The sequence below is a fragment of the Ruditapes philippinarum genome, unplaced genomic scaffold (assembly GCF_026571515.1).
Source record: "Ruditapes philippinarum isolate M1 unplaced genomic scaffold, ASM2657151v2 ctg1038_1_1_1_1, whole genome shotgun sequence".
Taxonomy (NCBI): domain Eukaryota; kingdom Metazoa; phylum Mollusca; class Bivalvia; order Venerida; family Veneridae; genus Ruditapes; species Ruditapes philippinarum.
Genome location: NW_026853927.1, coordinates 81,893 through 153,981, shown reverse-complemented (window position 1 = coordinate 153,981; position 72,089 = coordinate 81,893). Strand labels below are relative to the sequence as shown.

At 32.4% G+C, this 72,089-nt stretch overlaps 4 protein-coding genes and 1 non-coding gene across 6 annotated transcripts; 3 read left to right on the top strand and 2 right to left on the bottom strand.

Moving 5' to 3' along the window:
- Nucleotides 1-12,268: 12,268 nt before the first annotated feature.
- LOC132738409 (alpha-tocopherol transfer protein-like) lies at nt 12,269-22,061 on the bottom strand. 2 transcript variants are annotated; one of them, XM_060725904.1, is made up of 8 exons: nt 21,901-22,061; nt 19,077-19,226; nt 18,120-18,279; nt 17,560-17,621; nt 16,097-16,302; nt 15,570-15,680; nt 14,552-14,675; nt 12,269-12,370 (listed from the first exon to the last, which is right to left on the bottom strand). In XM_060725904.1, the coding sequence occupies exons 1-8, from the start codon at nt 21,914-21,916 to the stop codon at nt 12,303-12,305; spliced, it is 897 nt and encodes a 298-aa protein (XP_060581887.1). In that variant the 5' UTR covers nt 21,917-22,061; the 3' UTR covers nt 12,269-12,302. The 2 variants fall into 2 exon arrangements, with proteins under 2 accessions (XP_060581887.1, XP_060581886.1); XM_060725903.1 differs by lacking the exon at nt 12,269-12,370 and adding an exon at nt 12,537-13,489.
- A 13,677-nt stretch (nt 22,062-35,738) lies between these two features.
- On the top strand, nt 35,739-47,392 carry LOC132738412 (uncharacterized). The gene is made up of 5 exons (XM_060725909.1): nt 35,739-35,774; nt 43,876-45,777; nt 45,962-46,072; nt 46,307-46,517; nt 46,912-47,392. The coding sequence occupies exons 1-5, from the start codon at nt 35,739-35,741 to the stop codon at nt 47,103-47,105; spliced, it is 2,454 nt and encodes an 817-aa protein (XP_060581892.1). The 3' UTR covers nt 47,106-47,392.
- An 815-nt stretch (nt 47,393-48,207) lies between these two features.
- On the bottom strand, nt 48,208-48,280 carry Trnaa-ggc (transfer RNA alanine (anticodon GGC)). The gene has a single exon. It is a non-coding gene; the product is annotated as a tRNA-Ala (tRNA).
- A 7,201-nt stretch (nt 48,281-55,481) lies between these two features.
- On the top strand, nt 55,482-59,601 carry LOC132738411 (uncharacterized). Its single transcript, XM_060725908.1, has 4 exons — nt 55,482-57,632; nt 57,790-57,900; nt 58,118-58,328; nt 59,232-59,601. Exons 1-4 carry the CDS (start codon nt 55,482-55,484, stop codon nt 59,423-59,425), a joined length of 2,667 nt encoding a protein of 888 aa, XP_060581891.1. The 3' UTR covers nt 59,426-59,601.
- Nucleotides 59,602-62,241: 2,640 nt separating this feature from the next.
- On the top strand, nt 62,242-66,965 carry LOC132738406 (uncharacterized). Its single transcript, XM_060725901.1, has 4 exons — nt 62,242-62,711; nt 62,938-63,054; nt 63,331-63,538; nt 64,896-66,965. The coding sequence occupies exons 1-4, from the start codon at nt 62,355-62,357 to the stop codon at nt 65,090-65,092; spliced, it is 879 nt and encodes a 292-aa protein (XP_060581884.1). The 5' UTR covers nt 62,242-62,354; the 3' UTR covers nt 65,093-66,965.
- The last annotated feature ends 5,124 nt before the right edge of the window (nt 66,966-72,089 follow it).

Sequence of the window (72,089 nt, the reverse complement as noted above, 5' to 3'; positions counted from 1 at the left end):
ATTTATTTTCAATAAATTGATTACATAATATATCATACAAAGTACACAAGAATAATTACAGAGCGATTTAACATTAAAACTAAACTAAAATGTATACAGAGATTATTAAGTGTACTAAACATATAAACTATCAGAATAGAGGAGAAAGCTAAAAGCTTGTGCTAAGCCTCGCTTCTGACTATCGTGCTAAGCTGCCATGATGGTGTAATAATCAATATGTAATACTATTTTTGAGAAAACTACAGAAATAAAAGATTTATAAATAAAAAATAAATTGTGAGTTGGTAGAGTGTAATTGAAACTTAAAAGACAGTTCAGAAATTAATATTTAGCAAAGAACTTATGGAAGAAAGAAAGAATAGATTATGAAAGGGTCAGGGGTCAAGTCCATGTCTAAGTGGGATATTTATCACTTGAAACGACCTGTGTGAGAAATGTAATTTTGTACCTGTGTGAAAATAAATGAGTTAGTGTCATTGTCCAAGGATTCGTTGCCAAAAAGAAGGATATCCAAATTAACTGAGTAAATTGGTGAAATATTACTGAGAAGATCCGCTCTTTGGTTTGTATAAATCGGACAGTGTAAGAGAAAATGATCTGTATCCTCAATTCCGCCACAAGCACACGCTGCTGAGTCTATAATGTTATTTGAGTAAAGATGTTCCTTTAGTGAGCTACAATGCATGCGAAGGCGTGCGTGTTGAATAGCTAACTCCCTATTACATATATAGTAGAAGGAGGGTGTTTTTGATATGTTCTTGTTCAGAGCTTGTTTAAAGGCCGATACAGACGTGGCATTTTGTATGTCAGACGGAAGAGAGTTCCAAGAAAAGATAGTTGACGGTAAGAAAGATTTAGAAAAAAGCTGTGTATTGCAATGTATGTTTCGCAAATGATCCGAGTTCCGAAGGCTGTAAGAGGTAGTGTTTCCAACAACAGGTGGGATGAGGTCCGATAGAAAAGGGGGTGTTTCTAAATGTATCATTTTATAAAGAAGAATAAGTTTATGTTTCAGTCTTCGATCTCTGAGAGGTTCAAGAGAAGATTCTTTGTAAAGTTTTGCGAATGAAACCAATTGTGTTATAAAGTATAATAATAAAGTAATAAATTTGATTGCTTTTTTTCTGGCAGCAATATGGGATTAGAGATGATAGCGATAAGCAAGTATTGCTTACTAAAAATTAAACAGAACTTGCTACACATGCCGCGTGTTGGAGACAGTACAACAGCATTTTTTAGCGGGATCAACTCCTAATCATCATGGATTTCGATCCAATGAATACTTAAAATATCTTAAGTCGGAAACTTTCATTTATATTTAGTAAAAAGCACGCATTTCAAATATATATTTTTTCTAAATTTTCTTAGGTTGCAGAACAAGGAAATATTGGACCTTTTGTTAATTGTGGAATAAGAAAAATGTAGTAAAAGTTTTAAATTTCCTTTATATAAGTAAAATTTTATGTATTTATGGAAAAATTATAAAAATAATCATCAAGTTAGGAAGATAGATACATGAATAAAAAAAACATATATATATAGAATTACATTATTTATTCATATTATGATAGTACTTTATTGCTATAAATTATTTAGAATTTAACTATAAATATATAATAAATTATAATGAAATGTTTCATGGAACAATTTCAACAACGATGCGTGTGCTGTGATAAATGCACTGCAAACAACTATTTAACTGATGTGTTTTCCCTTATTTTGTACCACTTTTGTATGTGATATGTTTGCTTACTAAACGATAATAAATTATTTCGACATTGTTTATTCCAGAAATAGCCACCCATCAGGAAGGAGAGGAAATAGCTTCAGAACACGAGATAATACGAGAAGAGAGACATATAGAGAGTTAAATTTGTATCATTGTGAAAAAGGAATGAATATATCTTCACAAAACAATTATACTTGCAAATACATTTTGTATTCTATGTTGATACTACATTGCAAAAGCTGAATATTCTTTACATAATAAGCAACAAGCTTCTCGTGCATGCATTTTCATTCGAATAATTTTACCAAATCATTTGATGACTTTATCATTACGTTGTCAATTACAAAAATATGTCATGGTAAACTAATAATTTGAGGTTCGCTTGCAATGGAGATTGAAATATTCCAATTGGTGATAAATATGTATTTAGAATGTATTTAGATACGCTCCTGCTCAATGTGTTCAAACATAAATCTGAATGCACTGGAAAACATTAAATAGTACTCCCCGTAGGTACCGCGTCTTTACCCATTCCGGTGTAATCGAAAAATGTGTTTCTGTACACACTGATAACCACAAATCGACTGTTTCCACCATTTAAGTGAAATTAGAAATGCTCATTTTTTTTTGAATTTGGATACATATTGACAGAAATATTTTCATTTCAAATCAATTTCTGTCATTGATAGGAAAATCCAACGCTGCCCGCGTGTGTTGAAAATACTTCTTTATTTTACCCCATATTTACCAGTTAAACTGAATTTTCATGCTCTGACAAGTGAAGGTCGTCTGCTGAAACTGTAATGAGGTCATATTATTTTGAAAACAAATCTACTAAAGCCAAAAAGGACCATCAATTTTCATACCACGAAATCATAGTGCTTTCTATTTAAACTCCCGTTCAAATCATGGCTGACTGGTTACAGATGTTTCTAATTAAATCATTTTGTTATTCTTTGAATGACATGTGTATTTTCAAGTCAAGATGCGACAGTTAATCACAATTTAATAAAATAGTAAATAAAAGATCATTTTATTTGTACAATTTGCTGGAAATAATAAGTACAAAGGTACCATAGGGGACCACCCTAATTGAAATAATGCAAGTTTTATACTGATAGCAGGGAAGAAAAGTAATGAAGTTGAAAACGAGAAAGTATAGAAACAATGAGGAGATAAATATAATCTTAACAAACATCTTATTTTGACAATTGATTAACATTTCATTTCGTTCCGTACTTTTGTGGATTCAGACATTTTATAACAAGAAAAAAATTAATTATTCTGTCAATATATGGTAAAGATCTAGCGTTCATGCCTCTGCATGGTAAATAAGTTGCATTGCTTTTTCTTTCTATTTTCAAACTAAATCTTATCATAATGTTCATGCAAAATATAGTTTTAAGATTCATGCTTTCCACAGATATAGAATTTATATGATCAATGTTTCCGTTTACTCAAACTGTGGTCTGCTATATAAATAAAGGTAGGTATATACATGTGGACATTTTTATGAAGTGTTTAATCAACCACGATCGTAATTATAAAAATTAAATTATAATATTTCGGTGTCGGCGATTTACAGCATATTCCAATATTTTAGCAGCAAAAAGCAGCAGAGAGACAATCTTCAGTAATCACATATGGATGTAATCAATCAGTTACTCTAAGATTTCCCTTTCCAATGTTTCCCAAAGAAGTACACGTTAATATTGTTATAACTCATATCATCACAAGTGACAGGAGGTTATATAAAGCTCAACTGCAACAAGGTGACGGATTTATCAATGATTGTAATTCGTGTACCCTTTATATTGAATGGGTTTGTCGTATTTTCTATGGATTTATGGCCAGAAAACATGCACGTTGTCAGTGTTTTACTGTGAGATTGTTGTTGACAGAGATAAATCAGTGACGTCAGTCCGGTTTCTCATTGGGGGAGTAATTCTATCTGTCATTTTTGTTAGCTTTCTGTCTTTTATTTCCCACTTATACTTGGAGAAGGTGCATATCAATTTGTGTATTCAATACTTTTACCATCTGCAATATAGAGAAAACAAAATGCTCGATTATACGATATCGTTCGTTTGTTTGCATTGTATTATATTGTTTTTGTTTTGTCGTCTGGTTTTGTTGTATGTTAGATGGCACCACTGTATTATAAAAAATAAGCATTAGCGATTGTATTTTATAAGAGTTGTTAATTTACGAGTTTTAAAGAAAGAAAACGTAATGCGAATAATCTTGTTTTCTAAAACCCCTAAACTCTTATAATAGTAATCATAATATCAGTTCAAAGTAATTGTTAGAGATTCTCTGATTTTAACTTTCTTTCTATCTGACTTGCATTATGCATGACAATGGTAAGCTTCTTCATGTAGTTCTATGTCCAGAAATCAAATAATTGTTTAGTTTATATAGAATTTATTTTAGCTCGATTGTGTAGGAAATTATTAGCTTATAGAAACACTTTCGAATCCGTTCCTGGAACCAACCAGTGCTGAGCAATGAGTGTAAAGTTTCTTGCTCAAGGAAACAACGACTGGCCCCTGACGGGTTAGAACCAATGCGGCTAGCGATCATTAGATTACTAGTCGAACGCGTTAACCACTCGGCCATGCCGCCACTTAATAATTGTTTAGTTACATAATAGGAATGGCATTAATTTTGCAGTTCCATTTGCAATAATATTGTGCAGTTTACACAACAGCTCGAGTAAAGATTAATCTTACAATGCCGTTAACTATAAAATGAATCAGATATCAAAAATATGTATACACATTTACATAAACTCAAAATTCATTACAGAGATGTCTTATGTTGTTCAAATTTTGAGGTCAATACACCGTCATTGATAATGACATTACCGTTATCTTCATCAAATTTTCTTTTCAGAATTATTGTTATCAGTACATCAGTACATTTGTATTCCATAATCGAATTAAAAAGCTTCAAACTCAACAATTACTAGCTATCTGATTAATCATGGAGTTTCATGCCTGTATCATTAAAAATTGATCAACTTTTAGCATTAGACCATTGGACTGAATAATCAATGTAACATTAGTCTGCATCGTCCATAAATATGGCGTCTTTTTTATCTTTAATAACTTTAATAGGCAAGATCTGTAAACTTGGTTCCAGAGCAATATGAATTATTCAATTAAAAGACATTTTGTAGAGGCAATTCAATGATGTCAATGCTCTTTTGATTATAATATATCATTCCAATAGACATAAGATTGTTCTTCCAATAAGAAAATAAGAATTTTTATAAAAGCGTTTTCGAAGGTAAAAATCAAATATTGATGCTATAAATTTTACATCATTAAATTTTATAAATCATATTGCAGTTGCCTTTCTTGTTACAACCTTATAGGACGTTTAATTTTATAAACCTATATGTGGTGAAATAAGGTTTAAACTAATTTACTAATATAAATTTCAATCATACTGCAGTTTTATATTTATGATCTTGTCATACGTTATTGTAAATAGAACTAAATGTTTTGTCTTGTGGCAAATTTATATGTAAACGCGCCAAAGCAAAATTATGACTCGCTTGTGCTAATCAAGGTGGGGGCGGGGGGAGGGGAGTCGTTTTTTACCAGATACAAGAAATTGAATTCGAAAAAAATAACTGGTTTGCGCCTGTAGGATTCTAAAGACAAGTAAAAGAAATTATTTCCAAAAATATATGAACTATTTTAAGTCGATGTAACGTTATTTGAATGGTGATAAAATATCGATTACCATGTCCATGCAATGTGCACTGAATAACTAACTATCAAGGCCATAAAATACAAACAAATCTTAAGGTTAGTAAGGAAAAATGTGCCTTTTGCTTCAATAAGCCTAATCCGATCTAATAGTATTCATCGAATATCGTTATTTTTTAGGCTTTGATATAAAAAGAGAAAAAAAAATGATAATATAAATTTATATTATTTACCAGTCCTATTGAAATAATTTCAAAACGAAGTCATTGCCAAATTGAATATATTATGCCGGTGTTATCTTTAAGAACATTGCCGTTATAATATAAAAATAACGCATGTTATACTCAGCTGAAGGCGTTATAGTTAGTGTTCCTAATATGCATTATTAGGACATTTTAGTGAGCAGCGCGGTCAGGAGAGAAAACTATATCATTTCGTTTTCTTAAGTCTATATAGGTTACTCGCCCCTGGGGAATATTAAAAAAAATATAGACCGGATGATATTTATTTCCAGGATGATAGATCGAAATTATAACATGTGATGCCAAATTAGGCTTGATAGTAAAAAGTGTCACAAGATATAATAAATATAATTATTCTTTCTTTCCGTCAAATCAGAAAACAATATGAACTATCATATGAACAAACTTGATATCAGGCTTACTGAAAACTGCATTTTGTTCTGATGAGTGGTTTGCATTGATTGCTCAAATTTCAATTTCAATTACTGGATGATGATTTTGTCTTTTGTAATATAAATTATTAAAATTTGTGTTCCTAAAATAGTTGCCTCTCAGGAAACAAAGGAAATGGCTTCTAAACACGTGATACTTCACGATGAGACACATTTGTTACTGTGTATGTATATATAGCATCGCAGCAGACAGGATAAATAATGGAATAAGAATAACACGAAACAACATAATTCGCATTATGTTAAAATAAAATTAATTTAGTGATTTGCGACATGTTCCTCCTATACATGCATTTACTAGTTTTTCATAATTCTAAAACTAAAAAAAATGTTCTTGAATTTAAAATCCAAATGTTTCTACAAAAAGATATGTTTGTTTAAATACATTAAGTACATTGTTCGATCAACATCTATTCAGAGCGCTTTTCAATGTTCTACAATTCTTTTTTGATTCAAATCAACAAATGATTAATTAATTTAGGATGATGGGTTTAGATGTTCAGAATTTTCATTCATGCTTGGAATTTATTGGAATGGTGATATTACAATTAATATTATCTTTTATATTACTATAGAATCAGCAGGTACAGAAGAATTTTCAATTATAATTATTATGAACATTTTTATCAAAGTTTATTTATTCAGTATTAAACATTTTGCCTTCACACTATTGAGTAATTTCTAATTAGTATCACAGGACACCTTTTACAGTGACCAAAATAGTATTTAATTTAAAATTTAAAAAAATGTTTCAGATTTCAACAAAAGATCGTTTCGTTATCATTTATAATAAAGGCTTTCTTTCAGATGGTGTATGTTCTGGTTAAGTGCACACATTCCTACATACTGCAAGTGCTACCTCTTGCAGACTTATTGAGGGAATCATTTCTTTTGATAAGTGGACTTTTGTCTGATGCGGTTATATATTTTTGATACAAATTAAAATATTTCCAAGACCTCTTTTTACAATAGTCGATATAGTCTGAAAATATTGGTTTAGGTGATAAAATAAGTGTTACTTGTTGCACAAGACAAGGGCTCGTTCTATAATGATATCTCAACGAAAAGCTCATTCTTAATTCGTTGTAGACAGAATGGGGTTTAAACATAGAGACACAAAGGCATATTAGACTACAAAAGCCTTTTTTGACTCAAAGTAGAAAAAATTTGCCTCTTAAAAATACAATTTAGTAAGATTTGTCAGTAAAATTTCAATACTAACACAATGAAAATGGTAAAAAGAAAGAACGTCCAAAACAACAAAATTGAAAGTATTGCAGGCTTGTTTGATTCAGCCATTTGTAAATAAATCTTGTTTCTTGTTTATTTGTATGTACATTACATATACTTTCGGGAATAAATATGATTTAACTAAATGAATCCTTTAATAGTTGACGATTTGACCCAGAAATCGCTAAGACACAACCACCCTAGGGCATGTCTAGTCGGGATGCTTCGGATATGAGTAACCAGAGTGTTGCTATAGATATCGGCGCAGAGAGCGCTGCACAATTGCAGTCATTGATATCCAGCGATTAAAGCACATAAATCAACAAATAAAAGGCAAACAAACAAAAGTGAATCAACAATCACAATCCACAAAGGAGTATAAAGGTAGAAAATGGCGTTCAAAACGCAATGCATGAATGGCAAAGAAAATGAAAATGAATGAATGTATTGCCAAGGCGATAAATACACTCGTGAATGAAATGCCGAAGATATCAAAAGGAATGTTTGAACTCTCTGAAAAATGACAAAAAAGATAAAGACTAGTTTTGAGCAGAAAATCAAGGAGTGTGTGCACAAAACAATGTCTCTCGAAATAAAGTTAAGAAAGAATTAAATAAAGACATTCAAAATGATCTGAAATGAAAAAAAATATTAGAAATTATTCAAGCTTGAAAATAAAACAGTTAAGTTCCGAACACAAAATGGAAATAGATCCAACAACCATCCCTCACCACAATTTTCTGGAGAGAGTCATTAGAAATCTAACAGAAAGAGCGTTGGAAAAAAAGTACTCGAAGATATGACACAAAACGGATTCAGACAAAAATGTGTTTGTTACGTTGATTTCAGTAAAGTCTATGACAAAATCGATAAACACTTATTATGGAACAAAACAGAAAATATCGGAATTAGAGGAAACATGTTAAACGCATTTAAATTTGGATTAGAGCATGGATGTCTCCTGTCTACGACTGCTTTCAACAATAACATAAATGACTTATTTATAAGTGAAAAACATTGAGATATATATATGGTGCTTATCGTTGAAAATTAAATTAAACTTCAATCGCTTATAAATGAGTTTGCCAATTGGTGTATTGAGAATAATGTGTGTAAACATTGACAAAACTTAAAGTCATGCATTTTCGTAACCAATATATCCAGAAAACAGAGTATAATTTCACCTTAAAATATTAACGATATAGACTGTGTAGCGTAATATTAATATCTCAGATTGATGCTTAATGGAATTTTAGTTTACGCCAAAACAGCAAAATATTTTGCGCAATCAGCTACTTGGCTCTCGGTCTAATCATCTTAAAATTCAAACTCTTAGGTGGAATGCAGCCTTAACTAAATTATACGACAGTATTGTGTGGCAAGTGATCAGTTATTGAGCAGTAATATGGGATACCGAGAATACTCAGCGATTAACGCAGTTCACCATCGTGCCTGCAGATTCTTCCTTGGTGTAGACATATACTCCGAACGACGCAGTTACAGGCGACATTGGATGGTTCCCCGTTGGATAAAACAATGGCGATCTGCATTCGGACGTTGGTTTAGCCATAGTTATTACTTAATAATCATACATTTAGACTGTCGAATAGTATACGAAACAAAGTGAAAAAAATTGCTGCCATGAAATAGATACTATTAAAAAAGTGTCTCGATAAATCTTGAAATCTCAGGCTGAACGATCAAATATTATGAACTCGTTGCAAGCCAAATTATTGCTGGATTTCAAAAAATGATTGGTTAATGATTGAGAATGAACTGCTGGTGTAAGTGGACGACCCCTTCAAATCCCCCTTCTGGCAACCCCCCCCCCCTGATGTATCTTTTGGTTAGGGGCCGCGCCAAAAAAGTGGTCACTTTTTTATCAACATTTCTCAAACGAAAACATGTGTGTGGTGCCCAAAAAGGATATTTTTTCACTATTTGAGGCCTACAAGAAAGGGGGGGGGTCAAAAGTGCGTTGTTTCGCGTATATATAAGGTAAAGAGTTAAACACATTGTCCTGGACGCCTAAATGTCGTAGCAAATTGGTGAAATATGTCTCTGATCGTACCTCATGCTTTAACATTACTCTATCAAAAGAGACCTAACTTTGTAGACATCCACTAGAAGATGTTTCATGCTAAATATCTTATCTATAGTGCTTTTGGATTGTCACAAGAATACTTTTTTAGGTTTTTACTATATACATATAAGGAATTCAATGACCTCCTGGGGTGCGGTCAATTTTGACCCAAGGGATTTTATTTGAACAAACTTGGTCGCCATCTATTTGAAGATGTTTCATGCCTTATATCTAAGCTCTACCTCTTTTTCATGTTCACAGGAAGATTTTTTTAAAGTTTTTACCTCAACATATAAGGAAAATCAATAACCCCTGGTGCAGGGCAAAATTGAACCCTAGGACTTTTATTTGAACAAACTTGGTACACATGCACTAGAAGATGTTTCATATCAAATACATGTATCTAAGCTCTAGCTCTTTCGGTTTTTTACAAGAAGACTTTTTAGATTTTTGTTAAGAATCTTTCGGTTACCATGGCAAACAGAGTTCTTCATGGAATTTACTTCTTTGAACAACTTTGGTAGAGCTTCATGCAAGAAACATCTCTGCAAAGTTTCAACAAATTTGGTCATATGGTTTAGGAGGAGAAGTTGTTTAAAGAAATTGGTAACGCACGCAGACAAGAACGCACGCACGGACGGACTATAGATGACGGACAATGGGCCATCACAAAAGCTCACCTTGAGGACATTGTCCTCAGGTGAGCTTAAAATATAACTCATTACACTTGCTTATATATAACTCATTACCACCTATTTTGTTGCTATTTTTTTCTTTTGACAATGAACCAGTCAATCATTACCCCGGTCCCTCTTCCCGCAGACTAGCAGAGTAAAGGCCCCGGCTTGCGATGACAATGCCCGATAAATGTCCCCGCATGCTCCAACTATTTGGCACCAAAAGCAAAACCAGTGAATTGATATTGCATGGCGGGAACTGATGGCTGTAATCCCTCAACGCCACGGGGTTAGTGGGTCAGTGGACTAATACATACAGACAGATAGGACGACAGATAAAAGTTTATTTCCCCTGATATTCCCACACTTCCGTGGACATGGTGGACAGGGTTACAATTAGTTTTGGCTTTCATAGCTTTATATGTCGCTTTTATCTTTTACGTTGTGCGACAGTAAACAGGTCTAGCAGTACGATAAAACCTGTTATCTTAAGTCTTTTTAGCTAAGTTACAATGGACTATGCGTACATAACAGAATAATAGAACTTTACAGCATTATATAAGAAATAATGTTGATAGCAAGTAATAAAAAAAAATCTTAAATTTAATAAATCCAACAGATTAGCCTATCTATGTAAGTATTCATTCAAATAAAGTATTGTTTATGTAAGTTGAGATTAAATCTCTTTGTACAGAATTCATCAAAATGAAGTATGTACAATGTATCTGTCGAAGGAACGGTTCATTTGAAGGCTAAATAACCATTTTAATGTTAATGAAGCCAATGCTGGGGGAATTCACGGTAGCATGCAATGAGCACTGCAACCGATGAACAGGCTTAAATGATGTTATATTTTCGATCCTTTAAGATTTGTACAGCACGGGCATTTTTTGTTTGGGGATAATTTTTGATGGTTTTTTTTAAATTTTTTTCATTTTAGATTTGGAAATTTTTTGTTTTTTTTTTTTGGGGTTTTTCAACTTTGGGGGGTACCAAAATATTCTTCTTTAATTTCGCTATAATCAAACCCCTTTATGTGCCTGGTTTTTTTAAAACTGTCTTTTTACGTCTTTCTGTTAAATGGGGGACTTCATTTTAAACCCCAGTCCCCTTTCAAAAAAATTCCCTTTTTTTTGGGTTTCCCCCCCAAATTTTTTTTTTCGTTTGGGTACACAAAATTCTTTTACTTTTTGGGGCCATACCCCCTTTTTCATGGAATGACCCCTACCCCTTTTCACATTGGGAAAGGTTTCCCTTTATAACCGAAGTATTTAAAAAAACTGCGGATGTTTCTTTAAATTTTAAAATTCCCCCATTTTGTGTTTAAAATAGTTGAATTCTGCTTAAGTCGGTGCAAAGGGGCGTGGACGGTAACTTGCACTTTAATTAAACCGAACATTTGCGCATTTCATAGATTTTAAATTTATTGAAGCTGATGCGAGACAGGCCCTTAATAAAGTGTGAGGGCACATCTGTTACAAGCACATAACTAAAATACCCGAACCAACTATTAAATCAATTTAAACATTCTCTGTCGAGTTTCAAGATATGCTTTTACATGTATATGATTGGGAATAATAACTTATATTGCAAAGCCTTTTTTGTTATAATCTAAAACAAAATCAAATTCATTATATTTTCGGACAATAGCAAAATCTAAAAAGGGCGCAGCTGGCATCAATCAATATAGATAGGCCTGATGTATTATGCAACAAAGAGGAAAATACGCAATGCCATAGCATAAATATAACAATAACAACAACAACTAATATCCGCTACATTAAATCTTTATTATGCATGATAAAGAAACAAAAAAAGAGATGAGATTTCTTCAAGTGTGATTCAGACTATTTATATTTACAAAATATAAAAAGTAATCTGTTGAAATAAAATACATGTATTTAAACAAAGAGAATTTTTATGAGATAAACGAATTTTGTCATTTCAAAAGATCAAGGAAAACTTTGTCATGACTTTATGTTATTGTATCAACATGTACACATATATACATACACATACATACACATATAAATATAGTTATTATGTTCATATTTTCGACAAAGAAATGTTTTGTTTTGTTTGAACAATCAGTCCATATTTAGTTTCCGGAAGAGAGGCCTCGGGATGGTTTTTCTCCGTGGATTTTCTTTTTTCTATGTCCACGAAATATTTACCACAAGACAGTTCCAACATATATTTCCTGAATTCTTCTTTCTGCATGTCTTTGAATATTTTGTTCTGTAACATGGGAAACATGTATCATGTTAATTTGATAATAAAGTTTTTGAAATCCAGTAAGTGATTTTGAGAAAAAGAGATCTTTCATGTGCAATGAAAACAACAATAAATAAATAAATAAATAAATAAATAAATAAAAAGCAAACAAAAACCAAAAAAAAAAACAACAACAAAAAACAGCAAAATCTAAATATTCCAGATTCATTTTTCAAAAGTCTGTTCATGAGAGGTAATGGAAGGGGCGACAACTCTCAATATAGATATGCCTGATGTATTATGCAACAAAGAGGAACAAAGCACCCTTGCGCTGGCTTCAGCGTTATTACATCCTCAACATTTAGAGTATTGGAATCGATGATCTTGAATGATCACTAAAAACTGAAATGAAAAACGGGGTGTCAATAAATTGAGATTTAAAAACATGCTATATTTAATATTTAAAGGCCAAATATGCATCAGAAATGCTATCAATTTTGTTTTTCAAAAACTTTATTTTTGGTATCTTGTTACATACTTACTAGCTATATTCATGAACTATCTTCTGCTACTTTTACTCTTTTGGCAATAAGGGAAATTATAATGCAACAGTAATTTGTATGGAAGTCAAAATACTTATTTGTTTACATTTTGCTTCATTTACAACATATAACTACCAGGACTACTTTCCTCAATAATATATAACATATGACATGCTATAAATCCATTATTTAACACTAACACATATTTGACATTTAGATTGTAAATAATTAAAACAAGAGCATCGCATAGGCGTGGAAATATACGCCCGAATGCAAATTTGTTTGAAGTAAAACAAAATTAAAATTAAATTTTTATCAAAAATAATTTTTAAACAGAGAGGATACATGTATTTATAACATTTGTCCAAAACATGTTTTATTTCATTCATCAATATTAAGATCTATATTGATACATGCCAAAGAGCTACGCTCTTGTCACACGAATACTTATTGACATTATAGATGCTGCAGCTTTCCACTGTAGTGTACATACTCCAGACATGTAACTCTGTGTTTGTTTACAGACATGTAACTCTGTGTTTGTTTACCCTCGTCACCATATGAGCGTGCATAGACATGTCGAATGGTGAAGCAATTATCACTAGTATATTATACGAAAACAACAATAATTTTGGTTTTCAAATGATAAAAAATCAAAGAAACATACAAATTGTATTATACCAGAAATTCAAAAGCACTATATTATGCCTAAAAATAATAATAATAAAACAAAATGCTAAACTAGTAAATAATTTTCTTCTTTTTTATTACCCCTATTTATATTCATAACATAACACTCACGCAAAACTGATAATTCTACTTTTACTAAGTAATGATACATGCTAAAATCTATGTTATGCATGTTGTATGTTGGGAGAAAGGCTTTTAAAACATGCATACTATATAAGTTTGTGTACATGTAAACTATGCCAGACATACCCATCTCCCAACAAACCCACTGGACACATCCATTTTATAATATCAGTGAAATGACTTGGCATAATTGCATGATTCTTCTATGTAATGATACATGTGATCTGGGATTTGTAACTTTACATGCCAAATAACTGTGATCTGGGATTTGTAACTTTACATGCCAAATAACTGTGATCTGGGATTTGTAACTTTACATGCCAAATAACTGTGATCTGGGATTTGTAACTTTACATTAGAAAACATATATGAAAATAAGTTTTTTTCTATGTGACCCCTGGGGCAGGACCAATATTGACCCAAAGAGCATGATTTACATAAATTCTGTAGATGTCAACAAGGGATGCTTCATACAAAATATCTAAGCTTAACATAAATATATAATATTTTTGGGCATATGATATTGTGTTGTAATTACCTTCTTTGATTTAAAGCTTTTAAAATTCAACAATTAAAAAATGCAGTGGGCTAAACTTATTATATTGGTTTTTCTTCCTATGAACATATCAGTCTTTCAATTAGATAGAATCTGCCCTAAATATAGCAAAACAGTATTCATATCCAAAGTTTTGATAAATTACCTTACAAAAATGACCAGGCCCATAAAAATGAATTTCTGAGGCAGAATGGGCCTTTAAAATCATATACATGTATATTTATGATATATTCCTTTAACAAAAAGAATATATATAAAAGCAAATTAAGTGTTTAATTCTAAAGAATATTTTACCAATGATTTCCTGTTTAGTTCCGGCTGACGGACCATTATAATCGTCGGGTAAATATTCATCAGGGAACACTTCCATACCAAGTTCCTCGTAAATCTTCACCAAACTTTTACCATGTGAGTGCATCTTCAAACATAAATATGGTGAATCGACACTAGTGTCAAAAATGCTTTCTTAAAACAATGAAGTTTATGGTCTTCTAGAACCGAATGCTATTTTGACTTTGCCACCAGAAAAGACCAGTCTGACCATGCAGGGTCTTTACTGCTGGTAATCTAATTTTTGTATCAGAAATTGTAAATCACTTAATCGTTTGATGAACGGTTCTATATTCAAATCAGGAAAAGAAAAATACACAAATTCAATAGGCAAAGGGTTAAAGCAGCACGCCTCCAGATTCATGTAAATTTTCATGAAATTTTGGAAAGTATTTAAAAGTAAAATATTGTGAGGTGAACAAATAAAGTAATTTACATAAAGCAATTGGCACTTACAATCCAAGAATATTATCAAAAAAGTTGTCCTTACTGTGTTAGTAACGCAGTAGAAATAAGGTGATAAAATACTGCATATCAGTCTTAAACCGCACTTAACATGTAAAATAAAACTTGGATCTTCAATATTGTTACCTTCCTTAAAAGTTAAGCACATTTTTCACAATATTGATTTTCTTGAAATAGTTTGGCTCATCTGGAGGAATACAGCTTTAATCCTTTGACTACTTTTGAATATATTAAAATCTAGTTAAATTAGCCGGAAAATATCTAGACAGATATTACCGGCAACTCAAAATCAACATTTGGATATCATTTCATTACCAGCAAAATTTCATAAATGGACTTGACCAGCTTCTATATTTGAAACTGTCCATTGTCAATATTGGGATTATCATGATTAAAATGAAATACACGTCGTGTGTATGCAGGACTATATAGTATCCTTTGCAAGAGAGATATACGAAAATGCAGTCTTATATTCAACTTAAACTGTTTTGGCAATAAATAATTTTAGCAATCTTACCCTGTCCTTAAATTTTTGGCTCATAAAAGGTAATAAGATGGCAAACAGAGCATCAACGAAAGCAGGCATCTTGTACATATGGAATGCCTTAAACCTCATTGGTAACGATTTCTATACAAATAAAAAGTATTGTACATGCTAATAAATCCTTGTTATGAAAAGATTTAACAGTTCAAATATTACTCCTATACTCTAAGAAGAAAGTCTTTGTAGAGTCAGTAAGTAAAAAGTTCAAGAATGATTATAGATGTTTACCTATCAATTTAACAGTTATTGATCACTGTTGTTTTATAAATTGAATTTTCAACATTTCAGGCTGACGGAAATGGAAATACAATTCTTTTCTATATTGCCAACTTATTGTGTATTTTATTTCATTTATCGTTTAAATAAAAAGTTTGTTTGTTTGTTGTTTTTTTTTTTCAAAAATGATGAACACTAACAACAACGACAACAACAATAAGCAGCAAAAAAAATAAAAATAAATAAAATACCGAAACCAAAACAAAAACTTTAGTGCCATTTACCTGAAAATAAGCCAACAGTTTCTTTTCTGCTTCTGGGTTCCAATATTTAATAAATTCCATGGACAATCCAGAATAGTCGGACACGAAAACTACTCCGTTTACCAGTGCCTTTTCATCATAAGCTAACCAATCAAAGAGAAGGCAGCAGGTTTTGTACATCAAATCTTGTCCTTCTTTAGACTTCATCAAACTCATGTCCAAATTGTCTGTAATAGAAATAGAAACTTATTAACTTGTATGTACTGGAACATAATATAATGTGACAATTAAGGTAGCACGCCACGGTAATGTAAGGGCAAGGGATGATTTCTTGGATAAAGTGATTCTGGATTTTAATGACTGGTTATATTTGAAGTGCATTTTCAACATGAGTTTAACAGTCTTTTAGTATTAAACCATGCATCATGCTAATTTTCATGAATATTTTGAATGTATTTAAAAGTAAAATGAGCCGCGTCACGACAAAACCAACATAATGGGTTTGCGACCAGCATGGATCCAGACCAGCCTGCGCATCCGCGCAGTCTGATCAGGATCCATGCTGTTCGCTTACAAAGTCTATAACAAGTAGGGAAACTGATAGCGAACAGCAAGGATCCTGATCAGACTTCGCGGATGCGCAGGCTGGTCTGGATCCATGCTGGTCGCAAACTGATTATGTTGGTTTTGTCGTGACGTGGCTCAAATATTGTTAAATGAACAAAGAAAGCAAATGACAGGAAACGGCACTTACAATCCACTAAAAAGAGGTCAAACTTTGCAAAAATAGCCTCTATTGCGTTAGCCACGCAATAGAAATATTGCGATGAATACTGCAAAATCAGTCATTAATCGCATATAACGTGGAAATTATTATCTGAATCTTGAATATTTGTTACTTTTCTATAAATCTTAGAACTTCTGCTTCTCATGCTTAATTTCCTTTCAATATTTTGGCTTATATGGACGCATGCTGCTTAAAATTGATTTCACATGATTGTATGAAAATTTCTCAATATCAATATTTATAATTAGAGCATAAATAATATAAATATAATATTTCAAACTACATTAATCGGTCGATCAACTGTCAATTGGACGCCATCATATAAGACCGCTTGTCTACTGGGTAGTTTCTTGGCCCATTTCATTATGCTCCTGGTATTTGTAAAGGTAAAATTAAGTAAGATGCTGGAAAAATATTCCAATCCAGTATATATAAGTTTTTGTTCATCTCCTGTTCATCATTTGAAATCACTTAAATGTCTTAAAACATGTATGTGTATCGGTTTATATAATCAGGAAACAGGGGATCATAATTATGCAGCTCATATAACAAATTTAGGAACGTTTCTTATCTAATATTAAAAAAAAAGACGGACAAACAGTATCTAAAGCCGGTAAAGGGTCGGAAATATGTGCAGTAGTATGCGGCTGCGTTCATGAAATCTTGTGTCAGACTTATAGACAGAAGCGAAACTTACCCGTGCTGCCAAATATTACTCTGCGCCCGTGTTGGTCGTATCCCTTTGGACAGTACATCATTCTGCAATTATTTTATTTAAATTTCATATATTCCTATAAAACATTTTCTACATACTTTATTCATTTGGGAGATCATCCGACTGATAATTTTGAGCACGCCTGTTCGATCCTCGGGAGATGGGAATGGGGAGAAATTTCTCAAGTGAGTCTTGATTTAGCAAAAAGTAGGTAACTTATGATTATTATGAATTTATTAATTTAACACTACGGTGATCCGTTTAGACTAGACCATCGCGACATATCGAAACAAACAAAATCATAAAACTTTAATTGTGATAATTCGAAACTACGAAATTCGAAAGTACGTTTCATTTTTTATGCCATAGATGATAGTACTATATGCGGTTTATCTACTATTCACCATCTCTTTACATTTTAAAAGAAACTAATAATGTAGTAATAATAATTTCACGCTATTCAAATTAATTCGATTATAATTATATTTCTCTACTATGAAAAAAAAAGACAGAGTGAAATATTTGATACTTCGGAAACTTACCCCGTTCGCAGAACTTTGTGTATTTTTTCGTCTGCGGGATCGACGTTTTTGAACCATTCAGGGACATTAGTTCTATTTGTCCAGTAGTTTTCAAGCGTCTCCCTAGCTCCAAGTTGACTGTACTTCCTTACCCGAATAAACCGTAAAAGGAATTCGAAATCTGAAAACAACAACAGTGGCACAAACCCTGAGTCAATGCAAGTAAAGGAGATTAGTTGTGTTTGGAAAAAAAAGAGATTGGTAACACAGATATAAAACTTGATAGAGTCATGATTTGTTATAAGTAAGTTGGTATGTCATTGCTATTTGATAAAGTTGAAAACTATTTGTACATCCGAATTTGTTTTAGTTCGGCTGTGTTGGAAGCTTTAAGTTTATTAAAACACTCTCGAATCCGTTCCATTGGCCAACCAGTACTAAACAATGAATGTAAGCTTATGGAAACAACAGTTTACTTCTGACGTGACTTGAATCCAGACGACCAGTAATTTTAAGACTACTACTAGTCCGACGCATTAACCACTCGGCCACGCCCATGCACACCGTCACTTGAAAGATGTTTAACCAATACAAGTTGTCAGAAAATAAAGACTAAATAAGATCAAGTAACTCCACCTAAAAGTAACGAACCACCATATACATGTCCCTATACATGAAAGAAATGAGTTTATAACACCATAAGGCAAATGTGTAAAAAAATGTTTCCTTTTATATCAATATATTCATTGATCCTTGTATAGAGATAACTTAACCACTTACGAAATACCTGGGTATAGTGATCTTCAATTAAAGCCCACAGAAAGTGTAGCTACATCGCTTGCACGAGTGACATGTTTACAGTTACACAGATAAAACTCGTGCAATTCCCTTTTAAAATTACTGTACCCTCATCTAGAAAATATGAAGAAAACACATGATATCTTAAATCTATTCAAATTTAATAAAGCCAAAATTTACCTGTCATAGTTATGAGCCATTTCTGTTCCAACGCCCATTTTCTTAACGCCTGTACAGCGCCCTCTCTGTCTTTGTCGTTCAGTTCATGAAGCTCATCCTTTGCCCTCTTCTTTTCCTCCTCGTTAAGTTTACTTACAAATTTAGCATCTCCTAAAATGCAATAAGCCAACCATTCTCTATCATATATATTTGTGAAATCATAAACATATTCAATGCTGGTCATGATAATATAAAGACATAATGTAATAGGCTGCCCGTATTTCATGAAATGTCATATTCAATGTCGTATGGTTAGGCTAGATATTTCAGAAGATCCTCTTTCAAAAGGAACCTAATCTGGGACAAGATATTTATTATTTCATACCGGGAATTTTAAGAAGTTATTGAGTGACTCCTATCTCTAATGGCATTCAATTGCTAAAACATTCTGTAACGCAAATTTCTTAATGGTTTTATATCATAAATCTGATGCTCAAAAGAATATTGATTAATACTGTAAGTTTTAAAAATCATTATTTCTAATGATATAACCGAATTTAACATTTCATGTAAGTTAAGGGAGGTAATTAGAAATTTATTTTCTGAGCCAGCTTTTACAATAAAAACTGAATGCTTTAACTTTATCATTTAATTATATAGTATAATACTATATAAATCCAATAACACTAACAGTCAGTACAAACCCTAGACAGAGTGCTCGGGGGTATCCCAGAGCATACATATATATGGATTTATATTCAATCAACACATTGAAAAACACATTGTCCTTTACTTATTAGTTTCATGCGCAAAACGCAATCATCAGAAGTGTAAATGGTAGTATATGATATATATATCATACTTTGATGTTTGGAAATTGATATGGAAGAATGTTTGCTAGTACATATATGAAATTTCATTTAAATGTATGTTACATCCATAATTACAACGCACACATTTTTAGTTATATAACATATTAAATGTTCATTCAAAGCTTATCGCAACTTTATTTGCAATGCACACATTATGTACATGCAAAGAAAAAAATCGTTTTTATTTCCCTAAGAGTCATTTTATAACACCTGCATGTATGTAAGCACGATATATAGTATTAAACATAAGCACAAGCATGTGGGGTAAATTTGCACGTGAATGTCGTGCATAACAGTTATCTACAACTAAGAGGAAGATCATCCATAGGTTTAAAAAGTTTGACTCCGTTCATAGGAGAAAATCTTAATTATTATGAACTAATGGGATTTAGCTTATCGGACTATGTTGGAAAAGACTTTGTCTGTGAAATGTGAGAATTATTTTCAGTGATTTTTTTTTTTCAATTTTCAAAACAACCTGTGGCTTTCTGAAGGGGAAAATATAGCGCAATAAATCAGAAAAGGGGAAAATCAAATTCTAACAACTGAGAATTTCAATTCAATTTAACATGCATGGTACATAGCAGAGGCTATCTATAGGGACAGCTTTCTGTCTTCTAGCTGATATAAGTCAGCTGCTGTTAAGTGAAGAATGTGCACAGAGCATTTTAGGGGAAAATATTAGCATTTTTAGGGGAAAATATACCTATTTTGGGCTAGGGGAAACAGCCTTTTTTCGGCTGTAAAATACAAGGAAAAATCACTGATTTTGCCATCATAATATAATAATACGCCGTCTTATTATATTTGCTCTTGTAAGTTAGTATGATGTCAATTTGCTATTTCATAATGCTAGTTTGTAGTTATGTGATGCTAAGTGTCCGTATTTTTGTTTACGAAGCAAGTGTATTAACATGATATAATTCTCGGGCTACTAGTACTTTCAAGTTATTAAGTTGTATATGTTCATAACATCGAGTTTATTATTCATTTAAGAATTCCTGTGCGTAGATCTACTATACTTTGGCTAACAAAAGTTTGCCGAAATATCATGTATTTCTGTGTGTATATATGGTGATGTCGTTTCTATAAATAGTAATGCTATTTTGATATATCGTTCTATCCGATGGTGTTATAGTGGCCTGGTTGTTCGCCATCGCTGAAAATAGCGCTTTGTTTACGTGGCTTAAATTATAGGGAGACCGTTACTTACCGTCGATTGGCCTAAATTCTTCCCTGTCCTAGAATCAACACCCTAACTTTATTTTTAAGAAATTCTAAATAACAAATATTCATTTACACGACGTTTAATTCCGATCACAATAATCCGAAGCTTTACGGAAATAACCGACCAATTTTCATTGATTTAAAAGATATTCATCCGTGTGACTTTATTGACATTTCTATTTAAAGCGAAAGTTACATGCGTTATATATAATGCGTTTGATACTAGTATTAAAATAAAAATGTTTCTTTCTTTTACATCGCTAGTTACAGGGAAACTTACCCTTATTTTATTAAATCTCTATATATAATATAATCAAGGGATACAAGTCGTGGCCTCGCATATCATATTATATATATAGTGGGAAACGAAAAAATAATGACAAAAAAAACACCCTGTTTCAGTTTTAAGCTGTGTTGAGAACTACTTTGTGTTGCATATACCGAAACGATAAAAAATGCTTAATTGATCGTTTACAGGGGCGGTTCAAGTCGGGGTTAGGGTCTGACCCTCAAGTGTCCATACCTGTGGTGTGTTACAAATGTACGAGATAGTGTGAATAGAAAAATCAGAATGACCCTCTACATTTTCATTAAAGCAAAAGAACATACGCATATATTCATTAATAATAATATGATGATAATAATACAGTAGCGAGCAGTATTAATAATAACAAAACCGCTGTTTAAACATAAGTTTAAACCAAATTTGCTTAAATATAAATTTCCGCATAATAATATAAACTTACCTGGTTCCACAGCCATTGCGAGCGAGTTCGAAAATCAACTATATATAAAATCCGATTAAACAAACTGTACAAACTGTAAAACATGTCGTATATTAATACATATGACACTTTTCAACCTGACCGTATCTTTGTTTACTGTAAACTATTTATAAATGGACAGTCGGGTATGTTTGCATCATGTAAATATAAGGTCATAAAGTGGCACATGAGGTATAACTTGATATCGGAAAGGTCCCGTTTTCCGCAAAAAGGACAAGGCATGACCGGAAAGGACCGATTATATGCTTATTAATTGCATTTTATTTAATTATTTGATATAATAACAATTATTTAAAACAAATAGCGTAATAAAACTGATTTTTTTCCCATATTCACACTTGCCATAGCTTTCGTTCATCGCAGCGGCGGCAGATGCGGTGGATAAAAAATGGCCGTTTAATGTTGTAGGCAAGTTTTTGAGTAAATTTTTTACTGGAAACACCTAATGAGACTTGAACCCATATATGTACTCTTCCAACTTATAACACGCACACTATGTAATTCATTGTAATTTATGCAAACAACTTTTGCCTAAGTTTAGTTAAAACACGTACAAATGTGTGCAAAACGACGTCGACCCCTTAATACATCGACATCACATCGTATGAATGATACTTACACAAAACAACCGTATTTTGCAAATTTTGGAAATTGTTTTTGCCTGTTTATAAAATAAATAACAAAAATGATTACAACGCAGGCGGCTAAAATGGATTCAATTGGTTGGACTCAATTCCATTAATGTCAATTTTGAGAGTTTATCGTGACATTTAACGCGCTTTTTAATTAAATAAAACCTTTTTCTTACTTTGACACCAGAGAAACGTGTTTAAATAGTGTTTAAAACAATATAATTATATATACAAATTTATATGTCCGAGTTCCACTTCTATTTTTCTTCTTTGGCCAGTATTATCATAGAATAGTCCATGTTCAACCTGGGACTAAAACAGACCGTAAGTTCCAGGTTCAAACAAACATATAAAAGAGATACTCGTAACAATTAACAGAACATACTTCTCGAATATGAAGAACAATCTCAGTTTGAATGTCATATATTATCGACGTTAAAAACGTGCAGTATTATAAAGTTTTTTTCATAATACTGCACGTTCGTAACGTCAATTTTCATCGGATAATGGTGACGTTTATATAGTTTTATATACACGGCTACTGTCGATTTATAAAGAATTCTCATTTTTATGCCCCCGGGCAAATAGTGATTGAACCGTCCGTCCGTCCGTCTGTCCGTCTGTCCGTACGAGGTTAACCTAGAACGGCAAGTTGGATTTTTCTTAAGTTCTACATGTACCAATGGCTTCTAAGTTTACACACTTACTAATCAATACAAAGTACATGATCTGGGCAAGTTACATAACTCTGGCTTTCATATTGACCAAGTTATTGCCCTTTTCAGCACTTAGAAAATGAATAATGGATAACCTAAAACGGCAAGTTGGAAATATCTTAAGTTCTATTTATACTAATGGCTTTATAATTTCCACACTTACTTATCAATACAAAGTACATGATATTGCCAAGTTATGTAACTGTGTCATCCATATTTCCCAGTTATTTCCCTTTTTTCACTTTGAAAATTAGGCCTTGTCAGGTTAACCTATTTCGGCAAGTTGGATTTATCTTAAATTTCTCCTAATTGCTTAATTTCTTTAATGATATCTTTCATATTTAGTAGGTGGATACATTTGATGGTCCTCTAATTTTTTCTGGAGTAAGCAGTCTCTAGGGTCAAGGTCACTGGTTTAAAAAATAAATATAAACATTGCTCATACAGCCTTTATTTTTTAGTTGATGTCTTAGTTTAATACAAACACGCCAAGGGAGGTCCTCCTTCTTTGGGTGTAGTAAGGGGTCATTTGGGTCAAGGCCAATGTTACCAATGTCAAGGTCACCAATGTTAAAAATAGATTTTTACATTTTTACAGGTGTAATTGACCTTTTTCTATAGACAGATGTTATTTATAACTGATAAAGAAATAAACTAAAAATAGATGTTTACACATTTGCTCATACAGCCTTTATTAAGTGACAGATATATTTTATATTTTGTAGGAAGATATCTTGCATGGTATTCATCCTTTTGATTGGGGTAGGGGTCAGTGGGTCAAGGTCACTTGTGCTAAAAATAGATTTTTACACTTTTGCCCATACAGCTTTTATTTATTGACAGATGTATTTCATATTTGGTAGGAAGATAACTTGCATGGTATTCTTCCTTTGGATGGAGTAAGGGGTCAGTTGGGTCAAGGTCACCAGTGCTAAAAATAGATTTTTACACTTTTGCCCATACAGCCTTTATTCATTGACAGATGTATTTCATATTTGGTAGGAAGATAACTTACATGGTATTCTTCTTTTGGATAGAGTTAGGGGTCAGTTTGGTCAAGGTCACCAGTGCTCAAAATACATTTTTGCACTTTTGCCCATACAGCCTTTATTTAATGACAGATGTATTTCATATTTGGTAGGAAGATAACTTGCATGAAGTTGAATATTTTTCAACTTCACAAGTCAGAGCAATGACTTGGCAACTTATATTTTTCACAATTACAAAATGCCATGACTTTGTCAAGCTATATAACTTGTGTTTACAATTTTTTGTCAATTTTTCTGTCCATAACTGAGTGAATGGGTTAATTTTTTTTTGAAATATTGCTACTGACAAGAATCTGAGCCGGGGGCATTTGTGTTTAACAAACACGTTCTTGTTTTTTCTCTAAAAAAAGAAGTTTTCAGTATTATAAATTCATTATAAATATTCCTGACAGGTTATATGGCCGTATATAAACGGTTGTTTGCAATATAACCCTCGCCTATCGGCTCGGGTTATATTTCCAACCAACCTATATAGGGCCATATAACCTGTCCACAATCTTTATAACTAATAATATACACGACTGCTGTTTATTTATAAGAAAATATATTTATACATGATATTTCCAAACAACCGTTTACATAATGCCACCTTCAAAAATCTTTATAACTCAAAGTCAAGTCAAAATTGTATTTGCAATTAGGCAGATATCTGCCTTTAACAATTACAAACACAAATATACATATGGCAAACACACAATAATAGATATTTTCTTGTGAACCATATATTTTTATGTTATTATTTCACTTACTTACCTTTAGAGCTATTGTTTATTCCGAAAAGGAAAAAAATGGCATAATAGTAGTTGGAAGGTAAAGATTGTTTTAAATAGCTCGAACAATGATGAGTACTTTAGAATATTTTTCAAACAAAATTAGAAATTAATTTCAAATCTCTCGATAAATTAATTTTTGTGGGCCATGGGAAGAGTTCCTCCCCGTGGTGTGGCCTTGATGCAGATGAACTTTAAGCATCTGTAAACGAACGCTCTTTGAAATAAATATTATTGTTTATTATAAATAAAAAAAATATATATTACATTACTCGACGAGTAGAGTTTTCTTCGTATGATGTTTGTTTTTTCGGCACAAACTTCACTTTTTCAAATATTGTTTTACATACATGTGTTCATATCGATAATTTATAGATTTGTACAGCTTTCTCGACAGTGGCGGTTTTATTTCTTGTGTCAATTTAAAACAGAGTACATTTAGTAACTTATATATCTGTATATTCATCAGGTTGTTACTTCAAATTGATACAAACAACAACACTTTGAAATAAGCATATAACAATAGGTAAATATAAAGTTAAATAAAGTAGGACCAATGAATTACATTAATTATTATCATATCTTATTTTCACAATAACGCAATTCTCCATATTTACAATAAAGCATTTAGCAGCAGTCAGGATAAATACATACCAACTTAAGAAATGAAAAAAACTTGACCACAAAACACCAATTTTCCAACATCTCTTCTTTACAACAATAAAGACACAATGATTTTCCAACCAAGAAATCGCATGACATAAAAATAGCTTAGAATCAACCATCCGTGAACCAATTATTTGATTTCTTCTAAAAATACTGACCACACATCCAATAGCCAATAGAGTAACCTTTCTTGAAAAGTATCAGACAAGACCGATGGATTTGTCTCCCTTTGCAAAATTATGAAATTCAACAATATACAAAAGACATTGTTACATATATATATCGGCAAGTTTTAAATTACGCCCACACGAATTAATCGAATAAACTACAGGTTTTATATTGTTGTAGATCTATTTCACCAATTTCTTTTTCATTGCAGTTTTTTTCTTGTTTTTCTTCTTTCTTTTTTTCTTTTATTTACTTTTTTATGAAAATTGACACATATATTATGATTAACATATATTATGATTAACATATCAAAACGCATATTGCTAAATTCATGGATCTATTTCAAAAACAAATGCAGTTATACAAAACGTTATTTATTTTTTTCAAGGAACTCAATAGAGATCCAAAACCTTAAAATACAAAATTTAAATTTCTTACTTAGATTAGCTGGGGAATTAACAAAAAACATGTGCAAAGATATGCAATATATTATATAGAATATAGTTCTCTTCTCAGAATGAAATTGAAAATCTTATTTGTGTTGTGTTTTGTTTTAAGCACGATTTCAGTGAAAAGCGTTGCAACGCATTTCAATTGTGAGTCATTTCAAAATCAGTCATTCTGAAAAAAAAAAAACATAAGGGGCAATGATCTGAAATTTTGCAGACAAGTTATTTGTCTGGAACTACATCAAATGGAATATACATTTCAAACAAGGGCAACATTGTCGTAAAAGACGCCCGTCATTTGAATTTTTTTGTCAGAGATGTGGGCATTATAGATATGCATATAGGAGATATACACTGGGCAATATCCGGACAATATCTCGATATTTTATCATCTCTAGTGACCTTGACCTTGAAAAATCTAACCCCAATTACATATGTCACACTTGTAATCATGATAGTAATCATTTGTGTAACAACAAATCAATAAAGGATGACTAAATGGTACACGTACACGAACTTTGACCTTTCTATTTGACCTTGACTTTGGTAGCAGGGACCCGAATTATGTGCGAAATACTTAGATTCACAATGGTAGTCATGATAATGACCATGTGTGTGTCAATCCCTCAATAAATGATGACTTAATGGTTCGAATACACATTTTCATCTGAACTTTGACCCCTATGTGTGACGTTGACCTTTGCCACAGACAATTTGATTTTGCACTTACAATTGCCTTACATTGTTGAACATATACATGTAGATGTTTTGCTCCGGACAAGCGTTTTCAAATAACATCTAAGTGTGACCTTGACATTTGTCCTAGAGACCTGGTTCATGCACATGACACTGCTTCTCATGGTGGTGAACCTTTCTTTGAAGTTTCATTAGAATCCCTCAATATGTATAGGAGATATGCTTTGGACAAAATCTCTATATCTCATCATCTTAATTTACCTTGACCTTGCATATATTAAACCTTGTCATGATATATTACACCAGTAGTCCATGATAATGACCATTATGTTCAATCCCTCAATAAATGATGACTAAATGGTCCGAATACTCATTTTTAGATTTTTACGGAACTTTGATCCCTATGTGTCACATTGACCTTGGTCTCAGGGACCTAACTTAAGTACGCGACACTCAGCCTTAAAAATGGTCAATATTTGAGCCAAGTTATATTGAAATCCCTCTATGTAAAGTAAGTAAAACGAGCAATTTCGGGATAGTAAGTCACACGAAAACAAAGTAATAAGTTTCAGGCATGGTTTCTTATGTTTACATATACTTTGAAAGGAAATATTGTGTATTTGTAAATGTGTATTTGTGAAGACTTGTTTTAATTCATGATCCAATTTTTTGCTTTTGTTTCGAAATAACTAATGCTTAATCAAATGTTTTATAGCACATATAATTATTGGTACATGTTGTAGGACGCCATTGTCGCGAATTATGCGATGCACTCCTTACATTTATCTTCTTCATTTCTGCGTTAAGTTTGTGCTACAAAACATAAGCTTTTATGTTTACAATTAGATTTTGTTTACGAATTCACCAGCAGTAAAACCAATATAACAGAAATATGTGTAAAAAAATTCACAAAGGGTTATCCTTCGGAAGCATTGCTCACGACAAAATACATAAAAATTGCAACCATATGTTAACGAAATGACTATGTGGCTGAGAGTATCTTGACAAATAACAGTCAATAAAGGAATATTGTGTTTTATTTCAGTTTCTTTAAAATAACAAAGTTGACGGGGTTGTTATTGAGTTTTGAATTCCTAAAATAAATTATATATTTTATATTGTTTTCAGGGGGGTATTCTATTACATGTGCAAAGCGTTAGGAAAAGGGTTAAAAGTCTGTCCAGGTTATCGGATGAGGGAAGGCACACTGGTTATGCCAAGTGCAAGTGCTGCGGAAAACTTATTATAGCAGAGCCATCAAATCCCGACACAGATAGTCAAGATTATTTATTCGTTTGGTAACTAAGACATATTTTTAAGAATGAAGGGTGTATAGCGTATGATTTTTCTGCATATATAACCATCGACATAAGAGTAAACTGGCATAAAATTGTTTCGACAATATTGACCTTTTGTTTGTTTTTAAGTAATAGCAGTCAAATACAGCTAATTACTTACAATGATTTTAAAATAAGTTTTAAAGATCTCTATAGAGTATTTATCTATAATTGTGTAATGTTGCAGGTGTACAAGAAAATACAAGAAAGAAAAGCATTTCGTCTGTAATTGTGGAAGCAGATTCACATTGAGGCCGACTTGCTGGTTCTCCAGGAATTTACATGGATCAGCAGCATGAACAAGTGTAACATGCAACATTAACTTTCAACGGAAGAAAAAAATTGAAGATCACTTGGTTATGCACAAATGGGAGAAGAACTACGCCTGCCTTTAATGGAAGATATTCACACAGAGACCTGCAGTTTTTTCCCTCTGTGCATATCTGCGTAGACTTCAAATTATTTCATTCTACAAGTGCTCATGTTACAGGTGTCTCATGTATATGCGACTGGAACATGTACTTTCTTGTAAACCACAAGTCGGCATCAAAGGCAAGTATGCTTCCATAATTGCAGACTCTTGTGTTTATAACACATGCAACATCACTAAAAGGAAAACACTTTATACAGAACTGTAAAATTTGTTTTAGAATAATTTTTAAGCTATTAGCTGTGTTCTAGTACTATTTTTAAAGACAAAACAAGTCTTTTCCATTCTGTTATTTTGTCGAAATAATTTAATGCTTCTTAACGGTAAACTTTTACTTGATGACGAGAAGTTCTGCTATGTACAATTCATTATTGAATATATGTTTTCGTTAGCAAATGAATAAATAATTTTGAATATCTACGCTTGGTTATAATGGCTTTGCTGTAAGACAGTTTCCCGTAACACTTGCAGTTTACATTACATGTCTGGTTTCGCCATACCTTCATTAATGCTTTTCTGTTAAAGTTATAGGGTATTTAAGTTTGAGTGTCGTCAAAATTTGAGTAACGTCACCAGCCGTTTGCCACTTTTAATGATAACATCGACATCCATTCATCAGCAAGAATGAATAACGCTGAATACCGTTCTCAGCGCTTAAACATGTCCTTAAATATGTACCGATAATTAGAAATGTTAAATAACAACTGATTGTGCATTTGTCTTTTTGAAAACAAAAGGAAATAGTTAATAATGGATTAAAGGACCTTTTCAACTCTTTACAAATACACTTATATTTCTTTTAATGTATATGTAAATATTTGAAACCATGCGTGAAACTAACTCTATTGTTTTTGTGTGACTTATTACTCAAAATTTGCTCGTTTTACTTACTATACATCTGCAAAGATCTTTTATACTCTACAGATCTTTAAGAAAGATTTAATATGGACTTCTACGATAAAAGATGTCAATATTATGCTTGTTTTTGTGTTTTTAGTGAAGGAAAAAAGCTTATTTTCATTCATTTGGTACAAAATTATAACGTCTCGTGTGAATTACTAAAGCTGCATTTGCTATTTCACACAATTTAAACAATGTTCTAGAAAACCATAAAACATAGGACAATGCACCTGGTATTTATATTTAGGGAAAGTTACCGTGCATATTATAGGCTAGGTCCAGTTTGGATTAAAGAAACGTTTCTCACCTAGATTTCTAAAAATAATGAATTTACCGAGGCTCAGAAGTCGCCATTACTCGTTTGTATTATTATACACGGTCACGTGACCTCCCCCGTGTCTCAAGTGACTGGAGGTTACATAAAACTCATCTGCAACAAGGTTGTGGATTTATCAATGATTGTTTACCAATTGTCATTGAACGGTTTTGTCGTATTTTCTACGGATTTATGTCGAGAAAACATGCATGGTTTAAGTGTTTTACAGTGAGATTGTAGTTGATCGAGATATATCAGTGACGTCAGTCCGGGTTCTCATTGGGGGTGTAATTATATTTATTATTGTCAGATGGGACGTAGTCTTTCATTCCCACTAAAACGTGGAGATTGTGCATATCAATATAAGTATTCCAAGTGAAATGTTACCGTCTGCCGTATGGAGAAAGAAAACGCTTGGTTCCTTTGTTAGCTCTATGTAATAATATTTCTGCATTGTTGTCTGTTTTTGTTCACCGATAGATGACGCCACTGTATTATGGTTAAACTAGGATATTCGATTTGGCCTCCCTTGGACCAGATGCCAACGAATAAGCTTTGATAATCTTTTAAATAAATTTGCTGAAGTTCCATCAAATCCAGTAGAAACAAATGCTCACCAAATTAACAACTATTCAAAAATATATGTAAGATTTATGTTTAATTTTGTGTTTTAGACACAATCAATCAAACCGAGCCTGCAACATTTTCAATTTAGTCGTTTTGGACTTTCTTTATTTAGCCGTTTTGGACTTTCTTTAGGGATTCTTATTTTCTCTATTTTACTTACTTTCACATAATGATAAGATTCGGTGTGGGAAAAAGAAGAAAATCTGACTTATCGCAACAGAAATAAGATAACACAGTATTAGAAACATAATATTTATTATCTTTAGATGTATTAAGATGTATTTATATATATAGGATTTATATACTTAGGTAAAAAAGTGCTCATTTCTGTCTTTGAATAATGACACAAAAAACCAACACTACAACATTTGTGCCTTATTTAATGTTTAAATTTTATAACAAGATCACGAATACGATAAAGCTTGATTTTTGTTAGAATATCCTTACTGAATATTTGTTTAAAATGCTTTCAGTTAATACAAAATACACTGACAATGTTCTTAATATTTTAGAACTACCATCGTCACTTTATTCGATGTAAATCAACATAAATGTCGGGAATTGCGCTAATGCATGTGCAGTTAAATGACGCCAACGTATGCGTGACGTTAGAGTACGTCACTTCCTATGTTTTGCAATATAATAGTTAGTAGTTTAAATAGACGTATAAACCAGACACAACGTGTTGTACATTATTATCGTAGTTAGTACCCTATCCGACATTGGTGCCGTGACCAGGATGACTTAACGAAAAGCGTTATATCGTGAACTGAATATCATGAAGGCCGGGCAGACTACAGTTGATTTAGCTGGTTATAGAGCTACAGCGTCGTTTTTCACGGGCGCTAGACGGAAATCGGAAGCCGGAAGTCACGTGTTACACAGACGGATGCACAAAACGCTTATTGATCAGAGAAAGTGTATTTACTGCAATGAAAATCACCATGCTAACGATTGCACAAAATTAATTGATGTGAGGGTTAAAAAGGACCTATTAAGAAAGAAGCATTTATGTTTTAATTGTTTGAAAAATCACCAAGTAATTAACTGCCGATCACACTTCAGATGCTTGAAATGTAAAAGAAAACACCATACTAGTACATGTATATGTGAAATTTGTCCAGATTCAAGGCCGAATATAGATACTTGCCCGGCAAACCTACCTTCAACCGGAAGTGATACCTCCGCTCAAATACAGGCAACAATTTTACACTCAAGATCCGAAACCCGACCAGACGTTTTATTAAAAACAGCTGTCGCTCAAGTATGTTCTGACACACAGTTCGCGCAGTCAAACATTCTTTTTGATGAAGGGGCACAGAGATCCTTTATTTATGAAAAACTAGCCAAAAGATTAAATGTTCAGCCACGTGGAAGCAGTGCCATTAGTTTGGCAGCATTTGGAGATTCATCGCAGAAACTACGACATTTAGACACTACGACCATATATCTACTGACCGATGCAGGTGACAATTTATCCCTGGAAGTGATGATCGTCCCAACAATCGCCGTCCCACTACGTCACATTCCCCAGTCCTTGACGTCGTTACCCCACCTAAGAAAATTAAAATTAGCACATCCAGTTTTAAATGAAGACAGTTTTGAAATATCGATATTGATCGGAGCTGACCAGTACTAAATATCGTAGGAAACGAGACGATTCGAGGAGATGGTCCTACAGCAGTTAGTTCTAGTATTGGATACTTACTGTCCAGTTCAAGCGCATGGACCAAGGAATCAGAGTTATTTAGTTATGAATGTAATGAGTACAGATATTGACAGATTTTGGAAACTTGAGTCCCTAGGAATAAACCCCGCAGAAGACGATTATACTGACACATTAGAGATATACAAACAAAACTGTGTAAAGTTTACAGAGGTAAATATGAAGCCAAAATTCCATGGAAAGAGGACCCATCACTCTCCTGACAAATTACGACGTGACAAAAAGAAGAACAGAATCTTTGATTAAACGCCTCCGCCGAGACCCCAGTATCTTACAGAAATACGCAGAGATAATACAAGATCAAGTACAGCGAGGTTTCATAGAAAAAGTTGACGAGAACGAGAAAATATCGACCCAAGTGCATTATATACCCCATCATGCAGTCAAGAAAGATTCAACTACGACTCCAATTCGTATTGTGTACGACTGCAGTTGCCGTGAATCAGCTAATAAACCTAGTTTGAACGACTGCCTTGATTCCACCCAACCCATAATGAATGACTTAACACTCATAATGGTTCGGTTTAGACTAGAGAAAAATCTCAACTGACATAGAAAAGGCTTTTCTCAATGTACAGTTACATAAATATGACAGAGATGTAACCAGATTCCTTTGGTTGAGCAATCTGGATAATGCTGACAGCCCGCGAACAACATATAGATTTAAATCAGTCCTATTTGGTGCCACGTGCTCACCGTTTATACTCAGCGCTACATTACTCAAACATCTAGGCATGAACGATACCAGCTGGGTCAGTAAAATCTTGAAGCGAGACCTATACGTAGACAACATATTATCAAGTTTTCGCACTGAAGAGGAAGTTTTAAGGGGTATTTCCGAGATACAAGAGACCTAATGTTACAAGGAGGCTTAACTTGAAGTCATGGGCATCTAATAATCGCAGACTGCAAGGAACCGCTACAGAAGAAGGTGTGCTTGACAACAATAAGGTAACGAAAGTGTTAGGCATGTTATGGTATACAGAAACAGACGAGATATCATACCCAGATAGAGACATTCCTATTTTCGATAATGTGACTAAACGAGCTATTTTACAGTACACATCGAGAGTATATGACCCACTTGGCTTACTTAGTCCGATATTGATATGTGCAAAAATTTTGCTACAAGAATTGTGGAAAGAGAAGTTGCCATGGGATACAATTTTACCTGATAATATCCAGCAAAAATGGCGCCAACGTAATATCAACAATGTAAAAAATACAAGATTCTCTAGACATATATTTTGTTCATCGGTAGCAGACGACAAGTGCGTAACAGCAATAGACACAGTACTACATGTTTTGTTGATTCCAGTATCCAAGCTTATGGTGCAGTAGCATACTTGTGCAGAAACCATGAATCAAAACTCATTTTGGCAAAATCGCGCGTTGCACCGTTGAAGAAACTCAGTTTACCCAAGTTGGAGCTTATGGCTGCAGTAATAGGCGCTCATATAGCAAATCATCTACAACAAGCTATGGAAGTACAGGAAATTATATTTTGGTCAGACAGCCAAATCGTACTACATTGGTTGAACACAACAAAAAGCATGAAGAGATTCATACAGAATAGAGTAAATGAAATCCGAGAACTAACATTTAACCGGAAGTGGAAATACTGTCCTACCCAACAAAATCCAGCTGATCTTATTACGCGAGGCATAACAGCAACCCAGAACTATTTAAAGCTAAAATGAAACTGATTCGACATTGTCAGTATAATACTTACAAGGAAGTGATAAACAATTTGAAATCTGGTAAATCACGACTTCCATTGGTACGAAAGTTACGATTTACTTTAACCTAGACGCAAGATGGGGTTTTATCAGATGTGGGGGTAAAAATACACCAATGCACCTATAGAATGAAAATCAAAATTTCCCTATTTTAACTGCCAGCCAACATCCTCTGAACGCGACAATCAACTTTTGATGCAACATGAAAAAAAAAATTCATTTCTCGGAAAAGTGGCCTACTAATATATCAAAAACGAACAGACATTTGGATTCCTGTGATAACGAAAATGTTGTAAAATCAAAACTCAGAAAATTACGACTTGTCATAAAGTAAAAATTATAAACCCTAACATTGTACCAGATCCACCACCGTTACCAGCCATTCAGGAGTTGAAAGGCTCACCACCATTCACAGTTACAGGTTTAGATTTCAGCGGGCACTTTATGTCCGAGAAGGAACCGATAGGGAGTCAAAAGGCCCTTATTAAATGCTTGTTTACAATGGCAATCCCCCGAGCTGTACAACTTAAGAACTTGTGCATTGAACCCTTTCAAGAAGAAACCATTTATGCCCAAGCATTTCAGAGATTTGTTAGGCAGAACGGTCCACTGCCTAAACTCAATAATGTCCTGACAACGAACGACATTCCCAAAGCAGCATCAAAACACTTTAAAGTCCTTGTTAGAATCACACAAACATTGAAAGGAACAGCTTTTGGCTTTAAAAAAAACTGAAGGTTTGGCGATTAAATACCAAAACGGGGCCCCGTGGTTTTTTTTGGATGGTGGGAGAGAATAAATTTTGGACTTGTTAAGAACAGCTTTAAAGAAAGTACTTGGTCGATCATTCGTTACGTTCGTAGTTCTGCAGACGATACTTACCGAGATTGAAGCCATTCTCAACGACCGACCACTTACTTACGTAACGTCAGATACGTTAGATCCAGAACCGCTTACTCCTACACACTTACTCCATGGTCGGAGGTTAACAGAATTACCTGACAACACCGACACACAGAAGGTACCAGTAGTTCCATAACAAAAACGATTTCGAGTGCAGCGTGTGTTAGTTAAAAAAGTTTGGAAAACATGGAAATTTGATTATCTGACTCATTACGTGAACGACATACAAAGAGTGGTCATAACGAGCAGACGATACGCGTTGGTGACGTAGTACAGGTGCGCGAGGAATGTCCTAGAATACGTTGGAAACTTGCCGTGGTAGACGAATTGATGCCCGGTCGCAATGGATTGATCAGAGCAGCAAAGATTCGTACCGGAAGTGATCATACAACTAGACCCATTGCTAAACTTTATCCGTTAGAGATAAATGAGAAAGAGTAAATTGATAAACATTATAGGCAGTCAAATTGATAAAATTTCATTAATATCGCGAAAATAGACTATAAATTTTTAAGAGATGTATTAATCATGAATAAGAGAGACATTTACGTTATTTTAAAACAATGACTTTTTATTTAAATGTATTTTAGAAAAGAGTTATATATAGATTTGATGAAATTGACTGATATAATTTTTAATAATTTTATCATTTTTGCGGCCCCCAGAATGTTCGGAATGGCGCTAATGCATGTGCCATTAAATGACGCCAACGTATGCGTGACGTTAGAGTACGTCACTTCCTATGTTTTGCAAATATAATAGTTAGTAGTTTGAATAGACGTATAAACCAGACACAACGTGTTGTACATTATTATCGTAGTATAGTACCCTATCCGACAATAACAGAACATATAAATATCCTTACATCTTTAATCTTACATTTAAGAAGGCTTAATAGACATCAAATAATTGTTAAGTTACATAATGTGACTTGCAATTTATAGTTCCTTTTGCAATAGTATTGTGCAGTTTACATAACATCTCGAGTAAAGATTAACCTTAAAATGTCTTTAATCATAAAATTAATCAGATATCATAAATAGCTACACACATTTACATAAACTCTAATTCATTACAGAGATGTCTTATTGCTCACATTTTGTGGGCGATACAGAGTCATTGATAATGATATTTCCGTTATGTTCATTAAAGTTACTTTTTAGAAGAATTGTTATCAGTATATAAATATTCCATAATCAAATTAAAAGATTCAAACTGTTTCAACAATTGATAATTAGCTGTCTAAATAATCATGAAATAGAGAAAATAAGGATCCCTAAAGATAGTTCAAAAAGGCAAAATTGAAAATGTTGCAGTTGATGCCCTGTTCATTGACGGTGCTGTTAAGTGCAAAACTACTGTCCATACCCACCGGCACCGGCTTAAGAAGAATTCAACATTTAAGCATGAAATGGCAAAAATTTTGAATTTATAAATATCCACAGATGTGTTCATACGGAGGTTATCAATGAACCTTCAATGTGACACTTCCGTGCCATTCCATGAAAAGCGGCGTATGGTCCCCAAGTTATAGAAAGCATATGCCCTAAACGAGAAAACAATGGGCGGAACTAATCAAAATGGAAATTTGAAAAGGGATCAGATGTTATGAAAATGCCAAAGTTAAAACAAAAAATACCACAATCACCACCATATTGCCGTGCTGAACGATTCATAAGGATCGGAAATATAACATCTCCAATTGAATGTACTGGGCGACTATTTACAACCTCCACACGCACAAACAATATTGATGTGGCGATAAAATAGAAAAAATAAGAATCCCCAAGAAAGTCAAAAAATGCAAAAACTGAAAATAATGCAGGCTCGGTTTGATTGAGCTTGTTCATGGATGGTACTGTCAAGGGCAAACTACCGTCCACGCCCCCAGCAACGGCTTAAGCAGAATTCAACATTTAAACATGAAATGGCAGAATTTTGAATTAGAAACATCTACAGATGTGTTCTTTCGGCGGTTATCATGGAACCTTTAATGTGACACTGCCGTGCCATTCCTTGAAAAGCGGCCTATGGTCCCCAAGTAAAAGAAAACATATGCCCTAAACAAGAAAGCAATGGGCGGAACTAAACAAAATGGAATTTTGAAAGGGATCAGAGGTTATGAAGCCTGCATATCACAGATAAGACGTCAAAAGACAAAGTTTAAAAGCAGGCAACATATCCTTGGGGTTATTCAACATTATATCCACTCAACTAGAAAATGCCAAAAAGTTAAAACAAAAAATACCACAACTACAGCAATAATGTCGTGCTGAACGATCTTTAAGGATCGGAAATATAACATCTCTGAAGTTTTCCATCCATGTATCATTAACCATTGATCAACTTATACCATTAGACCATTGGACTGAAAAATCAATGTAACAGTAGTCTGCATCATTCATAAATATGGCGTCAATTTACAAATCTTTTGCTTGTAACTATTTTATCTTTAATAGACAAAATCTGCAAAGCTGGTTCCAACGCAATATAAATAATTCAATCGAAAGACATTTTCAAGAGGCAATTCGTTGATGTCAATGCCCTTTTGAGTATAATTGATCATTCAAATAGTCATTTGGTGTAAGATTTTTCTTAAGATAAAAATATGATCGATGCTGCTATTATAAAAAACAATGTTTTTTAATTTTATAATTTTTGGGTCATTATTATTTTAAAACTGTTCTATAGCACTTACAGTACATATTTAAACCCTTTTAAAAGACAGTTTAATTTGACATATATGAAGGAATAATGTTGATACCAGTTTATGATATATATTTAAATCAAACAACTGCTTTGTATGTATCATTCTTTCATATGTTCACCAGTTCTTGATGGTTAAATAAATTACATACTTTAAAGTGGACATGGTATGCAATAAAAGCGTTATACAAGAGTATCTTGATCTATTAATTGTTTTAAACTCTCATGGTTTTTACTAAAACGAATCACACAAGACACTAACGAGATTCTATGCTATCAAATTCTACTCGAGTCTGATAAAAGTTCTATATAATATCTCTATTAATAATATAGAAAAAAAAAAACAGAAAAAATGTAAATCTACTTATAAACATATTTACCTATTTGATATTTTAGAAACTATTTTTATGCTTCAAATATTGTGGGTGGTTCCATTTATTTAAATCATTATGAAAAGAGAAGAAGTGACAATATGCATGTATTATATTGAAATTATTATAAACTTAAGTGGAATATACTCACTGCAATTTCCTTATTGTCGTTTCATGTATTATTTTTATTTATAAGACCATTGAATCACTATAATAATCACTTCCTTTTTATTGATGTAAATGCTAATTTATTGTTATAAATCTATCACTAAGTATATATAAGTATCAAACGATCAAAGAAACTATCTTTAATTGAGCTGCTAAAATATTAATAAGAAAATAATATTGGAAAACAGCTAAGCAAATTTAACAAGGTTTCTCGAAAAGTTCTTTTTGTTTGTTTCAATTGTTTAAATTTTGAATTTTAAGATTGATTGGTTGTTTTTCCTTTAATTAAAGATGAATGCTGCAATGTTTAATTGTTTTACCAACTTTTTCTTGCTAAGTATTCCATTTACTGTATATTGATGTTCCGAAAATAGCCGACTCTCAGGAAGAAGCAAGGAAATGGCCTCTAAACACGTAACACCTCATGAGAAGAAACATGTGTTACTATTTATATATACGAAGCATCACAGCAGACAGAATAAATAATGTTCAAGATTAAATAGGAATAACATGAAATATTGTTAATTCCAAATGCATTATTCACATTTTTGGTGAAATTGAATTGCGTAAATTTTATGACAGATTATATTCGTATGTAGTCTATACTGACTAAATCGCAAAAAAAATCTTATTATGTAAAGAAACGTCTTATATTTTAACCAGGGCAATATTGTCAATGTGTTACTTTGCCCATTATGAACTCTTCTACTTCATGTAGGCGACCATTTTCATCAACTGTCACTTGACATGACTTCAGTTGGCATGTCAGAAAAATCTTAATCATCTTTACCAATGTATATGAACATTATAATTCTGAAGAACAATATATTAAAGACTTTCCATTCATGCCAATTAATCAAGTGTGGAAAAGATTACTAGATGTAAATGCTTGGTACAATCAATCCCGATGGCATGAATTCTAAAAAAACTTTGTAATTTTTAATTTTGTATCACTACAAACAATTTTTGTTTTTCTATTTCCTAAAGGTTTTTGTTGATTTTTATATCCTTATACTAATTCATGTCAAATATGCAAGTTTTGCTGGTGTTATTAAATTAATAGAATGTTTTATTAGACATAGACGTTTATAACTCTATAATAATATATAATGTTTTTTTTGATGGAACTTATTGCAACAAACTTTATAAGTGCATTAAACTCAATGAATTTATCCCACGGACCTATGCACGATAATGGAATTTAAGTCGTAAATATTTGAGAGTGAAATATTCATTGCAAGCTATACAAATTAAAACAGTGTGTCCTAATATGTAACAATAGTCCATTCGGAAGCAAAGATGAACCATTTGATCAATACGGTTAAGAAGTGATAAAAATCATGAAATACCACATTAAATCAGGAAGTTTGTTAAATACGGCTTTCTCCTAGTTTGATTTCCATTCAGATTTTTTAAAGCTATCCTTTACATTTTATTTTAAGACGTTTGATTTCCATTCAGATTTTTTAAAGCTATCCTTTACATTTTATTTTAAGACGCCATTGTTAACATTACTCATATAAAACACTTTTTTATCTTTAAGTATAACTACAGAAAGTAAATGAATTTAAATGTCCAAATAATATCCTTACACACTTAGAACCTAAAGAATTTCTGGCTTGTATGCTAAATCATCCCAGCTTATATATTACATTGTTTTAATAAAACGTGGGGAAATAACCAAGAAAAACATATAAAACATGCGGATGGAAAAAGAAAAAGAAGTTTACAATAAAATAATACATTTCTAAGGAGTTTTCTTATTATTTAAACAAAGTCAGGAGTATACTCAAATGAAAAAAATGTTCCATTTAAACTTAACTATTATAGTTTATAAAATTACAAAAATATGTAAAGAATCAAATCATGTTTAACTTGCAAAAAAAAATCGCAAAGTTTGTGACATAGAAGGATTTTTGTATAACTTTGTTTTCATTGCACACTTTTAGATAGATAGAGGATATTTGTTTGTTTTGCATGTAAGATTGAAATATAATTTCACTGAGTGAACACCAGATGCAATATTTTCACGAGTGGCGTAGCCACGAGTGAAAATATAAAAGCTGGTGTTCACGAATGAAATATATTTCAATCTTATTTGTAAAACAAATAAATTTTCTTTTTATTTTATGCTTTTAAAGTGATTTTAAGTATTTTTTTTACTGATTTTGCCGCGTAACGTCGCGCATTTTCCTTTGTGACGTCATTATATCATGACGTTACATCATAAGTTTTGAAATATAGTTCTGTTAAATTTCTCTAAATTTGTTAAATTTTTAGCATAATGTATGATGACATTGACTTTCTTTTCCTAAATAAGCAAATTTACATATGACGGCATTTATTTCTGCCTGTTATTCCATTTGGTTATGATTTTCTTTTCATCCGCATTCAGATATAGTCTGGCTACAGTGAAAATTATATTTTATAAATTTCACTAGTGGTTTATCAGAATATAATCATCTTATATATTGTGATTAAACACTGGAAAGCATGAAATAAGTTTTTATATTTGAAATTGCTGAATTCTTCTGCTAATTATCATGTTCTGATTGAGTTCATTGTACGGTGGCACAGAGGTGACATGTGCATGTTTTAATTTATGTCATGCGCACGAGATACTTGTCGTAAGCACGAGTTACTATGTCGTACAAACAAGTAACTTAGTCTTTCGCACCAGATTATTTAGTCGTGCGCACAAGTGACTATGTTGTGAGCACGATTTACTATGTCGTTCGAACAAGTTACGTTTTCATTGCATGGGAAAATTAAGTCATGAGCACAGTTGCTCTGTCCGTGCGCACTAGTTACTAGGTGGTGCGCACGAGATAATTATATTGTGCGCATGAGTTACTTAGTCCGTGCGCATGAGATAATTAAAAGTCGTGTGCAAGAGTAACTATTTCTTGTTTACGAGATAATTATATTGAGCGGACGAGTTGCTAAATTATGAGCACTAGTTATTTATAACTCATTAGTAACTCATGTACACGACATAATTATTTCGTGCAAAAGTTTAAGTAACTCGTCACGATATGCACGGTATAGTCACTTATGCTCACGACCTAGCAAATCGTGCGTACGACTAAATTTTTTCGATCGAATGGCATGATAACCTGTGCGCATGATTGAGTAACTCGTGCACACGACATAAAAACTTGTGGACACGACATAGTTACTCGTGCTCATCACATAGTTTCTGGTGCGCACGAGTAAATTATCTCGTGCGCACGACTTAGTAGCTTGTTAGCACGACATTGTAACTCGTGCTCACGATATAGTGAACACCACTTACTTTGCCTATAAGATATGTATCAGAATTCAAATGAAAACTTTCAATTGTTTTGAAGAGAAGAGACTGATGTTGTACCTAAAGTTTGATCCAACATTTCTAAGTTTACTAGAGATGTGCTATATCACAATGATACACCTACTTCACCTGCCTGTCACAATAGCATATATACACACTTATGTTAAATAAGTTTCGTTGTGACATTGATAATTTATATATAAAACATGTCTGCCCTGACAAAACACATAATACAAAACTAGAATTAATTCTTTACTATTCGTTTATAGCCGTGAGCAATATAAGTAATTTACGAGTAGTAAGAGTTGTTTAATTTTCATGTTTCAATTAGCCTTTTACTTCTGTTTGCACAAAGTTATTTTTAAATCTGACGATTACATCTTCCCTCAACTTTGGTTTGGTCTACGAATCATTCTTCCTGTCAGCGACAAACATTAAAATACATCTGGACATAGATGTTAATATGAGAAAGGGCTATTCAGCTACTAATGTAAGAGACAAAAATAGGGATGCAAAGGCTCTTTTTGCTTTGTTGCTTTCTTTATATTTAACACATCAAGTGATAAATGGTACACAATTCATGTACGGCATACTTTCAAACAACAGAGTTGCTTCTCTTTAATTATATAATATTTTGTTTCGTTTTATTAAAAGTTGATACGATATAGGCTTTACCTTCATCTTGTATCTTTTTCTAAGTAGGTTAAGAGAAGGCATATGAGACCATGCGACGGAAATGTACATTAAGGACACAACTCACATGATGTCAGTAACAGGCACGCATGAACCAATTTACCTACCTGAGATACCTTTAGACTTTGTAACTTTGACAATATCTATCTCTTGTACCGAATACTTGAACACCTTCAGTTGTGGATAAGTTAAGTATCTTAATCTTTTCTTTATCAATATAATAATTTGAAAGCTTTTCAAGTGATATCAAGAGTATCAAAGTGCATTTACTTCAACATAAATTTATAACGATTGCACATCAGTGTGGCGTTTAAGAAATGTATTTAATATGCTTTCAATTGATTTCTGTCGAAGGTTCTGATATTGAAAAACTTAAGTGCTCAAAAAACATTGCTCGTATTACCTGCTACTCTTTCTCTCGCTCTTAATTAACCATTTGACGGAACGTCGGTGGTTCTACTCAGGTGCCCGTTCGTGCCTGAAATAATGCACGGCAGGGCACCTGAGGTCTTCCTCTACCAGTAAAGCTGGAACGTCGCGATATGACCTATACTGTGTCGATGTGACGTAAAACCCAAAACAAACGAAACGAAACGAAACTTAATTAACCATTATACAAATTTTGTCATTTTTGGTGTTAATCTTTTTTGGAGTTCTCATATAAATATATAGACAGAAATTTTTTTTTAAAACTTTGCATGATCTTAGTACACGAACATTTCTCTGATGTTTTTCACAGATATATTTTACCTTTAATTTTATTTTTATGTACCTGACTTTTGAGTCATTGTGCAAAATTTCAAAATTCGAAACAATGCAAGTTTCCTTTCTAATCCCTTTAAGCAAACTGGAAAATGTAACAAAGCTGTTTTACGGAATTGCACAAGTATTTGGATGAAGAAAAAGTAATAGAAAAAAGTGAAAATAAGATTTGTTAACCTGTGTATAAGTGTCTATAAGTGTCTCCCTTTTTTGCAATCGTATTGTCCTAAAGTAACTCAAAATACAAAATAGTGCCCCATACCTTTTTCTCTTAAAATACCTTTATTATCATATTATAAGCCTTTATCAAGTTTATATTAATTCTATGAAACAGTTTTTTTTTCTGCCCATGACTTAAAGCAAACGTTCTAAGTTAATTTCATTTCGTTTAAAATTAACATATTTTGTGTTTTATTCTTTATTTCATTAAGGTAAAAATAAACATTATCTTTTTGTAATAAATTATTAGTATACTATCAACCTAAGCGATAGTTTATCTCTTGTCTTGGGCATTTGATTTGTCATAACTGTTTCATGTACTTAAAGATATAACTCGATTTACATATTCAGCGCATTTCTATTGCGATTAATTAATATTGATGGGCTAGAATTGTAATTCTGGTTTATAAACAATCGTATTGATGCGGGTTTTTTTTTTTAAGCGTTAGTAAACGATTAAAATTTAAAAAAAAATGTTCATACAGGGCTATATTGAATGTCCCGCAGAAAGTGAAAGCAAAAGGAAAATTTTGGCTAATCGGCGGAATTGTAAGACACTAATAATGGTATTATTACCCCAAAGAAAATTTTTAAAGAGAAAATTGGGAAATCCCCGAAATATTTTTTCAAAATTCAAGAAGATTTCGAAAATGTCGAAGATGATGAAGATAAAATAAAACATGGAGGCAATACTACCAAAGCTATAGAGAGGAGAAATGCAGACGTTGAAGAAGTGAACAGGAAACTCACAAATGAAGGGATGCAAGAAAATATAACTTCAAAAATCTTCAAACCACAGAGCTCTGCTGAAAGTGTTGCTTTAGAAACAACTACAACTTCTAGTTCCGCACAACAAGCGATAACACATACAACAGATACAAGGGAAATTCATTCTATCATGCCAAACCAAAATACAGCTATGAGCTGTAACTTGTATTGCTTCGGCGAAAACTCAAACGACCATGCAATTAACGTAACAGTATCACCAAATCCCTTAGATATATCCCCAGGTATTGATATCAAAGTTAGGAGTAAGGAAACAAAAATGTTGGATGTATCTTGTGGTATAAAAGCACAGGAAGCTGAACAATATCTTTTTCAAGCGGACAATAAAGCTAAACCTGACACAAGTTTTGTAAGTAATGACCAAGAGCAATCAAACGAAGCTGTTAATGTAACTTCAAAATCACTGTTTGTTAATGAAGAATTTTCCGACGACAGAGTAAAAGAAAATCTAACAGCTGAAGACAATATATCGGCCAAACAAACTGAATGTCAAAGCGGTCTTAGCACCTATCAACAGATAACGGAAAGTCACGATTATAAAGACATGCTAATCAAAAAACCTTTGGCCTTCAAAGATGACAGAAACTACAGAAAGGAAGAACTTATGATTGCAGATAATAATGTGCAGTCACAAAAATCTGAAAAACAAGACGAATTATGGAGAAATTTTAATAATCACACAAGTATTTCTTACTTAGATCGGACTGAAACTATAGAAACTAAGACTAACTCCGAAGTAAAGACTGAAAAACGTTCAAAGATTCTTAGCAGTGGTGAAAGTCATAACTGTAAACACACTTCACAAAAAGACAGGTTTGACAGCGATCACAAAGTTTCGGGTCCTATCGATCAAATGGCAAAGTATTGTGAGTTTTCGGAGGAAAACCAAGGAATAAATGATAGGGACACTAAAATCAGAAATCAGGCAGGTGAAAGCGAAATGTTCAAAGAAACGGAAGAAAATTGTATCGTCTATAAAAGTAATCAGCAAGGCATAAAAGAAGAAGGCACTACGAAATCGCATGAAAAAGCTCAAAATACCTTAGAATACGTTGATGAATATTTTAGTGACAAAGTAAAAGAGAATGGTGGTCATAACAAAGCATATATTGCTATATCCGAGGGCAATAAAACAACAGACGATTTGTATCATGCAAATACCTATGATACCAAATTGGACTCCGAAAACAAAATAGAAGTTGGACAGAACAATATAAAAACGCCCTCTCCAATGAAACGTTCCCGCAAAATAATTAAAAGACCTAATCGGGACGGAAATAAGGATAATGTTAGTAAGGGAGCTTCTCTTAGAGGTAGAAATAAGGAAGTTTCACAAACCATTATCAACTTCGGCAAGAGATGTGAATCTTGCTTATCAACATCATTTCATAACTTAAATAATAACGAAATAAGATGCTTGAACTGTTTTGAGTTTGAATGTATACTTTGTGAAAAGCAATGTTCTTGTGGTAAAACATGCTACTGCAAAATTATAAAGAAAAACATTGAAGAAAAATTGAAACAAGCGAAAAAGATCTTAAGGGAATCAATAAATGGCCGTCTACCGATTGAAGATACAATTTACATCGTCTCAACTCATTGTTATAATCTCCATAACGGAAAAACTACATTAACAATGGACCTGAGATTATCCAGACATTTTGAATCGCAGCATAAAAATATATCGGTGTTACCTCGGGTTTGTACAGGTCTTTTTTCTTCATATTAAGTAACTGAATTTCTAATTTGAAATATCTTAAGTCTAACTAAAACGTAACCTTTTCGAAAACATTCATCTAAATTTTTATGTTTTTAATTGAAATGTTGATTGAACTATAACTATGAACTGGTGTTTCCTTTTAGTTATGTTATTTCTATTTCAGGGAAATCTTATTGAGATTTTGGTTTTGGACTATGAGGATCCTTCCTCGAGAATGTACCTACGCAGTCGGCAGGCAGTATGTGTTAATTTGAAAACTGTGGTGGATGAAAAGGTTAAGTATATAACATTAAAGATTGAATAGATTAAAGGCGCCAATCCGAGGTTATCCTTCATGAAATCGTGAATAAATCCTGTTTCATCGTCTGTGTATCACATTATGTAAATCTTACTGAAATAAATTGAATATGATACTTATCTGGTCAAATTAAAAATTGTTATTTCATTTACTTTTTTCCGATTCTTTATTTAATCTTTGTAAAATTTCTTTATTTATTTACATAACTAGGTCATTGGTGTATATAGCAAAGACATGACGGTGAGAAAGGAGGGGTTTCTTGACCCTTTAGCCAGGTTTCTGTATAGTAAGGATATACAAGTTCAGAATGTTGATGCATTTTCTGGACAACTTGGGGGAAAAAACGCCCAGCTTATTGTTGTTTGTCTTCTTCACTCTAGAGTCAAATCGGACGTGAATGCCGACTTATGTGAAATTGAAGGTATTTTCAATGTACTATGATCTCAAAAATCATTTTTACACGGTAAAAACGATAAAAAACTAAATGAAATAACTATTTGTAGACACCGTTCCTGAATTGATTCGAGCCCACTGTATGAGATAGCAAGATGTGTTTTATAGATGTCCTTTACTCTAAACAAAAGAACTTTTCTTTTTAAATAAAACAACTTTTTTCTATATGATACATTTTGTTTTGATTCTACGATTGATTTGTTCATTATGCTGAAGAGCTTTCAAGTTTCATTAAGATCCACTTGAAATAGTCAACATATTCTTTTTGGTTAAGCATACTCTTTTTTTGCACTTATATTCAAATATTTTCATTTTCAAAACTGGCAATTGAGATATATTTCAATATTTATTCTTTATTTCAGAAAAACTGTATAAGCACATTATACTGGTTCTCTTACATTTTAAAAAATCAGATACAAGAAAATGTGCACATGAACTGAAGTTGGATAGACAATTTTCAGAAATGGCAATCATTGACCTTTTCCAGCGACCCGAGAATAACAACACAGACGAGGTTTATGAGAAAATAATAGATGCTATCAACTCTTACGAGTAGTACATATTTGTGCTTTTTATTGAATAAGGAATGACAAAATTACACGGATGCTTCGGTTTTAAGTTGAGTCTGTATTATCAAATAAATATTATTCATTCACTACTTTTGTTTTTTTTTCCCTAAGTATCAATCGACAAATTCGGTTATCAAAATTCAAATTTGTATCTGTATTGCTTTTTAATAGCAACTGCAGACCAATTTAGAAACTTCCCCAGCTTTCTTAAACCTAAATTTTTGATAAAATATCACTGCTTATGTTACTGAGGAGAATTTCCGCAAATTTTTTACGACATTCATTTTATTGTACTAATGTTTCGTGTTTCAATTTTAAAATAGTTTTGATAGAATGTTTAAAGGGGCGTATCATGTTTGGGGCATGATCTGACCCCCAAGCGTCTGTGTGCATAATACTGGAAAAACTAAATTATGTGACGTCGTAAATGACGTAACGTGTTTTTTTTTATTTGGTGCGCGCTTTTCTTTTAGTATTCGGTTAAAATGTTTTTTTAAACCGTTCTTTGTTTATAATAAAAACGAATTTGTTAAGTTTTGTGTAAGATTGAAATATTTTTCAACTCGTGAACACCAAAAGTTCATATTTCTCGAGATCTATAATATACATTTTGGTGCTCATTCGGTAAACTATATTCCGATCTTATACTAAACGAAAATCCTCTATATAGTTTGTAGTTTGAAATGAACAAACGTGCTTCTGTCCACAAGTCACATGCGCAACACCTTAGCTCGTTCCTATGCGATTTTTTCTTCTTCTATTTAAGAAAAAATATCTTAAATATGACATCCCTCCCACACTGCGTTGTATAGTGTTTCGTTCCAATTTCTCCTTGGTTTGTCAAAACAAGCACATTTTCTACTGAATTTTAAGAATTTGTACAAAATGAGGTTGTCTGTTGAACGAAAATCCACTTCCGAGTCAAAGCACGTATATTTTGATTTTGCCGCAGATTTCCAGTGACAAAAGTAAATGAATGTCCCTCGTTTAACTCCTTATATTTGAGTGACTAGTTTATTTTCTTAATATTTTGTAACGGCATCTCATTTTATATATATATATATAGAAAAATCGCACGAAAAATCGGCACGCCGCAGCCGGGACTCGAACCACGGGTCTCTGGATTGCCGGTCCAGTATGCTAACCACTACACCACAGCGGCCGTTGCTTTTTCTTCGTGCTAATTGGCCTTATATATTTAAGTTATTTTTAACTTTATTGTGACGTCATCACTTTTATTACCATAGCGGCGAGCTATTTATAGCTTCTAATACCGCAGTTGGCTGACTCATATCTTATGGCAAACACATATATTATTTTATAAGACCATTCCCGCCAAAGAATGAATATATATGAAAGAAAGAAAGTCATGAGCAGGAAACAATACATAGAAAAATCGCACGAAAAATCGGCACGCCTCAGCCAGGACTCGAACCACGGGTCTCTGGATTGCCGGTCTAGTATGCTAACCACTACACCACGGCGGCCGTTGCTTTTTCTTCTGGCTAATTGGCCTTATATATTTAAGTTATTTTAAACTTTATTGTGACGTCATCACTTTTATTACCATAGCGGCGAGCTTTTTATAGCTTCTAATACCGCAGTTGGCTGACTCAGTCACTATTAATTTTCTTATTACAAATATCTTATGGCAAACACATATATTATTTTATATGCCGATTTTTCGTGCGAGGAAATGGTTGTTTACAGCTATAGAAAATATGAATTCACTAAGTGCAAAAAATAGTTTTTGTCTCACAGTAGTTTGCCATGAATATTTTGATATACAACTTCTTTGACAACAATATAAAATTCTATTTAGAAGAAGTGTGTCGTCAATGTTTTCGAATGACAAAATCGATTTGTCATCTCTTTCATAACACTTCAGTAATCAGAGGAGTTATTAGGTGACCTTTTCTGTCCTTCATACGACAACAGTTGGGGACACTTTCGATGCCTGAATAAAATTGCACAATTACTTTTAACACATTGCTCTGGTTGCCTTAATCTGGAAGTTAAATCGGAGAGTTTTGGTAAAATAAGTCTTTTTTAAAGGTATCAATAAATTATGGATTGATTTGGAATAATCATGCATACATATTTGCTTTTACAATGTATTGTATTTCATTATAAGCACTATTCGTTTTTAAGGATAGATCAAACTGTCCATAATAAGAAATAAAATAGTTTATTTATTATGTTTTATTTGTTCTAAATTAATTTATAAACACTATTTGGAATGTCATTGAATTTCGCGTACTCTGGTGTTGTGGAACTCCCCCACATGACAGATTTGGCATATATGTTTGATGCTACACTTATTTTAATTCTGTGGCTATTTGCCTACAGCCGTGACATAAATAGCGCATTTTGAAGTGTTTACAAGTAATTATTTGTTCTTTTTGGAAATATTTATAATTGCTGGGTTGAAAAGTTCAAGTAAAATTTAAAATAGTACATATGTTACGGATGATAAATAGAATAAAGATTATTTGGTTTTAAATTGAGCATTTTTTCACTTTTGCTTGTACTTTTCATTTTGCACCAATTATTTTTCATTTGGACTCCTTTCATATAATATTGTTTCAGATGTACACAAATGACTTTGGCAGTCATTTTATTTTAACGTTTTCTTGAAAAACATTTATTAATTTAATTGTGATGGGATATTTTTAGATCTGACATTTTTTTATTTTTTATTTTTGGGTTGTTTATTTTTTATCGACTTCTTAATGTGATAATCATTGTGATGCATCTGCTCATAAAGAAATAAATCCAATTATATCGTTACGTTTGTTTGTTTTACGTCACACCTACACGGTATAGGTCATTTGGCGACGTTCCAGCTTTACTGGTGGAGAAAGACCTCAGGTGCCCTTCCGTGAATTATTTCAGGCACGAACGGGCACCTGAGTAGAACCACCGACGTTCCGTAAGCTAGCTGGATAACTTCCTCACATGAAAGAATCCAACGTCCCTGGGATTCGAACCCACAGCGGTGAGGGGCAAGTGGTTTTGAAGTTAACGACCTTAACCACTCGGCAACGGACGTATTGTAAGATATACTATATTTATTTAATTTTACCCATGAAATATGGTGCTATATCAGCCAAATATATTTCATATTTTTTAAAAATAAATATGAAATATGAAAGTGGGCAGAGTCGAAACTCATATTTATTTTAAGGGACTTCTTTCGACAAATCTTTGAAAAATCTGAAAAATGCAAAACAACTTTTTGTTAAATTTTGTTTTCAAAACTATCTAGAATGAGAAAATGGTCAAACTAAGAAAATTTATCCGAACACCAATATCTTTAATTCAGTTATAAACGTACACAAGTTTAAAAGAGTTGTTTACGTGACGTCGCAATGTAGCGCCAAATATCGCGTGCAAAACAAGACGCAATAATATAGAGGATATTTGTTTAGTTCAGTGTAAGATCGGAATATATTTCACCGAGTGAGCACCAAAAGGTATATTTCACGAGTGGCGCAGCCACGAGTGAAATATGAACTTTTGGTGTTCACAAGGTGAAATATATGTCAATCTTACACTAAACTAAACAAATTTTCTTTTTATTATATGCAAAGAAACGTTTTAAAAAGACATTTAACCTAATACTGAATGAAAAGCGCGCCAAATAACAATATAACGTGACGTCATTTACGACGTCAAGTCATTAAGTTGGTTCCCAGTACTGTGCACGCTGGTATTTCTCTGAAATAACGTAAGGGGCTTAAATTCAAAACAGTGAAATTATCAAAGTGGTAATTTCACTGTTTCAGACAATGAAATTACCATTTTTATATCACTGATATATTTCTATAAACCACCAAAAAGCATGTAATAAATAATTATAACTGCGCGCTGTACAATTGCAGTTGCGTAGCAAGCAATGGGGTTCGTAACCATTTTTCTTTGATAATGAAATTAAATAAAAAGGTTATTTTCTCGTTTTTCGTTAAATATGGTATACATTTTCACTCAACATGGGATTGATCAAATACCACATATATTCACTCGCCGTCCCGGCTCGTGAAAATATGTATCATTTTATCATGTTTCGCGAAAATATATTCCATATTTCAGTCAAACGAAAAAATATCCTTTTAATATTATTGTATATACATGTATACTATAATTTTTATTATTTATATTTTACTGCTTTTTAATTTTTTTTCATCTTTTCTGCCATATTGTCCCCATCCCCAACAATATGACTTAAACGAAAAGTGTATACACAAAATAATAAGGTTTTTACGTGGGTTATGGTTAAAAAAAGACAAAGTTTGATATGAAAATATTGCGTTGTTACTTGTTTCACATAATTATATAGTAGGAGAAATTATACACACCGTTGGGGATTATCTCAATCAAAATTAATCAAAATTGCAAGTCTCCTGATGAAAAAGTTAAAATACTCGTATTATAACCAAATCCCCACAATTATGTGCTATAAGCATAGCTGAATTTGTGTAGAATGTTAAAAATCTTTATAAAAAAGAAAATAACGAAATTTCAAAGAACAAAGGCTTGGCACAGAAAGAGGGATAACCACTTTAATTTACATAACATATATTTACTCATTTACTTCCCTGTAGTCGAATGTGATATTTTCTAAATTTAGCTCTTTCTTCAAAGTAGCAATTACATATATTTCATAATTTATTTAAAGACAAATCATATTAAAGTCAGTCGGAACTGGTAGTCTCCGCCCACTATTTCGTGGACCTGAACTCAATCAGAGCACGACTTTGGGTCTAGAAGCTTCAATTGGTCTTCGCGCCCCAAGGAATGACAGGTGCACTCCCGACCCACGATCCGCAGTAGTGGTCAGGAATCAGGAGTACCCTCGACTTCCCGACGAGCCCTATATACAGGTGACAGACCCTAAACTCCCGCCATCTTCATATCTCTATATGTATATATATGTAGTACATACATTTATTTGTTTGAACAAATCTATAAAAATAGTTTTACAATGTACATTGATGTATGTGATGTTCACTAACTAATTTCATTGCTTTATAGCATAATTAATATATGTTAAAGAAAACTTGCTAATTTAGACCTCTTTACGGTTCTACATAAGAAATAAAAACGATAAATATCATTTCAGCATTGGAAGTGTAAAACATATTATTATAAAGAAGTTGCCCGAAGCGTTTCGTTATAATGTGTCACCAACAATATATTTATTGCGTTATATTTAAAAGAAGACTATAAGAAGACATTCTATATGACACCTCTCCGACTCTGAATGGTAACATATTTTTTTTCAAGATTGATAAATTAACTATAAATTTCCTTGTATCATTGTGAGATAAAACTATGTTCAGATAATTATTTAATTTGGAACTTTAATATCAACAAGATTTTGGTAGTGAGCCTATCTACTTATACATTTATCCCAGTTACAAGTCGAAACACGAGGCTATCTGATTTGTACGAGGTGGCGTAGCCTTTGAGTATAAATCAGATTGCCGAGTGTCTTGATGGTCTTTATCTTTTGTATCAAAGGCAAAATGAAAAAACATGTCCCGTGTTGTCACAATAGGTAACCCCAGAAGAAAGTAACCAATGAACGATTATCTGAATTATACATTTCTATCGTTATTCCTTTCTCTGCCGTCACAAAAAGTAAACCCCAGAAACAATGAGCCAATCGATGCGCATGCTCTGGAGTGTGAGTAATTAATACCTGATTTCCAGTTAACGCACTGTGCATACATGTGTATACAATTTAAAAGAAAGGTCCCTGCTTTATGATACTATAATTATTGGATTTAATTATCATTTTCAACATAATAATAATGAAAAACTAAGTTAGAATAATGATCAGTTTGTATATTGAAACTTTGGCTATTGTACCTCGAGTCTGGATATATCTTTTTGTAACAAGAAATATTAAAATTTAATTTCTCAACCGTTTTCTTTGCATTCCAATAAGAACTTCTTCTTTTGTTAGCTCATAATCTGCAATATTCAGGCATTTAGTTTAAATGAAAGTTTTTAAAAGCTGTCAAAATTGATTAACATATTATAATTGATAGAACATGTGTGAGTGTATTGATGATCTTTCTCTTTTGTATCATAGGCAAAAATAAAAATATATCCCCTGTTTTGACAATATAAAACCCTAAAAAAAAAAAGAACCCAATGTACAAGCATCTGAATATGATTTTTCCCTTTGATCCTCATTTATTAGAAATGGAAGAACTTTCGTTAACCTTATTGCGATACAAACATAAGCAATTTCATATTTTTTAAGGAGATAAGGAGATTTGGTGCATTTTTATGAATATCTTAGTGTGCGCGCGCGCACACGCTAACACACACATGCACGAATGCGCGTGCACACACGTGCACGCCCACACGCATCCATAAACAAGAATTAAATAAACAAAAACGTTGTAAAAAGTGTCAAAAGAAAGCACTAAACTGGAAAATATAAAATGGTAAATCGGTTAAATTAGACCTGTTCATGTTTTTATTATAAGCGAAATATCATCCGCGCCTCGTAGCACCACTTAGTTAAATGAATTATTAAATATTTATACATGACAACGGCTGAATTATAAGTTTAGAGACATTACACGTCAGTTCATACGGAGGTTATCATGGAACCGTCAATGTCACACTTTTGTGTTATTCAATGAAAAGCGGATTGTGGTTCAGAATTATTTGTCAAAAAAACAAACAATCGGTGAAACAAAATTAAATGACATTATAAAGGGGGCCAGAGGTAATGAACAGGCATAAGTATAGGGCATAATCTATGTAAAGCATACACTTTTCAACAACAGAGTTGCTTTTCTTTAATACTGATTTGCTAATAACTTGATTCGACACTTACATTACCTTTATCATGTACCTATTTCTAACTAGGTTAAGAGAAGTCATATGAGATCATGCGATGAACGCAAATTAGGACAAAATTCACATTATGTCAGTACCAGGCACGCGTGAACCAATAAATCTACCTGAGATACCTTTAGACTATGACACTTTGGCAATAGCTATCCCTTGCACTGAATACTTGAACATCGCAAGTCAAAGATAAGTTGAATATCTTTATCTGTCTTTATCATTTTGGACGTCTTTCAACATATGAAATCGTATCAGTGCGTAAGTGCATTCCAACATAAAACTGCACTAACAACAATTGTAAAGCAACGTGGCCTAACTTTATCTCATTATTTTTATATTTACGGCTCCTCTGGGGTCATTAATTCCAATACTTTTAATGTAAAGGATTAAATTCCCCTTAGGCCGGTGCTAGAAGGGGCTGGCTTGAGAGATGTTACAGAATACATTATCTCTCACAAGAGTCAAATCAAACTTTGTATTCAATTGTTCACTATTTGCCTAGTTATTTGTTTTGTTTTCTTTTGCTCTTAAAACATCTTCTGTCCTTTACTAGATCTTTGTTCCGAAATGCCTTTGAAATGTCTCATTTGTATTAAATTGAATTATATCGATATCAAGACTGGTAGTCATACGAGCTATAAATCACATTATTGCATTAAAGACTAGTCTTTATATCACCATAATACAAATATATTAGTTTTGTATTTTCATTCACTCTATTTTCGGAATTATTATAAGTTTGACAGTTTAATCTCGAAATGCAAAAAAAATCTTTTTAAATTAGGTAATCAAGGTATTGAAATATTTTCGGCTGAGCATGGAAAATGAAGCTATGTGATATACGCTGAATTATAACGATACTATCAATCTCAAGGATACTTTATCTGTAGAAAATGGATTTATGTTTATCCCTTCTTGTACTCATAGATATAACTTCATTAAAGGCACATTGAACATCAAACACTTCAACAATTTTCATTTCATAGAAACACTGTTATTTCGGCGTCCTGGTACAATTGCAGAAGCAATACTCATTTGGCATTTCGCTGAACTATATTTTGATTCTTTTAATACGTTTTGGAATAAGGGACATAATAGTTTCTACTACTTTCTGCTACCTTTTTGATATTGTCCCCACATGCATCATTATTTACTTGTTGTGACCATAATCTTTTATTCCTAAAATCCATTATTCAAACATTGCCACTAAAATATTTTCCCATTTAAATCATTTCTTGAGCATAGTGTGCCTTTAATATACGTTGCACATTTTAAGGTTAATTGATATTGCTGTACTCAAATTGTTATTCGAATGTAAATCTTTTTATTGATGCTTTTGAAACGAGTGTGATAAAGAATTGTGTGATCTTGTTAGAATACGTCAAATATGTCCAAAATAGCGAAACGTGAATATGACGGAGAATTGGACAATATTAATGTTAATTGTAATGATATGACTGAGGATTATTCTTTTAAATCTATCAACCTAAATGAAGATCATTCTAAGTCAGATAAGGATACTGAATATTGCGATATTCACGGAGATATCGAAAGTGGAAGATAAAAGATCAAAAAATGCAGTTAACAACCAAAAATTTGCAACGATGAAAAGAAGCATTAAAAACATTTTAACAGAAATCAGGGATAAAGGTTTTAAGGCGAATATATCTTCAGAACACTTCAAACCACAGGACAATGCTGAAACTGCACAAGGATCGATTGAATTAACTCCTGACAGTATGGAGGTCCTTTCCCCTATATCCTCACAAAATCAAAGAACAGCAATGAATTATACCAGCACCGAAAGTTACTCAAACGGCCAAGAACTGACTGATATAATATCAACAAATACAACAGAAGACAACATCCTAGAATCGTTATCAGGTAAAAATGGTTTTCATAAAAGAGATGAAAATCATCTGATAGATATACCTGATGATGTTGTAAGAACATATGAAGGTAAACAGTTTCCAAATCTAGTGGATACCGAAATTAAATCTGACACAAGTGTTGTAAACAATGACCATGCACAATTGAACGAAACTAATGACGATACCTCAAAGTTATTGTCTGAGCTTAAGGAACAATTGTTTGGCGAGAAAGAAGTAGCAAATGGTAAAAGTCAAGATATGAGTGCAATGTTTAGCGATAGAAATGATGCAGATACGACTTCAAAACATACTGAAAGCCAAAGTAGTTTTAGCAGTTACCAACAGTTATCAGGAGGTCAAGATGAAAGAGACATTGCAAGCACAAAACTTGTGGATTTCTCAGATAACTTTGAAGACGACTTAAATATGATGACAGAAAGTATAATAAGATTAAATGTATTGAAAAGCAATCAAGCCGTGGGATGTGAGAGACACGAAGAAGTTAGGGGAAGTTTTCCTCATCAAATAAGCAAAAATAAACTCGATCCGACTGAAGTCATAAAAAATGAGACTAACTCGGAAGGGCAGACTGATCATAGTCCGGAAATTGAAAACAATAAAAGCAGCGATGAACGCAAAGGCAGAATATGTAAAGTATCTTCTAATGGAGACGAGTATGACAGCCATGTCAATGTTCCAGATCCTTTCATTCCAATAGAAAAGTACTGTGAGATTTTGGATGAACCCTCGGCAATCAATGATTGGAAGACTAACAAAATTAAACTTGATGGAGAAGACGATGAAACGTCTAAAAAAATGCAAGAAAATGGTATCGTTTTTGAAAGTACCCAGCAAGCTTTAGAGGAAAAAGACATGAAAAATACTCAGAAATTGCATGAAATGACACACCATTCCTTAGAAAACAACGGTGATTACACTGGTGAGAAAATAAGAAACAATGATAGTCCTGATAAAACACACATTGCTATATCTGTTCGCAGTGAAATGGTAGATATTTTGTGTCCTGATTATACAGAACATATTCAGGAAGATACTAAAGAGGACCCGAAACATAAAGTAGAAACGAAACTGAACAAAATGCAAACGAGTGCACCAACATTTGAACATATCTTTGTAAATTCTACAGCAGCTGCCAAAAATGAGGATAGTGACAGAACCTGTCTTGGGGTCAAAAATGAGAAGGAAAAACAAGGAAAAAAGAGAATGACATTATTTCCTTTCACTTTAAGAGGTAAAAAAGTCAAACATGAAGTTTCCTCATTGTTTCCTGACAATGATACTGGCGAAGTTGTGTTATCAAAGTACACCAACACTCAAACTGAATTGAGTATTAGCCTTCAAGGAACCCAATCCAAACGTAGAAGTATGTTAACAAGTTTTAAAAAAGTAAATGAACAAAGCATGATCGATTTCGGCAAGAGATGTAAAGATTGCTTATCCAGGCCACTTGAAAACATGAATGATGAGGAAATACGATGTTTGAACTGTTTTAAATTTGAATGTTTACTTTGTGCCATACAATGTTCATGTGGCAATACATGCTACTGCAATATGATTGCTCAAACCATTGAAGAAAAAATGGAAAGAACGAAAAAGATTTTAAGGGAATCAATAAATGAACGTCTACCGATTGAAGATACAATTTACATCGTCTCGACTCACTGTTACAGCCTTCATAATGGAAAAACTACATTAACATTGGAAATGAGATTATCAAAACATTATGAAGTGCAGAATGAAAATAAACGGGTTGGTATAAGTACATATTTTTTTTATTTGGAAAAGCATGAGTTATATCAAACCGTATCTATTTTGTTTAGAATAACTTTTGTTTAAATTAATGTGAATTAATAACCTAAATAAAAAAACCAGTAAACTGTCCCAATAATTTTCTTTTTTATTTCAGGAAAACTTCATAAAGGTTTTGGTTTTGGACTATGAGGATCCTTCTTCAAGGAAGTTCCTACGCAGTCGGCAGGCAGTATGTGTCGCTTTGAAAACAGTTGTTGATGAAAAGGTAAGTCAATAACATAATGACATGAACTACTAGCAGCAAATGTGATTTTACGCCGCTGTTTCATATATGTTAATTATCCAGAAATTTATTTACAATATATGTTTTTTTCCAAAATATATCAATGATAAAAATAATATAATAAATACTTGTTTGCGGTTTTTTAGAGATATTGATCATTTTCTTTAAAAAATTAATTGTATTATTATTTTATAACTAGATCATTGGACTGTATAGCAAGGACACAACGGCAAGACAAGAGAGATTTATAAGCCCTTTAATCAAATACCTAGGTAGTAGAGATATACAGGTACAGAAAGTTGATGAGTTTTCTGGAAAACTTGGGAAAAAGGACGCTCAACTGATTGTCGTCTGTTTAGTTCATTCAAGAGCTATGTCAGATGTGAATGCTGCATTATGTGAAATTGAAGGTAATGTAAAAATGGTGCTATTTGCTGTTATATTTCAAAATACTCCAAATGTTTGATATAATAATCAAATGAGCATAAGATATCATATCGAATTGCATATTTTTCATGACTATTGTTTTGGGAACCTGTTCAACTGATAAAGATATTCTTAACATAATGAAACTCAATATATTTTTCTTGCATACATTACATAAATGCCAGTAACTAAATAAAACAATGTATGATTTATTGACTTAGAGGGCTACCAAAAATCGGCCAAGATAATGGCTTGTTTAATATGAATTAGTCTGTCTATATAAATAATACAAATCGTAATAGTATGTCTGAAATATCATAAAAATATGTTTATAGTACATAGTATCATACGTGAAAACAAACCACCAACAAATTGTATATGTTTTTTTTATTAAGGCTGAGATAATGATATTCCATATACATGTATAAATACATGTAGATCTATAGAAAATAAAAGAGTTTTCTAGAACCAAACATTATTATTTATCATACATATGTTCATACTAAACAATTTAGAACTAGCTCAACAATTTTCTTCTTTCTTTTATAAAATAATCCGATATAATATTATATGATAAATGTATGTTGTTTTTATAAATATCTAAAATACTTACTGAAATGTGCCCATTCTAGAACAATTCATATTAAAGATATGCATCGTGAATACAAAAATAAAGTATTAAATATGATAGAACCGATGTTTGTTATTTACAAGATAAAGAACAAAGAATGCGGGGTATTACTCACAAGAGTTACTTGAAGAAGTTGAAATCAAACATTTTGTTAGACTTAGAGTTAACTCTTAAATGTAATGCGAGTTAATAAAAATATTTTCTTTTTTAAAACAGAACTTTTGAGTTATCTGTTAATTTCTATTCTTTATTTCAGAAAGATTTTACAAGCATATCATACTGGTCCTTTTACATTTCAAACAATCAGATCAAAGAAAATGTGCACCTGAAGTGAAGTCGAATATACGCTTTTCAGAAATGGATATCATTGACCTTTTCCAGCAACCTGAAAGTGACAATATAGTCGATGTTTACAAGAAAATAATAGATGCTATTAATTCTTTTAAATAATACATGTATTTTATGATAAAAGGTAATGTGAATGTTTCCGTTGAGACTTTTTCGTATTTGTATTCATGGTTTGGCTTGTGTTTTCTGCTTGTCTAAGAAAGATATACAATTATATTAACTGATTTATATTGATTTTTTTGCAAATGTATATAACATGTACGAGAGAGAGAGAGAGAGAGAGAGAGAGAGAGAGAGAGAGAGAGGGAGAGAGGGGGGAGAGAGAGAGAGAGAGAGAGAGAGAGAGAGAGAGAGGGGGAGGGGAGGAGAGGAGAGGGAGGGAGAGACTTTTTACTTTTATTTTTATAAGAGTGGGGACAAGAGGATGAACTTACAATTCTTATGGTCAGAATATAGATATACCGCTGATATAAGTACATATATATAACATAACTTAAACAATTGTAAGTTTATATCTGATATTCATTCATTATTTCCCTTTCTTACTCAGCCATTTAAACAAGATTGTTGTTTTTCTTTCTTTCCTTTCGACTTGTTTTATTAATTGACTATTGATTTTATCTGGTTACACAGGTCAAAATTATTGAAAATGTGTATACCTCAATGTTCCTAGGTTTGCCAATATTATTTTAAAGATCCTGTAACTCAATTGTTTATGGTTTTACATCATAAATATGATGCTCAAATGAAGATTTATCAATATTGCGAGTTCAAAAAAGCCTTATTTGTAAAAATATTACCGAATTTACATTTCATGTAAATAAAGGGAGGTAATTATAAATAAATTTTTGATAAAGTATAAGCCAAATTTTTCAAAAGGAAATAAATGCATATATTTAAATGATTAATAAACATTTGCAGTACATATTTAACATTTTCTTGGATGTTTAAGAATAATATATACATATATAAAACTTCACTTACTAGTTGTTACATCCTTAATTACAACATATAGGATCTTTAAAAATGGTTAAACAATAAAGAAATATGCTCCACTTTTTTAAAGCACTTGTCTTGTACATTTTTTTTTTAGATTTTAATGTGTATTTGTCTTCTTAGCTAATAAACAGTCGGTATAAAAGGAATCTTTCTTGGCTTTTTTTTGTTGAAAAATTATAAACTTGTATCGAATATTCACGTATAGAAATAGATTAGTGAAATGGAAGTAAATCACGTAAAGATCTCACCACAAAGCATCAATGATATGCAAGTTAACAATCATTAACGCTGGTTATCATTTGCTGTAGTTTAATCCGTGCAATGCGTTTAATGCGCACAAAATGCCCTAGTTTTTCTTACAGATTCACATTTAGGAGCCTGTATGGAACCTTCAATCTGTGCATTTCTGTGCGTTTTTACTTTGTCACGATAGTTGCATTATGTTGCTAAAAACACAGATACAGTTGTTCAGGGGTGGTGCATGTTTGTAAAAGACAAATTCAACGTAGCACACGTACAGTTTATCATTTAATTTAGCTACATAAATAGTTTATTGCGAAATATATTAATTCAGAAACATCAGTTGTACCTAGGCTTATGTAACTCTTAAGAGCACAATGTAATAAAAAATCATAAAGCTTAAAGTAGTTCGCAGATTATGATGTAAATGATTACTTATATGACAACTGCTATTGTGAAAGTGCTATCTTAGAGCTTAATTTTATATGATTCCAATAAGACCAACCACACGCGTACATTCAATTATTTATTATTCATATCGATTTCGCAGATTATGATGTAAATGATTACTTATATGACAACTGCTTCATTTTATAAAATGCATTAACAAAGCAACAGAAAACAGTTACATTTGTTTAATAAAACAGTTTTATATCGACTCCATTCTTATGTTGTGTCCAGACGGCACAAATGAGCTATAAAAGCTTTAAAGTCAGGAACCTAATTGTGCCGAAATCGAGAATCCATTTCCGATTTACATTTCATATTTACATTTGAAAGACAATATTTTTACTTGCATTAATTGATGGAGACACTTTGTTAAATTATAATACATGTATTTATCTAATCTGTTAAAAAGTGTTTAATTACATTGGAATGAGACTTCAATGAACGTAGCATTGTTTGGAGTAACGGGCATCACTCGGTCTGAAGTGGTGCGATCGGTGCTTGGTAGACCGTTGATTTTTTATTTCTTTCTTTATTTTCTTGGCTATTGTTACGCATTTTGAGCCAAAAACTTTTCACCTACACATCTTGTTTAAGATTATTTTGTATATTCAATACTTTACAATATCTTTATCTTTCGCTATGATTCGACAATTGTAAATAATTTTATGTGGGTTAATGACATCACGCGCACCTGTTTTTATACCGCCAATACACAAACATGGCCGCGCCTACTGATTTGTAGAACTCGCTGATTAAGCGATTTTATCAAGCGTTTAATATCATTACTTTAACGCAGAAAATTTGAAGATTTATTATTTATACATGTGTAGTACTCTATTTCTGGTATCATCTTTATTCTTACATTGTCTTTCCCTTTAATAAAAAGTGTATACTGCTTTGTTTTTTAGACCTGCGGCAAATTATTTTTAACATATTTATATTATAAAGTTCAGTATTAAACAAACATTAATAACTGTTTACTTAAACTGTACAAGGTCAAAAATCGAACAAAAGAAAATGATAAAATATCCATTATTTAAAATGATATTAGTTGTTTTGAGTAAAGAGTGATTTTTTAAAATATTGATACTTATAAATCTTTCACCAAACGTGCGGTTTGATATAGCGGCCTCGTAATGTTAAACATTGCTTGATAAGATAAAAGTATTATCTTGTACAAACATTGCGTAGCTCTACCACTAAATATTTTTAATACGATGAACCTATATCTTAAGAACAAATTTAAGTGTAATCGTTTCAGCTAAAATTAAGAAATTTAGATTTCTGCCATATATGTAGAAAAGGTAGTTAAAAGACAGGATTTTAAAAAAATTAAAAAGTAATGGCACGTGTGAATACAAAATCACAGCGAGAACTGTACGAGTTTGGACATCGATGTCATTCCTGTATTAACAGATATTGTTTAAAATGTTTTAGATTTGAGTGCACACTTTGTCGAAAGGATTGCAAATGCAAAACAACTGACTGTGAATGCGAACGATTTCCTAAATTGATTAACAAAAAGCTTATTGACGCTAAATATTGGCTGATCAGCCAACGAACACCACCGAGTTCGATTGATATCTCGTTAAAGTATAATTTCTTCCTGCATAATGGGGAGGTTTGCTTGAGTTTGATGATTGTACAGCATAAGGATTTTGACAAAAAAGCTGTAGATAACACGACTGGCAACTCAAATGTAAGTAGTAAGTTAAATAATCCTGCATAGTTCAGAAAAGAAAGATACCTGCAATATATTGTCATACCGTTTACCCAATTAAATAGAAAAATTCCTCTAACGATATATTAATAATGTTAGATATGAAAGTATGTCGACGGAACGTTTAAATATCGCATGATACTAAAATGTGACATGAATAGTTTTTGGGAAGCTTCCTGTTTTGACTTTTAACCTTCTTTTTAAGGTACCTGAGAATTACATGGAACTTAAAGTAGATATAAAGGAAGGCACGCATTTACGAAAAAAGTACGCCAGTAAGCAGACTGTTACAATTAATATTCCGACCACAAAATGCCAGAAGGTAAATTTATTTCAACAAATTCAGTTCAACATATTTTAAGAAATAAATTCATGATTGTATATAAATAATTTTTTACATAATATTAAGAAAAGTATAAGTGAAAATAGTTGTCCCGTTTTGCAAATCACAACAAATATTTGTACTTTATCATAGTCTCAAAAACATTTGACTATTAACCGAGCACGTTTAAACAGATTCTAGCAATTTGTACTTTTATAATATAGAATAAAGCAATATCGTTTACCTTATTATATTTATCTTCTGTATCATCTCTAGATTTCGGTATATTGCGGAGAAACCTCAGATAGACACAAACAATGTCTCTATGACCTCAATCGACTTTTAGAGAAGAAAAACATTTTTCTGGAATTTACTTACAACCCAGATGAAACGTTGGCTGAGAACGAAAATCCGTTACTTGTGATTTCTCTCATACATTCAAGAGCTGTATCTGATGTTATGGGAACGCTTTCTAGAATTGGAAGTAAGTAAAGAATTTCCATGCTAATATTTTTTTTATCCAGTTTAAATATATTTATTTGTGCATCAAGTTTTTTAAAATATCTTTTTATTCAAGTACGCTTCTTGAAACTAACAAGTGATGCTGGAAACTAACAAGTGATGGTTTCATATGAGTGAAAACACTAAAGAAAACAGAGTAGGGCGCCTCAAACCCACGATCCATTATTTAAGAAGCAAACATAACCAAATACGTCACCACTCCGCTTAGGTTTTAAATATACTTACACAAGTAAAAAATGTGTTCAAACAGAAAATGTTTAAAACAATTGAATATGTTCAGATATTTTGCACAAGACATCCGCGACACATTAATATGAGATATTTTAAATAACAAAGGAAATATTAACAGATGAACAAAGGCAATAACACATTTTAAACAAACAATAGTAAAAGTATCACAAGCACTACAAAAGTATCAGTAATATTCTGAAGGAGCCAGACCCTTCAATAATGCTGTTGTGTACTTTTGAGTTCTTATGATGACTGTATCATAGTTATGTGTTAAGGCACTCTGTCTAATAAGGAAATTATGTTCATACAACAGATAACTGAAAGATAAACTTATCTCTGGGTAAATATGCATACATAATATTTCTACGTTTCTCTATTTCAAGAAAATTTTTTGAAGAAGTTCCAAGTCCTTGAATAGTGATCACAAAGGAAAATGTTTGTAGGGACGGACAGACAGACAGACAGACGAACTGACAAAATTTTATCATGGAAATTCTAAGATCAAGGATAATAATACAGGTGCTAGAACGATGAATGTTATCACATATGATGTTGTAGGTGATAAGAAACATATTTTAGAAGAAGATAAATTCAGAAATAATCTTATACTAATTTTTTTTTAAAGTAAATTGTAAGTTCAAGGGGGTAAAAATCATTATTTTAGAGCTACAATTGTTGATATTTTTAAAAAATCACAAATATGTTTTGGTATTGCCATATTTTAGATTTATTTGTTGCCATAACAATCAAATTTTCAAGAAAGGTAGAAAAAAAGATGTGCATAATCTCCAGATTGCCATTTACCTATACATATTTCAAGTTTCATTAAAAAAAAATCAGCATTTCCTGCGTTATCAAGGATTCCAGTTTTTGTGACGGACGGACAGAACGGCCGGACTATGGAAATGTCTTAAATCTTTTGCGGTAAAAATAGTAGGGGTATTAAATGTGATGAGTTAAATGAGTTAGTTTCCTTTTTCTTTGAACTCTAAATTTCTCCAACGCGATCCCGATCAACGATTTATCTCTTTATTTTACAATTTCTTCAATATGTATTCAAGCAACAGTTCTCTTTTTATTTATTTCAGATCAATATTACAAAAGAGTTATAGTGGTTCTATTGCATTTTAAAGATTCAGACGAGAGAAGATCCGCCCTTACTGTTATTGATGAATTAAAAGTTTTTCAGGCTGTAGATTACTTTCTAAATCAAAAAGAGAGTTTATGTGAAGTTGCAGATTCTCTCACATCAGCTATTGAAAAATTTGATATGCAAAGAGATTAGAAGAGTTAACATCAAAATGTAAAAGTGAGACAAGATTAAGTAAACGCTCTATTACTTATTTACCTGGGGCCCGTTTTCACTAACATTTCGTAAGTTTTTCGTAAGTATTGTTACCTTGAAACTTTCGTATATCATAAGTGTGTTTCATAAAACGTACGAACGTTTTTCTTATTCTACGATGAAATATCTCCTAACTCTTCAATAGAGGTGTTAAAAATTATTCAAAAAGGAGGCATTTCGGGAATATTTATCCTCTCTCAGACAATCAAATATGTGACCGCAAACCTTTCAAGAAAGCTAAAATTAAATTTTGTATGGTCATCTACGGACGCCCAGATGTCTCTGAGCAATTCGTGTTTTTATAGGCATACTGTACCATCGGCCATCCATCACACAAATTTCTTTCGAATTTTAATGTTTAAATAATGTATATATAAAGAGTGTTAAGGAAAAGTAATCGACAGTACCCCCTTTGACCAATCATAGCTATTTTTTGTTGAAAATAACTAGTGGAATTAACTTGGTTTGATATGCTATATATCTCAAGAGGTAAAATGGGAAAATCTTTGATGTTTCCCGCAAGTAAAAATGTGGATCTGTTCACACTTTTAAGTGAAATATTTAACTAATTCACGTCATCCATAAATCTGCTTTTTATTATTTTACAGCAAAACATGAAAAACCAGAAAAACAGATGACACGAAATGTTCAGCAGTACGCGTAAAGCACTACATGCAAACATAAAATATTTTTGTCATAATTGCAGTGTAACTATTAAGCATTCATTGATGTATTGATATATGAATATTTTCCACCACATATCATTTTATGTACATTTAGTCTTCGTGCACTTTAATGCGCCCCAAAAATGTTCAGCATCATTTTATTTCAAGGAAAAAAAACAGTATTTAACTGGTAAAGGATCTCGACATTTTTATAACAAAATATAAAAGCAGGTAGATATTTTTGTTCTGTCTGCATTAACTTGATATCAAACTAATAGACCTGAGTTTCAACAGTTATTGTGTCACTGATAAAATTCCAAATAATCTACATTTAGCATCAAACCTCGTGAAGTTTAGTTAGCAAACGCTTGATTTTTGATTTATATTAAATATTTTTGATAAAGGTCAATCACGACTTAGTGGTGGATGGATTTGGTACACGTATTTGTTTTAAAGAAGAATATGGTAATAAGCTGAAAGAATGACTTTTGTATTCGTAATTGTTTTCTTTACTAAATCTCATTTCGAATGAGTCTGTGACACCACACTTATAGAGCCGCTTTCATCGTCAAACTGTCTGAGCAGTCATGTCTGTATATACAATTTTCGCTTTCCTTTTCTTGCATTATTCATGTCAGTCTTATTGACTTAAATTTCAGTTAGCATAACTTAAGCGTAATTTTACGTGAAACTTACAAAAAGAGTACGTATTGATTTTTCAGATATACGTCTTTACGTAAAATTTGGACGTAACTTCACACTTATGCAAAGCTTAAGAATAAGTATGTTAGTAAAACGGGCCCCTGGTGTTACATTTATTGTTGAAGAATATAAATGTATTATGATTTAGTAAATGGTGCAATGACAAATGTTAATCTAAGATGATTCTATTACTTTCCATTAATGGTAAACAGATTTTATGCATTGGTTTAAACATATTTATTCCCAAAGTATATATAGTGTACATACAAATAAATAACAAACACAATATTTTTACACAATGGAAAAGGACGAGAATGAAAGACAAGTCTTATAGAATTCTTCTCCTTAAATTTGACTTTAATTTGATTTTATGCTTTGTATATATTATAACCAGAATTAATATTTCACCTTAATAATTGTAATTAAAAATAAATAATATATATATATATATATATATTGAATTACCTTCGGTGTATTATGCCTTCTTAACCCATTACTTCATATACACGCCTTTTAACGCCTTTTTCACCCCCTCCCCCTTTTTGTTGTCTCAAATGATGAAAAAATGCCTTATTTAGGCCCCAAACACTTGTTTTTGTTTGAGAAATGTTGTTAAAAAAGTGACCTCTTTTTCGGCGCGGCCCCCCAACCAAAAGATACATCAGGGGGTTGCCAGAAGGGGGATGTGCCCCCTTCTGTTTGGGGGGTTTGAAGGGGGGGGGCGGAGCCTCCCTCATCGCCAAGAAAATTTTGGACTTGTGAGAGGCTGTAAATGACCCCAGATTGATCATAAGGTAACGTGTAACCAACGCTGAAAAACATGAGATGCGGTATTTTTATTTTTAAGTCACAAAAACTTATATTTTCTCATGATAATAAATCCTTTTATCATACGAGTCGTAAACGTCATTATTTCGTCATTAAATATTCCACACCATATCTTCAAAAATGCTTTCCTGTTAAAGTTATAGAGTATTTAAGTTGGAGTGTCATCAAAATTTTAGTAATGTCATCAGCCGTTCGCCTCTTTTTAATGATAACATCGACAGCCATCCATTGGCAAGAATGAATAACGGTGAAAGCCGTTCAAGGAAACAATTTTCAGCGCTTTTGTGCTGCAGTAACTAGGAAAGATTAAAATTTTTATTTGTTCATTTAAAATATTAATTTATCATGATACTTTCTAATAGACGTCATGCTTACGAAATCCATCTACTCTTAAATAATTTCTAAATTTTTCCACCATAATAAATGATTTATTTGGACGTGAATTTCATCTAAATATACACTTATGATCTTGAGTATGATGAAACCTTATACTATGGTATCCATCTTGGAAGCCATTTTAAATGTTTCAATTTTCCGAGTGGTGACAGATTGACAAACTGAATTATTTTCAATGCACGTCTTTCCTACAACATTCAATAAAAAGAACTATAATAGTCAATTCAGAAATGTTATATCCCGTTTTTATAACAACAAATAGGATAAAAATCATATTTTAATGGGTCCTTAACAGATCCTATCGTCTAAGAAACACACAAAACACATCATAATTATATATTTATATATCTTACTTAAAGGGGACAGATTATTTGATATAAAACATAATTATAATACACAAAAGTAAAATGCAACTTTTAGCTGTAACAAATTTAAATATTCTATCGTCTGCTATTGTTAGCCAACTAAGTACATTTCGCCTACTTCGATCAAAATTTTCAGTTTTCAATTGACATCAATTACAAAATATTATTATTTTTGAATATCAATTACATTCATTCACATTGATTTAATTTTTATGACCCCAAAGTGCGGTCGTTTGTCTGATGGTAAAATGCATATGTACCTGTGTAATAACTTTGACACCAAAGTGCGTAACGTACTTTGGGGTTGGACCCCGAAGTTGGTGAAGCACTCTGGGGTCGGACCCCAAAGTGCGGTGTTACATAGCGCAAAAAGCTGTATAAAATGAAACATGTTTTATAATATACGATTAAAGATCGATTGGTTGTGTTGCTCCCATATTCTGTCTCTGTTATAAAGATTACAAACGATAAAATATTAAAATATCTTTCTGACAAATTGAGAAACTGAGAAATTCAAACAATATTTTTGTATACAACAGACAACATATTGTATACATGTTAAAAGGCTCTTAACCCAAAACGAGAATTCTATAAAGATTTCTGTTAATTTATCAAGGGGCTACTAGCCCTTTGGTATTTTCTGATCTTTGCAATTTAAATCGTACTGTATATCTGTATGTATTTTCCTGGGAAAGGTTATCTTGATATACTATTATTCATCTTGCAGGTCACCGAGTATGCAGTGAATGCATTTCGGGCAAAGTCGCGAAAATATTTTCACTTCGCCCTACTTGATCGGAAGAGAACAGAACAAAACAAAAAAGTCTTTTATTTCCACCAAAACATTTTCAATACACTTTGAGGAACATAACAAGATGTTTACATAACAGAGAATGTATAGTTCCGGTGCAAAACAGTATACTCATCTTTCAGAGTTCACTGCCAATTAAAAAAAAACAAGTACTAATGTTGCTGCAATGCAGCAATTGAGAAAAAGCTCAGTTGTCAAGCTGTACATTTTTCGGAATGTTTTGTAAATCATTTTTTGCATCATTATAGTTATCGTATACATATACTGTCCATAAGAAAGAGGCCAGATATTAAATTTATAAAAAAAATATGCTTTCACTGATGTCTACCTGGGAGGGATAGAAATTCCATTCTTACAAGACTTGTAATGTGACATGACTGTAGTGCAACAGTGTTCTGTTTGTGTCAGTACTGTAGTCAGTACCATCAGATGATAAAAATATTTAAGCAAGTACATTTTATTTGTACCTTTAATCCTTCTCATTTTCTATAAATATCAACTACTAATCCTTGTAAGAAATATAAAAATCGATGTGTTGGTGCTAGGGGGCGTGGACGGTAGTTTGCAATTGACAGTACCGTCCATGAACAGGCTCAATCAAACCGAACCTACAACATTTTCAGTTTTGCCGTGTTGGGCTTGACAGTACCGTCCATGAACAGGCTCAATCAAACCGAGCCTGCAACATTTTCAGTTTTGCCGTGTTGGGCTTTCTTTAGGGATTCTTATTTTCTCTATTTAATAAGCCAACACACAAACTTTCATTGACTTTACTTTTTAAAATGTCCTTTGCATGTTTCGCGCAAATGGTATATTAAAAGCATTGATGCAAAGCATCAAAGGGCGTCTAAGCAAGAAATAGAGCAAATGACGATGAACTAGTAGACATCTAATGACTAGATATTCTTATAAAGTTTTCAGTGGTTAATTGGATTTTACCAGAATTGTATACCATATATAAATGGGAGGACAAAAGACAAGACATTGTTCGTCACGAACGTTGGTAGGTTTGCTAGAGATTAGAATATGAAATGTGTTTTCTTTGGAACATAAAAAAACAGTCGTCAAAATGAACAGTCTGTTTTTTATTATTATAATTGTAACAAATATACAAATAATAACAAAAGGGTCTAATATTATAATATGGTAATAATATTACATGCATTATTTTTTATGTCAAATTAAACAAATGGTTTATTTCAATACCTGGGATTTAAGATTCCGAGTCCCAAATAAATACTGAAAGTAGAACACACACTGGAATGAAAAAAAAAATGGGATGAATTTCAAAAAGACTAAATTCAGGAATTTTTGTTTGTTATACACGTTATATGGTGATACATTATTTATCAATATAATGGAAGACTGTTACCTGAATTTTAGACAGGTATGAGGAAATTCACTAACATCATGTTCGTGCGAGTCAAAGATATAAAAGCTACTTGACATTGGTGATAAATAAAGAGCTATTGTTAATTGATTTATTGGGAGATCAATCTACTATTTTGTTGAATTGCTTCAAAACCCTCTGTGTTTACATTCCTAAAAACCCATAACACCTCATGTTCAAACTGCAGACGAAAGTTTCTGTTGTTAAAATGTCACAGTATTCGGCAAATCAACATTCCACTCAAACCACCATAAAACCGATTGCCTTCAAACAAAATAGAATAAAAGAAAAAAATCGAGAAATCAGGGTCGATTTAAATATTCAGGGTAAAATATGTCAGAAATGCAATCAGCAATCAGGGCGGTGAAAAAGAAAAGTGCTATATACCGGAAAGAACCTACGCAAAAGGCAATTTCAAAATGATAATACTGTGATATACTATTTCGTAAAAAATGGCCTACTTAAATTGTTTTCGTTAAGTTTTTAAAGAGTGTAATTTATTGTTGAATATGTTTGCATTTCATTTCCTGCGAAATTCTCCAGTTCGTTATTTATTACCATAGCGCGACACGCACGACCATTTCGTTTAGACTAAAACTACTTCTACAAGTTTGCTTCTTAAAAGAAGCATGCAAGAGGTCATTTTACAGCTGTTGAAAATTTATTTAATTGTTCGATTGGCGGGACAGTAAGGACTTCAGATTAGTCAAACAATAGTAACATATCGGCTATTTAAGACACTCTCTCGGATTAGGAATGATCGGCGAGGTGTTCCGAAGTTAACCCTCTACCTCATGTAGACGTGTTTTGATGGCTTTTCGTCCCCCCTTTGAGGTCTCAAGCAGTGAAATAAAGTCCTACTTAGGCCCCAAACACTGTTTTTCGTTTGAGAAATGTTGATGAAAACGGTGTTCACTTTTTCGGCGCCGCCCCTATCAAAAAGGTACATCAAGGGGGTGCCAGAAGGGGGATGTAACCCTTTCTGTTTCGGGGGTGTGAAGAGGGCGGCAGACCCCCTCATCGCCAAGAAACTTTTGGACATGTGACAGGCTAAAATGGCCTCAGGTCTATCGTAAGGTAACGTGTAACCAACATTGAAAAAAAGCCTTTTACTCTATCTCAATCCTTTGAGAAGTTGCAGCACTTTGAAATCATTTTTGAGGGGGGAAAGAACAATGCAATATAGTGATTTTTGGCAATTTTGTGCCATGGTAACAGGAAATTTAAGATCGAGCATGTTGTCACAGAGGCTATGGTCCAGTTAACATTTGTGCCAAGTTTCATCAGTATTGAAGCATCTTTCATAGTTTCATAGCAGTTTGAACTTGTAACGAGAGGCTTTTCGATGAAAATTTCCTAATCTACTGTTTTAACAGAAATCTATGTAAACACGTTTTCGTCGCTAAAGAAGTCATTCAAAAGGTCAGATTTAAATTTTTAATCAAAAACAGTGCACATTAGTGCAGCATAAACTTGCAAAGAGTAAATATATTTGTACTATTTATGGTAAACAAGATTGATACACTTACATTTGATTAACTATTCTTTAAACTTATTAACAGTGAGAAAATCCCTTTTATATAGCTCAACATTTCAACTCTATATGGAATTTCATTCATAAAATCTGAATTTTTTTTGGAGATGATGAAATGCTAAAAATAGTTCACTCGGAAAGCTGGCCACTGGCTGATCATTTCTAATAATGACTGAACTGCGCCAATGCCCTGGCCTGTTAATGACCCAATAGTTTTACAAAGAAATGAGTAAAGAAATGTTGGCC

Coding starts and splice junctions, on each gene's coding strand:
- LOC132738406 (XM_060725901.1), top strand. CDS start 62,355: ATGGCACGTGTGAATACAAAATCACAGCGAGAACTGTACGAGTTTGGA. Junction 62,712..62,937: donor ACACGACTGGCAACTCAAAT/GTAAGTAGTAAG, acceptor CTTCTTTTTAAG/GTACCTGAGAATTACATGGA. Junction 63,055..63,330: donor CGACCACAAAATGCCAGAAG/GTAAATTTATTT, acceptor TATCATCTCTAG/ATTTCGGTATATTGCGGAGA.
- LOC132738409 (XM_060725903.1), bottom strand. Junction 18,280..19,076: donor ATGGCTCATAACTATGACAG/GTAAATTTTGGC, acceptor TGTTGTTTTCAG/ATTTCGAATTCCTTTTACGG. Junction 17,622..18,119: donor CACAAAGTTCTGCGAACGGG/GTAAGTTTCCGA, acceptor AAATAATTGCAG/AATGATGTACTGTCCAAAGG.
- LOC132738411 (XM_060725908.1), top strand. CDS start 55,482: ATGAAGATCATTCTAAGTCAGATAAGGATACTGAATATTGCGATATTC. Junction 57,633..57,789: donor TGCAGAATGAAAATAAACGG/GTTGGTATAAGT, acceptor TTTTTATTTCAG/GAAAACTTCATAAAGGTTTT. Junction 58,329..59,231: donor TGCATTATGTGAAATTGAAG/GTAATGTAAAAA, acceptor TCTTTATTTCAG/AAAGATTTTACAAGCATATC.
- LOC132738412 (XM_060725909.1), top strand. CDS start 35,739: ATGGCGCTAATGCATGTGCCATTAAATGACGCCAAC. Junction 35,775..43,875: donor TGCCATTAAATGACGCCAAC/GTATGCGTGACG, acceptor ATTACCCCAAAG/AAAATTTTTAAAGAGAAAAT. Junction 45,778..45,961: donor ATATATCGGTGTTACCTCGG/GTTTGTACAGGT, acceptor TTTCTATTTCAG/GGAAATCTTATTGAGATTTT.